The sequence below is a fragment of the Pan paniscus genome, chromosome 8, assembly GCF_029289425.2.
Source record: "Pan paniscus chromosome 8, NHGRI_mPanPan1-v2.0_pri, whole genome shotgun sequence".
Taxonomy (NCBI): domain Eukaryota; kingdom Metazoa; phylum Chordata; class Mammalia; order Primates; family Hominidae; genus Pan; species Pan paniscus.
The window spans coordinates 74,649,383-74,721,471 of record NC_073257.2 but is presented as its reverse complement, the minus strand read 5'-3'; the positions used below and the strand labels follow the sequence as shown (position 1 = coordinate 74,721,471).

The following is a 72,089-nucleotide window of genomic DNA, read 5'->3' as shown; positions in this document are numbered from 1 at the left end:
CAAGATAGAGAAAGAAGAAATCCTCCCTAAATCACTCTATGAAGCCAGTATCACCCTCATACCCAAACCAGGAAAGGCTGTAACAAAAGAAGAAAACTACAGACCAATATCCCTGATGAATATAGATGCAAAAATCCTTAACAAAATACTAGCTAACTGAATCCAACACCATATCAAAAAGATAATCCACCATGACCAAGTGGGTTTCATACCAGGGATGCAGAGATGATTCAACATAAGCAAGTCAATAAATGTCACACACCACATAAACAGAATTAAAAACAAAAATCACATAATCATCTCAATAGACACAAAAAAGCATTTGACAAAATCCAGCATCCATTTATGATTGAAACCCTCAGCAAAATCAGCATAGATGGGACATGCCTTAATGTATTATAATAAAAGCCATCTATGACAAATCCACAGCCAACATAATACTGAATAGGGAAAAGTTGAAAGCATTCCCCCTGAGGACTGAAACAAGACAAGGATGCCCAATCTCACCATTTCTATTCAACATAGTACTGGGAGTCCTAGCCAGAGCAATCAGACAAGAGAAAAAAATAAAGGGCATCCAAATCGGTACAGAGGAAGTCAAACTGTCACTGTTTGCTGATGATATGATTGTGTACCTAGAAAACCCTAAAGACTCCTCCAAAAAAGTTCCTAGAACTGATAAAAGAATTCAGCAAAGTTTTAGGATACAAAATTAATGTAGACAAATCAGTAGCTCTGCTATACACCAACAGCCACCAAGCTAAGAATCAAATCAAGAAATCAACCTCTTTTACAAGAGCTGCAAAAAATAAAATAAAATAAAATACTTAAGAAGACACCTAACCAAGAGGGTGAAAGACTTTTACAAGGAAAACTATAAAACACTGCTGAAATCAATCATAGATGACACAAACAAATGGAAACACACTCCATGCTCATGGATGGGTAGAATCAAAATTGTGCAATGACTATACTGACAAAAGCAATCTACAGATTCAATGCAATTCCCATCGAGATACCACCATCATTCTTCACAGAACTAGAAAAAACAATTCATATGGAACAAAAAAGAACCCACATAATGAAAGCAAGACAAAGCAAAAAGAACAAATCTGGAGGCATCACATTATCTGACTTCAACCTATACTATAAGGGCATAGTCACCAAAACAGCATGGTACTGGTATAAAAATAGGCACATAAACCAATGGAATAGAATAAAGAACCCAGAAATAAAGCCAAATACTTACATCCAACTGATCTTTGACAAAATAACTCAAATATAAAGTGGGGAAAGGACACCCTATTCAACAAAGAGTGCTGGGATAATTGGCGAGCCACATGTAGAAGAATGAAACTGGATCCTCACCTCTCACCTAATACAAAAATCAACTCAAGAGGGATCAAGTAATTAAATTTAATACCTGAAACCATAAAATTCTGGAAGATAACATCAGAAAAAATCCTTCTGGACATTGGCTTAGGCAAAGACTTCATGACCAAGAACCCAAAGCAAATGCAACAAAAACAAAGATAAATAGATGTGACTTAATTAAACTAAAAAGCTTCTGCATGGCAAAAGAAATAATCAGCAGGGTAAACAGACAACCCACAGAGTGGGAGAAAATCTTCGCAATAAGAAAATCTTCGCAATGTATACATCCAACAAAGGACTAATATCCAGAATCTACAAGGAGCTCAAACAAATCACCAAGAAAAAAAAACAGTCGCATCAAAAAGTGGGCTAAGGACATGGATAGACAATTCTCTAAAGAAGATATACAAATGGCCTACAAACTATATGAAAAAAATGCTCAGCATCACTACTGATCATGGAAATGCAAACCAAAATCATAATGAGATATCATCTCACACCAGTCAGAATGGCTATTAGTAAAAAGTCAAAAAATAATACACGTTGGTGTGGATGAGGTGAAAAGGGAACACCTTTACACTGCTGGTGGGAATGCAAACTAGTAAAACCATGATGGAAAACACTGTGGAGATTCCTTAAACAACTAAAAGTAGAACTACCATTTGATCCAGCAGTCCCACTACTGGGTATGTACCCAGAGGAAAAGAAGTCATTATCCAAAAAAAGATACTTGCACACACGTTTATGGTAGCACAATTTACAATTGCAAAAATATGGAACCAGCCCAAATGCCTATCAATCAATGATTGGATAAAAAAGTGATACATACACACATACACACACACACACACATATACATCATGGAATACTACTCAGCCATTAAAAGGAATGAAATAATGGCATTTGCAGCAACCTTGATGGAATTGTAGGCCACTATTCTAAGTGAAGTAACTCAGGAATGGAAAACCAAATGTTGTATCTTCTCACTCATAAGTGGGAGCTAAGCTATGAAGATGCAAAGGCATAAGAATAATACAATGGACTTTAGGGGCTTGGGGGAAAGGGTGGGAGGCAGTGAGGCATAAAAGATTACACACTGGGTACAGTACACACTGCTTCAGTGATGGGTGCACCAAAATCTCAGAAATCACCACTAAAGAACTTATTCTTGTAACCAAACGCGACTTGTTCCCTAAAAACCTATTGAAATTTTTTTAAATGCAAAAAAAAAAAAAAAAAAAAAAAAAGAAAAGGAAAGAAAAGAAAAGGCATTTATTTCTTACGGTTATGGAGGCTGAGAAGTCCCAGGTCAAGGGGCTGTATCCGGTGAGGGCCTTCTTGCTGTTGGGGACTCTGTGCAGAGTCCTGAGATGGTAAAGAACATCACATAGCAAGGGGACTGAGTGTGCTAGCTCGGGTCTCTCTTCCTCTTCTTACAAAGCTAGCAGTCCCAGTCCCGTGGTAATTCATTAACCCGTTAACCTATTAATCCAGTAATCCATAAATGGATTAATCTATTCATTAGTGCAGAGCCCTCTTGACTCAATCACCTCTTAAAGGTACCACCTCTCAATACTGCCACATTGGGGATTAATTTTTAATATGAGTTTTAGAGGGGACAAACATTCAAACCATAATACTGTCTAAAGACAGAATGGACACTTACAGGCAGGAGATAGTGTTGGTTGCTGGAGGCGTCCAATCAGATGACTTTTCATGTTTTTTCCAAGCTTAAGAATTATTACCTCTCCATTTAGTGGGTACTTATGATCAAGTTTCAGTGTTAGGGGGAACAGAGACATGAAACTTGTGAAAGATACTGATGTTTGTGACAACAGGTGAATACTAGTGTTTTCTCTTTAAGCTTTGCTCTCTATAGTTTGTTCAAACGGAGTTGTTGTGGAAGTTGCCTAAGTCAGTGGCAGTCATTTTGCTTGTTAACAGATTCCACTCTGTCCTCCCCACTCTCGTATTTCTTAAAGTAAAAAATGTTAAGTGCTTACAAAAGTACCAGCACTGTGTTTAGTACTCTATATGCGTTACCTTATTATATTTTCATAACAATATTTTGAGAAACCTAATACTATCATTTTGCAGATGAAAAACAGAGATGTAATAATTTTCCTGAGCTCACATGACTAGTATGGTTAGCAGAATAATGGTCTCCAAAGATGTCCATGTCCTATTCTCAGAACCTGTGAATATGTTACCTTTGCAGATATGAAGAAAAAGATTTGAGATGAGAAGACAATTCTGGATTATCTGTGAGTCAAATATAATCACAAGAGTACTTATAAGAAGAAAACAGGAGAGACAGAGCCTGAGAAGGAAGTGTAACTACTTAAAGAGTCAGAGAGAGATTTGAAGATGCTACTGGTTTAAAGATGGAGGAAGAGGCCATATCTAAGTAATGCAGGTGGCTTCTAGAAGCTGAAAAAGACAAGGAAACAGATACTCCCTTAGAACCTCCAGAAGGAACAGAGCCCTGCCAACACCTTAATTTTATCATAGAAAACTCATTTCAGACTTCTAACTCCAGAACTGAAAAGTACTAAATTTGTAGACTTAGGGTTGTCTAAGGCAGGAGGAAGGAGATTGTGATTTAGATAAAAAGGGGATAGTAAGTAAGAATTCACAAATGGTGGAAATGGTATAGGGTGAGTAAGTGGTAGGGATTCAAAGACAAACTTCACTCACTTCACAGTTTTCCCTGGAGTATTAGACCCTTGGCCAATGTGGACATTTCAGCTGGAGGCATCAAAGCAACAAAACTGTTGCAAAATTTGCTAGCAACAATGAGGGGTGGCTGAACCTTTCATGGAAACATTTATTTTCACAGATTCTCATTTGTCTCAAACCAATTTAAAAGAAGTTGGCTCATGACTTGAACCACGTGTAATAAACATACTGTTCTGATTGGCTTGCCACTAGTGGGAGTTCATTTCACACTAAAACTCAATATGCACTTGGACACAGCCATTGTCTCCAATCATGCTCTTTCAGTAATGTTCCTGACTGTCTCAAATATGCTTTAGTGAATCTTCCCATTAGGCATTCTTAATCATGAAATACTGACTGCTACCACATTTGCTATGATCACTTGACAACGATGAGTGAGGCAAATCATTTATATAGTCATGAACTAGATTTACTCTTGATTGTGACCCCTACACAATCATGTTTATTGGAAGCACCCCAAATTCTGACTAAGGAGCTTGAATCAACAAGTTAATAGTCACGAAATGGTCTTGAACCAATAGACTCAATAGCCTTGATCAAACTTTCCCTTCTTTTGGACTCAGGTAAAGGGAAAACTACCTAACTCCTTTTTTGTCCAGTAATAATTTGTGATTAGCTAAATTAACAGTTATGGTGAAAATTATCAGAAAATACCCATTATGCTTACAATAATTCACAAATCTAAAAATACCATAAATTACCCTTACAAGAACATTCACAATGAAATGAAATGAACAGACTAAGCTTGACTGAAATCGGGTTAATGGGGTTTACTCGTGGAGGGAAAAAGGTGCCTGGGGCCTAAGAGTGAAATATTCTCCACACTGACCAAAAAAGTGAAAAATTATTAAAATGAGCCTGGCAGTTTTCCACATGCAATGCTCTTGCTAACTGAACTAGATATTCTAATGACCAATTTTTTCACCAGGACAAAGAATAAAAACTAAGCCCTGGAGAAGAGATTTAGGAGTAACCAGTTCTGTAATTTGAACAAATAGTGTTCCAACGTTACCAAAAGCATTTCTGTACAAAATAGATCCCATGGCAACCAAAATCTTCAATCTAAGTCAGAGGCTGTTTTTCAGCAGCTTGCACATTCTGCCCCAATTGTAAAAGGCTGGGTGAACAATCAAAAAAGATTTATTAAGTGTCCAGTATGTGCTGGGCCCCATGCTAAACGCTGCAAGGAATCCAAGATATGTATAACTCAAGGAGCTTAGGATCTAGTTGCTTAAATCAGTGATGAACCTTAACATGTCATCTGTGCTAAGTGAGTACAGGGACAAAACAAAATCACTGGCCAGGGACAAATCAAAGGTCACCAAGTAGGTCAATCCAAGCCAACATACATCTAGAAAGCAAGCTCAGGGCAAACTGAGGGTATGAGCCAGAGAAACATTCATTATCCACCAAACACCAGTGAAATACCCACCCTCTCCCAGCACTGTGCTAGGCATCAAGGAAACACCATGAGTAGGACGCAGTCTCTGCTCTTTAGGGTATGGACGGCTGGGTACAAATAATGATCGCCACATGCTTACTACACAGAGGGCATCAGATGAGGAACTCTCAGCTCCATCAAGATTGGTCAGGGAAGCCTTCCTGAAAAAGGAGAAATTGAAAGCAGATCTTGAAGGAGAAACAGGAGTTTGCCTGGTACTCAAGGGATTTTAGTGAGGTCATTCTGGGCAAAGGACATTCTGGGCAAAGGGAATAACATGTACAAGAGAGCACAGGCCAGAGGGAAACATCAAGTACCATAGTTTATTGTGTCTAGGACACATAATCTTTCACATGTTAACATTTGTAAAGTTAGGGTCTATCTTTCATTGATGACAAGTCATAGTTTAGCTGACAGTGCTCCCCCTCCCTGACCTCCCTTTGTGGAATATAAAAGAGTGGTGTGTCTTAGAAACAATAGTGCATTCGATTTGGTGAAATATGTTTATCCATTTTTGGCTTGAGCACACAGAGGCATGGTAAATGACTGGCTAGGATAACAACACACCAGAAACGCATTAGGGTTCACACCTAAAAGAGTTTCCCTCTTTTTACTTGAAGAACTTGGGTTCCTTTGAAAGGTTTTAAGCAACCTTGTGAACCAGATCACTCCTGAGGCAGAAAGACCAGTTAGAAGGCTCATGACATACACTGTCCTGGCAAGAATTAAGAGCGCCTTCTCTAAAGGCATAGCAATGGAAATGGGGTGATAAAGTTCAAGAACTGTTTGAAAGGTTGAATCAATAGGGATTCATGACAGACTGAATGGAAAGTAAGGGAGTAAGGTTTCTGATCTGAAGAGTTTGATGGGCAGAGGTATCAGTCATCAACATTGGCAATATGAAATGGAGAATGGGGCCAAGGGGAGGAAGAGGAAGCAGGGTGGGGCTGTGATGCCTGTAGGAAATATAGATAGGGATCCAAAGTTAGCATTCGCTGTGTGGGCGTGAGGGTAGAAGAAAAATCTAGAGAACCTAGAGTCTTGAGGGTCAGTGATACAATATATGAATATTAGCTGCAGCTTTTGGCAGGTTAAGTTTCTCCAGGAAGAGAATATTGGATGTATTGGATGAAAACAGACAGTAGGCTAATGGATAAAACCCAGAGAAATCCAATCCAAAAGAAGCAGGTAGAGAGGAAAATGTAATCCTCATGCCCTTCCTGATGATCTAGGTTGCATAAACAAAAAAAAATCTGCCGACAGCATCACTTCTGGGAAATTACCCCTAGATATCTTCTTGTTTATTTTCTATCAGCTTGATTTTCCTTTCAGTCTCTTGTTTTATGAATTACTAGTTCAGTACCACAGTTTTAGTAGTAGGGTAGGATAAAAATTCAAGAAAAACAAACAAACAAAAAAACAAAAAGAACTCTTAAAGGCAATACCAAAGGCTCAGGCAGGCAGTGAAATTCAGAGGTCAAGAGCAGTTAAAACGAAAATGCCAACACACATAAGAAAGGTGGAAAGATGCATGAAATTCTAAAGATATGAATTTATCTAGAGATAAATTCACTTAACTTGATTCTTGAGCCCATCCTCCCTGGGAAGTTCAAAAGAGTTCTAACTTGTCTTTATTCCAGCATTACCACAACACCTATCATGTAATTGAATCAACAAACGAATTCAGCCTAGTCAATGTCCATCTTGCCTTCACTGTGCTCATTCTTTCAGTTTCCCAAGTAGCATACTCTAATGGAAAGAATAAAGAATTTACAGCCAGCAAGATCTGGTTCAAATTTTCACTTTGCCACATACTAGGTGAGTGGATTTGGGCAAATTATTCAATCACTTTTTCTCAGTGTTTCCAGTTGCAGAATGAAGAAACACTTTTCATGGTTGCTGTACAAAATGAGTGCTCAATATTTAGAGCTTAAATTCACATTAGTATTTGAACTCAAGTAAAAGTCACTTTAGAGCCCGTGTTCAAATCCAAGAAGGCTATTCTCTGACCACCACTTCAGCACATAGCGGATCCCATCTTGCCCTAATTTGGTTTTAGGAAACAGCTGATTTTTCAGAGACTCTATTGCAAATGTGAGAGATAAAAGATGCATAAACTTCCCTCAAGGAATTTACTATCAAGAAATAAAATACAAAACATTAAAAAATAACTAATAAACACAGCTATATTTATCTATATATTCACAAGTCCATAAGTGCATAGAAAAAAAGCATGAAAAGACACACATCAAAACTGTAACAGTAATTCTTTCAGAGTAAAATGTGGTACTGGGAAATTTTATTATACTGTATGAATTTTACACAATGAAAATGGGTTAGAAATTAAATAAAATGAGAGATCCAAAGGAAAAAAAGAAAAGACAACTAGTAAATGGAGCAGCGTAAAGGAAAGAGGTCCCTTTAGCCAATAGTTTTCAGAAAATGTTTCACAGTTAAAGGGGGTATTTCAAATGAGGCTTCAGTTTTGGGTGGTTGTTAGGTGGGCAGATAGATGGAGGAAAGGCATTCCTGGTTAGGATAACAACAAGACAAAGACAGAGGTGGGACTGCCCAGACCAGCTTAAGAGACGATGAAGACAGTAGTGTACTGGAAACACTATTTGAGTAGACAGTATAGGACATAAGATTAGGATACTAAACTGATGCTAGATAATGGATGAAGTTGAATATCGGGCTAAAATATTTAGAGTGTTAGTGCCCAAACTCGCATATTCCAGGAACTTTACGAAACCTTCAGACTCTCTCCATTACAAAATTAATTTTGAATTCTAATCATATTTTAGATGGTTTCAGCTAAAACATCAGGTCTAGTCGCCAAAAAGAAAAGCCCAGCCTGGGCATGTTGCCATTGTAATTCCATAGGCACTGGGGAGCCATGGGAGGTTCTTGAGCAGTAGAAAAATGTGTTAGGAGTATCTCTCTATGGAAGTAAAGACAGTGCTTTCAAGGAGCATTGTTGTGAGATAAATACAGCTTTGTTTACAGTTTATTTTTCCCTCACACCTGCCACACTGTGAAGGAGGGTTTGTTTGGTGTCTCTTTTGTCTGACTCATCACCCACTGATTAGCTCGGCCATGAGGGAGGCAGCTGCAAGTGCTAGGGGAAAGGCACAGACTAGAGTGAGTTCCAGATTCACTGTGACCTGGACCAACTCAGTCTGAGCTGTTTGATTTGCATTCAAAAGATGAAACAAGATTCTGTTGTTTTAAGATGACAAAACATCACCAAGTATTCCAGATTCAACGTGAATAAGAAGATGTATATATGTCTTATAAGGTAGGTACCCTTATTTTCCGCATTTTTAAAATGGGTAAACAGAAGCACAGAGTATCAAATAACATGCTGGGGGTCACAAAGACTACTTAGGGGCCAAATCCTCATTTGAGCCCTGGCAGTCTGACTCCAGGTTCCATGGCCTTAGCCATCATGCCGTGGTGCTGTTTGAATTTTATGCAATAAGGATGTGTTTGTATTTTGAAATCCCCTTATCTTCACCCATATCTATTTTCTTTCTAGGCTAGCTTCTCTTCAGGCTGTGAATCCTGTTCTTTCCAGCTCCTTCAGTACTTTATCAACTGCTTCTCAGTCTCTCTTTCCAGAGGCTCCTTCCCCTGATACTTGCCCAGATAATCTCCAATCTTAAAAAGCAAAATCATTTACGTGCACTCGAACTCTCCTCCTCTCTCTCCCCTTCTTTCGCCATCAGGCTTCTCGGAAGATTAATCTGAATTATTCTTCATGGACACCTGAGCATCTTGCAGAGTGGTTTCTATCTATTTCAAGCCTCTACTGCAGCCACTTTCTCAGAAGCTACCTGAGGCTTTGTAACCACCACCATTCCATGACTTTTTTTGCCACTGTTTTGCCAAACGTCTCTGTTGCATTTTACCCTGTGGACCATACTTTCCTTGGGATTCTCTGCTCTCTTGAAGGCCATGACATGGTGACCTCTTGTTCACGCTCCTTCCTGTATTCCCACTCTGCTAACTTTGCACTCTGGGTCCTCCTGCCCATGAGTAGGTGTTCTCCAACAGCCTGTCCTTGGCTCTCTCCTCCTCATTGCTGCGCCTGCTTCCCTTGATGATCTCGCCCACACCCACATCTTAAATCATTACCTCCCTTTGCATCTCTGTTTCTAGTTCCAGCCCCCTCTGACATCTACAGTTGCATTCCCAACCTACTGCTGAACAACTCGATCTGGAGGATCAACATGTTGCAAAGAAAGCCCAGGTGTATCCCCTAGAACTCTCATTTCACATGGCCTCACTGTCAATTGAGGACCTGGGATGAACATCTCTAGGATCATTGCCTCACTGTCAATTGAGGACCTGGGATGAACATCTCTAGGATTAGTGCAATTTTCATTCTGCCTGCAAGAACTATCACTTAAAATGGTGACTCATTGCTCATAGCTCAGTGAATGTAAAAAATTAACAGGGAATATGAAGTGTAAACATGAATCAGATGGAGGAAGAAAGAACAGTTCATATTTTATGTCGGCTGTTTAATGACTAATCAGGACACATTTTCATGTATTGCTGATGTATTCCTTTCCCTGTCAATGGTTTCAAAAGAGCCATCATAATTTACCCTATTCTGTAACTTCTACAATCTCTTAGAATGAGGGTCTCCTGGAATCTCTTCAGATGAAAATGTATTGGGCACCTCTCTTTCAAACAACACATTTGAGACTGTTTTCTCTTCTTTGATTAAGATCATGAAAAACCTTTACTCTGGTGACAAAATTAGAGTTTAGTAGCAAACCAGAAGTAACTAAAAAACTAATATCCATTAGAATTGTCCCTTTTAGCACAACCAAAAGCTATAGAATAGAGAATGGGAAAGATCTCTTTAGGCAAAAGAAACTCATACAAAACAGACAGTAGATTGTTCTCTTTGTGAAGGTCTCCAAGAATGGGCACTCCATGTTCTTCTTTAGTAACTCATTCCAGCAATTAAACAACTGTTATGAATCCTTGGAACTAAAAGTAAGAGGTTTAAATTACATGCAGAAATAATTAAATGAGTTTTGGTCTGATGTTCACAGGATCTGTTTCAGAACTATTGAGTCAGGCTGGTCCTCTTGGTTTCTCCCTGATAAAGTTCTCATGGATATGTTGTAAGGAAGCTCTGGGCCTCCTCTATCCCCCAACATTGACCAGGGAGGAAATCATCCTGAGGGCAGTGAGTTATAGGTCCTGCAACACAGTGAGTTCATTAAATGTGTGAGTGAGTGAATGAGTACACACACAAAAGAGGGGCAGAGGGAAGGCAGAAAGGTGGAAGGAAGGGGTTCTAGAAGAATTCAGATTATCAAGGGCTTGACTGATGGGCATTAGGATGATAGGGATACCTAAGAGGTTAATAAGCAACTGGTTGGAGGCTGTAATCAGTAAACAGTCTCTCTTTCTCAAGTGGGCAGGCTCTAGTTAACCTTTTGATATTTCCATTCATGATGTCATTCTTTTGTGGTACAAACCCTCAGAAACTCCTCTCCAGGCCTTCTAGGCCTTCTTCTGCAGTGGAGAGAACCAAAACCACACGTACTCTGTCTCTTATCACTGCTTACCTAATTTGCACGTGCCTTTTCCCATAAGAAGGGGTCTTTGGCCAGGGAAACCAGGAATGGAGTCCACACAGTGCCTTGAACAAGAACTGTGTCTCTTTTTAGTCAGTGTCTGATCAACTTGTTGGCTATCCTCGCTTTTGTGGTTAAAAGAGGGTAAATCATTCCACAGATCTGCCTGGTATCTCACTATGTTTCCTCTTAATATGTATTCAACTCTCTGTTTCTCCCGGTTAACTGTAATCTCTCTCCTACTTTCTACAGATCCTGCCTCTGAATGAGACTGCCCACTATGCAAGTGCCTTACCTGTAGTGCACACTTAGCAAACATTTGTTAAACAGAAGAATGAATAAATGAATGAATGAATGAAAACCCTAATCCTATCATCAGTCATGTCAGCACCTTCATCTTTTTTCTTAGTAAGAGTCAAATCAATCCTCGTGTTTTGCCAACTTTTCACAGAGAAGGCTTAGATTCGAAATCTCTGTAGACATAATAGGTTTTCTGCTTTCTTTCCTTTCTCCATTTCAACATTCAGAAAACTCACACTGGAAGATAACAGGGCCCTTTCTGAGATTCTTCCTGTCTTCCAGAATCTTTTCCAGGGGAACAGAGCTGCACCAGCCTCGGGTGCCCAGAGGGTATCTGTCTTTCTCTCCAAGAGGAAGACAAAGCAGTTTGTTCATCTCAGCCTCCTCACCCCGCAGAGGCCTGGTTTGGCTCTGCATTCACAGACACGTGCCCTGTCTTCCTCAACACATCATGGACTGGAGCATGGGAGAAAGTCATGCAACATAGTCAACAGGTCTAGCCTCAGCTTCCCAATACCCACACACATAAAGTTAAACGGAAAGCAATGAACAACACTGGTTGGGGGTGTCCTTGGAAACCAACGGCCTCCATGGCTGACCAACAGCCAAGGCTCCACTCAACCTCAGTGGAGGACCTGAACTCTGACCCTTAGCCTATTACCGAACAGTGGTGTGATCTTGGATAAAAAACTGAACCTCTCTAGGTCTGTTTCTTCTTCCATGAAATGGAAATAAATAAAATTTTGCCACTAAGAGCATACAATTTCTGTGAAAACCAAAATAATGTAAAATCATTGCCAGGTGTGAATGAAGTCACAGGGGAATATAGAAGAAAAATGATTTGCCCAAATTTCCAAAGCTTTTTTTCAGAGTTGCATCCAAACTAACTCCAGGACTCAACTACTCCATTTGGAGGGTCTCAGACTCCCAACCTCCTCCATCTTTCCATATCTGTGGGTGAAAACTCTACAAAAACCGTAATGTGCTAGATTTGATGTACTGTTATTATTATATTTATAATACATATAAAGACTGTTCTCGACTCTTATCCTATAATATCATGGCTGGCTTATATGCTCTTACCTTTCTTCTTTAAAAATAAAAAGGATAAAATGTTATTCTTTTTTAAAAAAGCAAACTTTTATGCTTGCTTTATTTTTTAGTAGCAGACAAATAAAACAGCAACAAAAGACCTTTTCTCTGTGGTCATGAAATATATTTCCCTTCTCTGTAGCTCTACCTGTGCATAGATACTATGGTTACAAGGAGACCCTTATCTATTGTAGAATAGAAATTACTGCTCACCTTCTTACCCTAGCCTCCCAAATCCTTCATGGACTTTGGCCAAAGTCCACTGAAAGATGGGCAAAGAGCAGAGATAGAATTCTGGGTGAAAGTTGTGCAGGGTGATCCAAAAGGGGGAAAAAAATCTGCCAGAAGTTATTCCTGGGTTTGCACAATTACTAGAATGAGAAAAAATGGAGAGAGGGACAAAACATCTGGGGATGATAAGGCGGAAACAAGCAAACTTGGGAATTAATAAAAAATACTGTTTTCCAGAAAGGAGCATAGCACTTCAAAACAGATGTTTGGGCTTGAAATTTTCCAGAACAGAACAAATGAGAGGGAAGAAGCAAGACTAAGAACTGGAGCACAGTGGGACCTTCATAAAAGAACCACTGGCCCTCAAAGAGTTAACTGCATTTTGAACATGCTCAGGTCCTTCATCTCTCACTTCCAAATTCTATCCCTTCAAAACACACTTCTCTGTCCATACATCTCCAAATGCACACAGAAGTGTACTTAGTAGCTAACTCCTGAAAAAATTCAAAAAAGGCACACCAATGGAAAACGCCAAGCTGAAGGCAAATCTCCTTTGCTTCTGGGTAGGGAGAAGAAGGGAAGAGCTAGGCAGAGCCAATGATGTCCTCTGAGACTGAGGCTGAGTTACAAACACAACTGAGGTCCAAGTTAGAGATTCAATCTTAAGAAAAGTGGCTGCTTTTTTCCTGCTTATTTCTCTTATCTACCCTGGGGGTTAGGCGTATGTTGGAGTGTCCCTAGTATCTTCAGGGACACAGAGACAAATGTGTCCCTGAAGATACTAGAAGGAACATTCAGAGTTTCAACGTTAACCTACAGCTGAAGGAGACATTGTTCTTGGCCCTCTGTATCTGGTGTAGGAGGGTACACATTACAGGGTGTTAGAAGCTCAGAAAAAGACTAAACAAGTCATAATTCACTTTAAGACAATCACAGCTATAGTAGATCTATATTTCTATTCAATTACGCCTTGCATTATGCAGCTGTTGGAAACGCTGTTGACCTGATCATATTTTCTTATATATTACAAGGCATTTCTTTCATGTTCCAATAAACAGGTGACTCTATAGCACTGCTGTCCAAGAGATATAATGGAAACCACATATGGAATTTAAACTTTTCTAGTAGCCACATTTTTAAAAAGGTAAAAAGGAAAAAGGTGAAATTAATTTAACAATATGTTGTATGTAATACACTATATCCAAAATGATTATCATTTCAAAATATAATCAACATAAAAATATTCTTGACATATTTCATTTTATTTTTGCATTAAGCCTTCAACATTTGGTATGAATTGTTCACGTGCAGCACATTTCAATTTGGATTAGTCACATTTCAAGTGCTCAATAGCTGATGTGACCAATGGCTGCCATACTGGACAGCAGTCACTGGTTTGACATGGTGATTCTCCTTCTACCCTTTATTTTTGGCAAATTATATCTTAACCTTCTTGAAAGAACTGCCGACAATGTTTCATCGAACATATCATAAAACATAATACGTATCCTCAGTTGAAGCAAAAACAACTTTTACACCACAATTAAAATTTGGTGGAATTCCTGTGAAAGTATCAAAAATATCAGCATGTCCTGTCTTACCTGGTGAGAATAACTGGTAAGTGAGAGAAAGTGGGGCTGAGAAGGGAAAATATGTTTCTACAAAAAGATCCAACTGATAATTATCAGAATGTCTCTTCCATAATAAATTGTCAAATCAAAGCACTTTGGAATATCTAGTCCAAACTTCTTAAGTAATAGAGATAAAGAGCCAGGTAAGTTAGTGTTTGATTCAAGGTTACCCAGAAACTAGTGCCAAGGTTTGTCTTAATGATATATATAATTATATCATTAATTATTTAATATTTAGATATATTTATGTTAATTATATATAATTATGCATCTATATATTATTATATAATTATATACACAATTGAATATATTATATTATGTTTGAAATAAAAATATATATGTTATATAAATTTTAGCCTAATTTATGTAGTATAAAAACCAGCTATAGCTTTAAATAACCTTCATTTAAAATCATCTTATATTTTCATTTAAAATCATCTTATATCATTTTTGTAATATTGTAATGTTATTGTTTAGTACACTTGCTGTGTAAATACTATTAACTTTAAAGTTTAGAAATGCCCACATGTTGAATAAACAACAAAATTAATCTAAATTAACTATGGAGACAGGTTGAAGGAAAGAACTTTTGCCTTCTGTCAAAATAACTCACATTTTTGAAGGACATCCAAGACACTTAAAGAACATGCATTTGCATTCAGCATTTATTGTAACAAACAACAACAGAAAACATAATTTAGAGACACTTCCCTTTATTAATTTGTTTTTCTGAAGTCAGTTGTAAGTATGATGATTCCCACCCACCCTTTGTTTCTTTCCCCTAGGATGGTGCCTAACCACAATGAGGCCATAATTGGAGAACATAGGAGGATTGATTTGAAAATGTCACAAATGTTGTTAATCAACTCCCATTGACATAAAAGACTCGTTAATTCACTCTGTAGGCAATCGGGTTCACCATGTCTAGGGCATAGTGTAAGGAATGAAACTAAATGGCTGAAAAGGCGAATAAAAGACATTTTTGAATATTTTAATTTTAAAGTGGAATAGCAAAAGATGTAAATCTCAGAGTTAAGAGTTGCCAAAATACACTAGGCTTTTATGTATACTGCATTTCAACTAAGTGGCTCTGAAAAAAATTCTTTGACCACAGAAGAATTTTCATTGTCTAGTAATCTCAATTCCCTGCTAAATCTTCAGCTATGATTTAATCTATGCAAGTTATAATGAATTTGTTTTAGTGATCCAAAAAAGGGAAATAAAACTGCATTTTCCTTCAATCACTCAGCCCATTTTAAAAGATTATTTTTATAAATGATGTTAAATTGACTTGATTTTCACAGTTGCTTTCAATTAAATCAAAATGACTCTTTCTGGAATGTGCAAAAAATAGAAACGTATAAAAGCAAATCCTTTGAAAAGTGGATAATGTGCTACCCACAACTTCATTAGAAATATTTTTTATTGAGTAATATTTATTAGAATAGCATATCCTTAACCTCGATCATACATTATCTATAAGTCAAATTTGTGTTGAGAAATTTTTTTTTGCCATGGATTATTTCCATGTATTTCATTTGTCAACTGAGAAAAATTTGAGTACCTCTATGAGATACCATGTAGATTACCTCTCTATAAAATTTATACCTGGCTAAGGAAGTCATTATTGAATTATGGAAACTCCTTGTCAGAAACTGCTTCTTAAAATATAAAAAGAAAGACAAAATGGAATTTAAAAAGAAAAAAGATAATTAAAAAATCTTTACATGGTCTGGAATCATTTGATAGAATGTGCTTTTATTCTCAGTATCCTAGACAGTCAATTACCACTTATTGGAGAGCTATAGTGAACAGTTAACGAACATATGCCTTGAATGAGTGGGCTTGAGGAAGAAAGCACAGAAAGGGGGCCACATTTCACATCTGGACAGTTCAGAGCCTGGCTTAGCTGACAGAAGGGAAATACAATAGAAGGTGGGCCTTAAGTGGAAGTTAGAGACTTACAGAAAGAGGAACTTGGAGCCAGAGGGAGGGTAGAAATTCAAGCCCCAGGGATCTTGAATGAATCTCGAGAAGTCTGGGGTTAGAGGGGCTCTAGCTGAATTTTGGAAAGCAGGGGTCTAATGAAAACCCAATTAGATCTCTTGAAGGTGACTGATTCCCAAGTCTGTGTGTGGGTATGGCTGAAAAGGGGAAGGCCTCTCAGTTTCGCTACAAGAAAAGTCTCTCTTGGCTTTACATTCGTAAAACAATATGGCAGCTCTAGTTTTATCCAAGCAGGGCCCACCTATAATGAGTACCTATTAAGCACTTCTTGAATGCAATTGGGAGCCCAAATGAGCAAACCTAAGGGAGGTTGTCACAATTCTAGAGATGGTAATATTTCTAGAGCCACACAAGAACTGTTAAACAGTAACTAAGCAAGAATGTGCCAATCAAAATCAGTAAAACAATGAACCTCACCCAAACCAGTCAAATCTGCTTATTGACTTGACTTGCTTTTCTTAACCAATTTGTCTTGGGAAGTAACTTTTTCTTTTTCCTCCGATCAACCTAATCAGCAGGTATCCATTCACATTCTAATACATTGTATATTTAAAAGAAAGCTAAATCTGAATTGAATCAATAACACATTAATTACTGAAGAAGTCTGATTCTTTTCTCAAGATCTCTAGGAATAATTTTCAAATAAACCAACCACAAAACCCACCACTGCTTTGGTAGTAATTGGCTTCTAAGGATGATATTTTTACTTGACTGGATACCACTAATGAACAATTACAGTAGGTTGGTCTTAATGACAGCCTTGACTTGCGGTTGCATTATTGAATGGTCCCAATGGCTGATGACTTTCTTTTGTAACCAGAAGTACCCAATTTCGCAGTCCTGTGACTTTTTAACCGATAATCCACCTTGGAAGAAGGAAGCCATCCTCATCATTGAGAGTTGAAAAAAAAAATATTTTTTGTGTTGCTATTTCAAGATTACATTGAAAGACAACTCAGTAATTTGCCACCGAATGACATAACATATTCAATATGCACAATTTATGGCTAGCTCTAACTTTTGAGGCAGGCTATCATTCAATGAATCTAAAGACAGCTGGTTGTTAAAGAATATGGGGAAGGATTTTATCCTCAACTCTCTATGGACAAAAATGAAATAATCAAGAATAAGGAAAAGATTCTATCTTTGTGATTGCAAAGGAAGAAATGCTAGCTACCAACCTGTCTGTGGCATACAAATTATAGAGGGTTTAGGGGTGGTTCCTCAAATTAACAGATCTATTTAACAGCTCTAATTTACTTCATAATCTTCTGGGGTAGGTGATCACATAGAATCCAGTCAGGCTTTTGAGAAACATTATCTGTAACAACCAAAGCTCGCCCAGGACTTGCCAATCACTGACAGACAATTAATATACAATAGGAACATAAACAAAGTAAGGCAAACAAGAGCATCAAGGATCTTGTTTTTAATACAAAACCAAATTAGTTTATCTTAATGAGCAATTTATCTCTCTCTCTCTCTGAGCAATTTATCTCTCTCTCTCTCTCTCTCTCTCTCTCTATCTCTCCCCCTCTCTCTCTCAAATGGAAGTTCATAATAGAGTTCACAGAGGCCTTTGGGGTCAAACAGATCTGGGTTTGAATCCCAAATCTATCCTTTTCTAGTGATATGTACCTGGGAAAGTTATTTAAATTTACTGAGCCTTAGTTTTTTCATTTAGAAAAAGTAATTATCATTTAGAAAAGGTAATTATCATCAGGATAATACTAATGGTATTTACTTCTCAAGGTTGTAAGGATTCACTGAGATTAAATGTGAAAGTCTGCTACAAAGAGGATACCCAGCAAGTGCCTTTTCTTCCTCCTTTAAAGACAAGTTAGAATTAACAGAACATTCCTCCTTAATTAGGAAGTCACCATTGAATACTTCCTCTACAAATCACCTAGAGGCAAGGGGAATATCATCTGCATAAGAAGACAAGAAAAACATATTCACCTAAAATGTATGCAAAGCCTACATAGCTGCCCTGTCAATGGCAGTCTCTTTTGTCATCTTCATCAACCTTGGGGCCTAATTCAGCAAAATCTTAGCCCCAGATAGCAAACCATCCCACAAGGACTTAGCAAGCAATGTAGATTTTATTTAAAAATTTTTGGGCAGATGACACAAAATTTTGTGGAGAGGGAAGAGGGTTTTAACTGCAAACTACATGCAAAAAAAAAAAAAAAAAAAAAAAAAAACCTCGATAAAATCCTCTTTGAACCCTTTTATTTACTCCCGTAGCCTTTTTTAGATTCTAGCTACTGGCTGTCCCCTTCCCCAACAGAACCCATTCTCGGAATCTCCGCTATTGTTCCAAACAATTCAGCTTTGACCCCAAAGTGGTGCACACTCCAAAATAAAGCAAAAAGCTAAGATAGTTTACCAGGCCAAAGCTCTCTGGAAGTCCCTTAAGCAACTATCTGTGGTTATCTCAACATGCCACTGGAAGTGAGGTTGTCACTCCAAATGTAAATGATGATCTAATTATTTACATAACAAAAGCAAACATTTCTAGCTTGGGGGTTGGGGGGGAGAAATTCTCCACTAAGAAAAAAAATTAGACTTTCTCTGTATCTTTACTTTTACCATACACAAGGCACCATAGCAAGCACCATGGAAGATATGAGCTTGTACAAGAAATAGAATGTGGGAGATGTATTAATGATCTATTTATGATGTTCCCTATGATAGGAAAGCAGAAAGTTCCGGTATATAGGGAATTCCTTACAGAATATTATTATGGGTAAGGGTCTTTGGAAAGAGATTAAAATATCAAAGTAAATATGTTTTGGGTTGGAATGCACTGATTTGACATTAGTGAATCAAATATTCACTAATCTTTGAACCAATCTTGGCACTCGTTGATGAGAAGAGAGCTGGCCATAAAAATGTTACAAATTACTAGTATTTGCCTCCCTGACAATGTTAAGCAGTTGATCTGAAAATCTGGGTCCAACCCAATAGACCAGAGAGGTACAGCCTATCTTCTAATAATCAGGAGGAGAGAGTACTAGAAAAGACTGAAGTAGCACTTGCCTCATGATTTCAGGAATCATATTATGAAATTCTTCCAACTCTGAGTTGAGGCCTTCTAGTCGGTGGCCAATTGGAAACCACTGGGAGCTAATAAAGAGGGAAGTGAAGTGATGCAATCAGATTTTTTGTGAAGATTACTTTGACATCTCTCCACAGAATAGCTTAGAAGTAGGAGAGAGAGAAAGCAGGACAGCCAAATGTGAGGGTCTAGATTGAGTGGTGTGGGAGAAAGAATGGGTGCACAAATGTTGAGAACTGCTTCGAACAAGGTTTCAAAAAACTGCTGACTGATCAGATATAAAAGGAGTGAAAAAGAGAAGAGTCAAATATGACTGATTTGATCTCAAGTTATTGAGATCATAGTAATACCATTAACAGAAATGGGGAATTTGAGAGGCCAATCTAAGATTGGGGTTAGGCAAAATTAGTCAAGAAAGATTTAATGCACCCCAATCACTGGACAAGTTGCCAGGGATTCAGCAACAAGAAAACTCAACATGATTGCTGTCCTCGTGGAGCTCACAGATGGGGGGAAAACCAATGTCATGTAAATAACTACAGATAGTTAACATTAACAACAGGTGAAATAAATTTTGTACAATTGCCAAAAAATGGAACTTGTGTTACAGCTTCGGATTTAGAAATGTCTAAGCTACCTTTTATTTTAAAATAACTACAGAGAGGAGAAAAAGGTACAGGCAGCTTTCAAACCTCAGAAACCATTTTATATTCATAGCAGCATTATTCACGAAAGCCAAAAAGTGGAAGCAACACAATGACATCTACTGATGAATGGATAAATAAAATGTGGTACAGTGAAACATTATTCTATCATAAAAAATGAATGAAGAGGCCAGGTGCGGTGGCTCAGGCCTGTAATTCCAGCACTTTGGGAGGTCGAAGTGAGTGGATCACCTGAGGTCAGGAGTTCAAGACCAGGCTGGCCAACATAATGAAACCCCTTCTCTACTAAAAATACAAAAAATTAGCTGGGTGTGGTGGTGTGCGCCTGTAATCCCAGCTAATCAGGTGGCTGAGGCAGAAGAATTGCTTGAACCCGGGAGGTGGAGGTTGCAGTGAGCTGAGATTGTGCCATTGCACTTCAGCCTGGGCAACAGGAGAAAAACTCCATCTCAAAAAAAAAAAAAAAAAAAAAAAGAATGAAGTACCAATTTATGATATAACATGAATGAATCTTGAGAACATCATGTTATGTGAAAGAGATCAGTTATAGAGCAGCACATATCGTATGATTCCATTTATATGAAATGCCCAGAGTAAACAAGTCCATGAAGACAGAAAGCCAATTAGGGCTGGGTATGGGGAGATTTTGTGTTGGGGGGTGAGAGCTAAGAGATGTAGGGTTTCTTTTGTAGATAATGAAGATGTTCTAAATTGATTGTGGTGATGGGTGCACAACTCTGTGGGTATACTCAAAGAGATTGAATTGTACACTTTAAATGATTGAATTGTACAGCATGTGAATTACATCACAATAGAATTTTTTTTAATCACTTATGTGGCAGAATATAGAGGTAGGCTGTGGAAGAGAAAATATTTTTAAAACCTAAGGGAGTTTGTTTTTTAAGTTCGGTTATGGCTAAAGTGATTAACAACAGGTACAATTCATGAACAGTCATTCTCTTCTATACTAGCCATGATTTATGGCTTTCCACAGTTACCACAGTTTAAATGTCAGATGGTTAAACACAAGTTCTAGCTCAAAGTTGTGTAGTAACTTTGGGTGCTAGAGAGTAGAGCATATCACAGTTGGTCATACTCAGGACTTTTGCTTAATCACTGAGTCACCTAAACAAGGCTCTTGGTTTAGTTCACTAAGTTGTAATTCAGTTTCCCTATCAGCATTTTATAGCAAAGTTTCTGAAAAGCAAAATATTTTTAGTTCCCATTGATGTGCTTCACAATTGCCCTTTAATCAGAATTGATTTCCTTCTTACAGGGTACTAATTTTTATGTCATATTTTTATTTCTCGAAAAGGGATTTTAATTTTTTTTTCTTCCCACCAGGTGTTAAGAGATCCTACAATGGGAATCTGATCTAGTCAGGGTGGTCAGGGAGTGCTTCCATGAAGAAGGGACATATACAGTGGGATCTGTAGGCATCTGATAGGCAAAGAGAAGAGGAGGAAGAACCTCAGACAGAGGGAAGAGCATGTGCAAAGGCACTGGGACAGAAGAAGCCATAGCCATGTTCAAGGCTATAGATGTATTAGAGGGGATGAACTACCCAAGTAGCATTACCTGGAGGTTGTTTTTGGGTGCTATGATAGAGGTCAGGAGAAAGAAGACTCTTGAGTTGTCATCAAAATAGAAGTGCCCACAGAAGAAAGAGAGCAAGAAGTAAGAACTGAGACTGGGGAGATGCTTACAAGTAGAACAAAAGCTGGAGAAGAGGAGTTGATGCATAACCTCTTGGGCAGGTAGAAGGGAAACCAAGTGAGTACAAAGTTATAGCAGTAAAAGAGGAGAGATGGACAGAGTGATCAGCTGTGTCAAATGCTAGAGATATTAATGAAGGGGAATGAAGATCAGAAAAGGATCAGAATTTGTCAATAAAAGTTCAAGACACTTCCAAGTTTTTAATAATTGTCTAACTCTCCCTCCCCACATGAAGACACTGGGAAAGCAGCTGAGAATCAAAAACACAACACTGGTCTCAGGTTGTCCTAAAGGGACCAGCAGGATCAAATTGTAATGAACTTGACATGTTTCCCCCATAAAGTGAGTTTTTGTAGTGATATATGCTCTAGTGGATAGCAATGTAGGGGAAAATAAGTAAAAAGAAAATGTATCTTTTGCAGGCATATCCCAAAAAAGCTCAAAGAGTTATTTCGGAAGACTAAATCATGTTTTCCTTTAGCATTTTTATTAGACCCAAATGAAAACAAAGGCTAATTTAGAAGCCAAGCATTGATTTTCCCATTTGTTAATATTATGTCTTACAATGAGTTTTAACACTGAAACTCATCTAATATTAAACAGAAACGGTTGAGTTACTTGTTGATTTTCAATGGCTGTTTTTCCCCCTGCGTTCCTCCATGCATTTATTTGTCCTTGTATCAACAATTACTTGAGCTTTACCATATGCAAAGGGGAAGGCTTTACTTCTCTTTGGAAACAGAGCCTTCTCTGTTGCATACAGTATTTCCACAACACACAGTCTTCTGATTCGGAGGAAGTGACATGATGGTCTATATTTCAACAGTTCTTTTACAGTGAACTAACAACTTTATAGAGGACACCATGACGTTAGGCTTTGAAACTTATGCAAGGGTGAGGATCAAGGAAAACAGAGATCTTTTCGAGATATTTATAATACTCTCAAAGGAGGGACCATTTGGATATCATATTAGTTTCCTGTTGCTGCTGTTGTAAAGGCTGCCAATAAATTACCACAAAGTTAATAGCTTACAACAACACAATCCATTATCTTACAGTTCAGGAGGCCGCAGTCCCAAATCAGTTCACTGGGCTAAAATCAGGGTGGAACCAGGGTTGGCAGAGCTGGTTCCCTCTGGATCCTTTTGGGGAGAGCCCGTTTCTTTGGCTTTTCTGGATTCTAGAGTCTGCCTGTATTCCTTGGCTTGTGAGCCTGTCTTTTCATCACTCCAGCTTCCATCATCCCATTTCCTATATGTTCCTTTGACCTTCTTGCCTCCCTTACATAAGCACCCTTGTGATTAAATTTAGTGCCCATCCAAGTAATGTAAGATAATCTCCCCATGTCAAGATCCTTATTCACATCTGCCAGTCCCTTTTGACATATAAGGTAACATTCACAGGTTCCAGGAATTAAGACATGGATGTCTTGGGGGTGAGGGGCAGTCAGCCTACCACAGGTGCCATCCTTGCCTGGGATCTCCCTTCTCTGAGAAGTAGCTCTCAATCCACAAAAGGAATAGGAACCTGTTGCCATGTTTGTACCATACCTCTTGGCCAGAGTAAATCAGGGGTGAGCACTTCTCCAGTGGATCTGTATTTAGGAAACAGATGCTAGCAAGACCCTGGTGGCATTGCCCAGATCTGCCACAGAAAGACTCAAAGCTGGGCTGGGATTTCAGCTGTGCCTCATGGTGCCTTTTGAATGCAAGTGTTAACAAGCTGTCTACCACTAAGCTGTAAACACTAAAAGGATGGAGCAGTTTAATCCATATTTCAATCTCAAGGCTTATTTGTCTTGTTTATAAAGTTTAAAAACAATTAGAAAAGTTTTGCCAACCATTAAAACTTGCCAATCATTTCTTCTTGTCACTCACAATATCATAAATGGCTATGAAGAAAACCCAATGAGGAAATTCAAAGTCAAGATTAATGCCCCATTTATTTGTATAAGTAAACTCAGTCGTTCATTTATCAGCTCCCACTAAATTGCATTAACTGTGTCTCCAGATTATAAATCATTCTTATTAAACCAGAGGCATTTCGGTGGTGAAGCTGGGCACTCTAGCCAGGGAGATAACTCACCCCAAATGCTCCTAAATGGAAAGGCTTGCATCTCCTTGATTCTAAATCAAGGTTAAGGTTCCTCATTGCTTCTTCTTCACCAAAAATATTTCATTTCACATCAGTGAAGCCACAATGATAAAAATTACTAATTTCTTTCTTTATTTTAAATTCTTAAATGTATTTCTACTCCCCCACTGCCCTCCACCCCCCACCAAAAGTTTAACCAAAGACAAAAGTGCCCACTTCTGAACCACACTTAGATCTTTTTTGTTTTTTAAAGACCAAGAGTTTCTTGGCTCACTGAGGCTCTCATGATGTGTGGCACAGGACAAAAAGGTGCTGCGCTTTCTACAAAGATCTTAGCTGCAATGGCTGAGCCCTAAAACCCCATTCTAAATTATCCATTGTCCTTTGTATGCAGCCACTGTGCCCCATCGTATCAGATAACTGCAGCTAACATTCTGTGGGCAAACATGGCCCCATTGATTCCATCCAGCAGTGAATAATTCATATAGCAAGTTTTACCCTGGGCAAAATACACTGACATCAGGCATTAAACTAGAGTCATTGAAGGAACAAAATGGTTATTCATGCTTTCAATGTGAACCACTAAATCTTGCCAGTTAAGTTAATGAATGAATTAACTCAATTCATCAGACATATCACACAAGTCCATAAAAACACAGTTGCACGAGCAAGCTTCTTACTTGGAGTATTCTTACCTGAGAGCGGAAATGCCAGTCATTGTGTCAAGCAAGTCTAAACTTGGTTGGGTGAAAGAGGGGTTGTAGGGGAATCACTGCTTCGCTTGACAGCCCCCTTAAAAGAAAACGGTTTCCATTCAACATTTTTGTTTCATCTTGTTCTTAAACCCCCCTCCTTTTCTTATTTAACCACCCACCCAAAGCCAAAATAATGGCTCAAAGCAATTGGCTTCTCTCTATAACAACTAATCTTTGCCTACTGACGATGGGCTTGAATATATTTGACATTTGTTGCCTAATGCTGGCTACACATTCGCTGTTTGCTTTTTAAAAGAAGGATACAAATAGTGGCTACACATGCCTTTTGGAAATTATTTTCCAAAACCAAATACACAGCACGTTTGGGGACTCCTGAAATAGTGCTCTCTTTTGGACTCCAGTCTCAGCACTGGCTCCAGATAAGAAGGGTCTCCCACAGAACCCTTACTTAGCCAAAACCTTCCTCCCACATGGGTCTCCAAGGAGAGTCAAAAATTCTCCAAAAGTTGGAGAAAGAAAAGGGAGGTTTCCAAACCACACAAAAGTACACATTTTCCAACCAACTTCTTCCAAGCAGCTGACCCTGCCTTCCTCCTCAAGGAAGGAAAGAGACCCTGGGCTTCATTTTTTGAGCACCTGCAGTTGGACCTTCATTGTGAAAGCCAGATTGTTGTATTTGAGGTTTCCAATCAGAATGGAGAAATCTGGAGAAAAGAGTGAAGATGACAAACCAAACACACGTAAGAGGGAAGCAATCAATACAATCCAGGCTGAAATGTCCAAACCCCCTTTATGAAGGTGTTTTGCGCATCACCATATTCCTATTTCTGTGATTCCTTCTCCCAAGTGTGTAGATCCCAGGTAAATGTTAAATTCTTGTGAGAAGTTGATTTTAGACTTTCAGCGTTTAACAAATGAGAATATTTGAGGATATGCGATATACACAAGTGGGAAGAGGAAGGACGAGCACTTGATACATGTTAGCTCATTGAAGCCCACCTCTCAGGCCACTTTCTTAAGATACATATTTTTTCAGTGAGATCCAGAGAGGTTAAAGAACACGCTCAGCTAATAAGCAGTGAAGCTGAGATTTGATTCCTAGGACTTCAAAGTCTGTTCTCTTTCATCTGCCCTCTACTGCTGAAAGATTATGATGCAATAATTCTTTCTAGGAAAGAAGAAAAGAATTAAATCCTAAGCGATGTATTTAAGTATTCAAGGTTTGTGCCAAACCTACCTTTCCAAACACATCCCTTGCTCTTTTCTTTGATAAAGCTTCTCTAGCCAGTCGGATCTTTCACTGTGCTCTGAATCAGCCAGCTATCACTCAAAGGCACTTATAATCTAGTTAAGGAAATATATATGCACAGTGAGAATAAATAAAAGAAGGAGGAGTGACCAAATTTCTTGTTTCAGAAAGTGCTGATTTTCACAATAAACCAGTTTTTTTCTCATTGTAAACCTCAAAGACTTTCAGTAAAACAATTAACATGCACGGAGGCATTTGTTCTTGTATGGCTCAATAGACATACCAAGTCCAAAATTTATTGCCTAATACTTTTCAGACAACTTTCATTCCTCTCCTATCTGTCTCTTCCACCCATTTATCCAGTGTTGAAACAAGAGGACAGGGGAAATGGGATGCTCCATTTATTTCATTTTAGGTGGATAAATGATTTTTTTTTTTTTTTTTTTTTGAGATGGAGTCTCACACTGTCACCCAGTCTGGAGTGCAATGGCGCAATCTTGGCTCACTGCAACCTCCGCCTCCGAGGTTCAAGCCATTCTCCTGCCTCAGCCTCTCGAGTAGCTGGGATTACAGGTGCCCGCCACCACACCACTAATTTTTTGTATTTTCAGGAAATACAGGGTTTCACAATGTTGGCCAGGCTGGTCTTGAACGCCTGACCTCGTGATCCACCCTCCTCGGCCTCCCAAATGATTTTAACATTGACTTAACCTGGCCCTCTATACAAAGTTAATGAAGTTTAGGGGAGGAATAGTAGCTATAAAGATATTGAGAGAATTGATAGAACTTCATTATTGACTATGAATTACATGATGGTATTGTATCAAAGTTAAGTAGCTGATTTTGATGATGATACTGTGGATAGATAAGAGAATGTCCTAATTCTTAGAAAATTCACCCTGAAGTATTGGAGTAAAAGGGGAATGATATCTCCAACTTAGTCTCAAGTGGTTCAGAGAAAAAGAATATGAGAGAGCATAGGAGAAAGTGGCGGTGGGAGGGAGAAAGAAAGAGGGAGATGGAGGGAGAACTAGAAAGCAAATATGGCAAAATATACACAGCAGATGAATCGGAGGAAAGAAAATTCCTCATGTGTCCTTTTTCTAATGTTTCTCTAAATTTCAAGTTATATCAAAGTAAAAGGTTGCAAATAAAAATGTTCACGGAATTAGTTTCAGGATCTGCTGGGGAAAATGTAACTGACAATTTGGGAGGGAAATAGCTTTAGAGAAATCCCAGGCAAACCCCTTCGGTTTAGAGATGGGGAAGCTGAGGCCCAGAGCTGGGTCAGTGCCTGGATGAAGAGCTGTCAGAGGCACACAGCAGCAGCGTCAAGCTCACAGACTCCTGAGGGGTATCCTTCAACTGTGCTGCCTGTTTTTCTCACACACTTTTTCTTGACTAGTTTAAATCCCCTTTGATTACCTTCTCTGACTTTCTCAACTTCCCTCAAATCATTTTTATACACTTCTCCAAAAGTGTATTCCCTGCATGGCACACTAATTCTGCAGGATTTTAATAGATTTAATAGATGTTATATAAAGAAGTCTGTGCCCAAATAAGCTTGGGAAATATAGGGTCAAACAAGGTAAAACAGATTTCTTTAGTGGAGGACTTCTCAGGGCCTTTACGATGCTAATGTGCACATTGTAGGAGAGGAGGGCGAGTGTAATATGCCGCATTTTCCAAATATATTTGGACAAGGGAGCCTCTTTTTTTGTGGAGTCTCAGGGGCTACACATTCCAACACATTTTAGAAAATGGGTGGAGCAGGATAGAGCAGCCAATGAGTCATGACTAAATGCTCCATGACAGATGTCACGTGTCGTTTCTTTCATTCAGCATCATGAAACTCCGATGTTTCCTGCACTGTTGCGACTTCTTACATGGTGCTGCTAAAACAGGGACAGTTTATAGGGCTAAGTCCTAATTCTTACTTTGAATTGACAAACTACATCTTTGAACAAATCAGCAAATGCCTTTGAGTCTGTTTCTTCATCTGTGAAAGAGAGGTGGTATCCAGGAACAGAAAACCAAACACCGCACGTTCTCACTCATAAGTGGGAGTTGAACAATGAAAACACATGGACACAGGGAGGGGAATATCACACACCGGGGCCTGTCAGGGGTTGGGGGCAAGGGGAGGGAGAGCATTAGGACAAATAGCTAATGCATGTGGAGCTTAAAACCTAGATGACGGGTTGATACATGCAGCAAATCACCATGGCACATGTATACCTATGTAACAAACCTGCATGTTCTGCACATGTATCCCAGAACTTAAAAAAGAAAGAGAAGTGGTATCTGTATTACAGAGTGCTTTGTGGGTAATGAATGTGATTTGTGGAAGTTCTTCATACTCTATAAGTGGACCACTGCTTAAATGTAAATGTAGCATATGACTTGTAGCACTAAAGGTGGGGAGCTCACTGAAAAAAAAATCAAGTAAAATACCATTGCAAACTGTGGAGGACTATAAAGAAGGTGGTTTACATAACAGTAATCTGGCAGAAGGGGTTTAGGGAGAATTGTGTGTGCAATTCCAGATTTGGTAACAACTACGTTTGCAAGTCTATTTGAAAAGCAAAGAATGGGACAGGAATTGGCAGATGCTCCGAATTAAGATACAAATGGAGAATTACAAGTATTGAATTTGATTTATCATTCATTGACAAGAAGGACTGATGTGAGGCTTCTGTCAACATTTCAAACAATATATATGTACACACATACACACATACACACACACACACACAAACATATATAAATATATATATATAGAGAGAGAGAGAGAGAGAGAGACTATTGCCCAGGCTGGAGTGCAGTGTCATGATTATGGCTCACTGCAGCCTCAACCTCCTTGGATTAAGCAATTCCCCACCTCAGCCTCCCAAGTAGCTGAGGCTAAAGGCATGTGCCACCACACCAGGCTAATTTGCTGTTTTTGTTATTGTTGTTGTTGTTTAGAAATGGGGTCTCCATTTGTTGCCCAGTCTGGTCTCAAATTCCTGGGCTCAAGTGATCCTCCCATCTCACTTGAGTGTTGGGATTACAAGTGTGAGCTCCTGCACCCAGCTTTGATATTTTCACTAAAAAGCCTCAATTTCCTAAAAGGCAGCCAGCTCTTTACCTAGGGCAGAGGAGCTTTCCTTGCATTTAGCCCATATTGGAAGAATTGTAGTGACTTCAATTACCCAGCACATGTCCTCACCTGCATTAAGCCCCACATTCAGCCAAAGACACCATGGCAGTGTTTCCTAGGTCCCATCACAGCCATAATTTCTTATCAACATACCTCCCAATACATGAGCTAGTTCTGCTGTGGTTTTATTAATATTCCATGGATGCAAAACATCTCACCAATCTCAAAATTCTTTTACATAAATTATTAATGTATCCCTCTTCTCAATTGTTCTTTGAGGTGGACTTGACTGATACTGCTATTCCCATTGTAGAGAGGAGGACACGAAGGCTCTGGATAGTAAGTGCAGTCTTTCCCTAAATGGAGGTCACAGTGCTGAGATGAGGCTCCTCTGACTCCTGGTCCCACACCCCTGCCTGCCTCTAACTCTGTGCCAGTGTTTTGCCCACAGGTCAGAGGCAGGATTGATAAGAGGGCTAGTCCCTCATTTTAGCGAAAAAGGTGGTCATTTCTCCAGTAGTCCTCAGTGTTTCCCTACATATCTCTCTACCTGGGCATTTCAATGGCAAAAACTGTACCATTGAAGAATCTTCCTGTCTTATTCCTTTCCTTGAAGTCCTGTCTTACCTAGCAAAATCTTTTGGAATGCCACACCTGAAACAGACCTACAAGGAGGTGAGAGGAGAAAGTCATTGGCAAAGACACTCTCAGTAGGGGCTAAGAACAGACCAGAACTCTGGGAGTGGAGCCAGGGAAAGCTAGGCTGAATAAGGAGGGAAGGGAGTGGCTTGGACCACTTGGGCCTTCTTTCCCGTGGTCAAAAAGAAGCCCAGGCGTTGCAAAGGCTCCCATGTGCATGTGCACTGGATGAATTTGGCTGGAGCCACTTCTCTAAGGTGCTGCTGCTCTAGGGTCCAGGAAGTATCTGCTTGCACATGTGAGTTCCAGAGAGAATGGGAGGCTTTTATGAAAGCTCAGAATCCTGCAGAACACAGAAGGCCACAAGCCCAGTAAAGGAAGTGGTGGAAACAATTAAGAAATCTAAGCAGAAATGGTTGCTAGAGAGAGGGCCACAACTGTTCTTTCGACCACATCCGATATTTGCTTCAAATTGTTATGCAGGACAGTAATTGTCTCCTGGGAGGGCAAGAGGCAAACTAGGCTGGGCTGGCCTTTAATAGGTTTCAACAGCAAAGCACCCTCATAAATAGTGCATATTGTGAAACCAGAATTTTCTCCTTTTCCAGTGGATCTCTCCCAACTCTCCTCCTTTAATTAAAGAAACATGGCTTACCAAGAAACAAATACCTCTTTTCATAAAGCATTAAGTATGGATTAAGGGGAAGAAAAAAAAAAGAGAATTCTGTGTTGAGGAAGGGAGCGTTCAATAAACCATTCATGCAGAGGCTGTGATATGTAGATAATTCCGTGTTTATAATTGTCAATACTGCTTGGTGATTCCTGGCATCACCTGGCTGACATGACAAAATCATGCCCTTGAGGTCCATGGCTAGCCTGGAATTAGAATGCACTCACCTAGAATCAGTCTGGAGAGAACCTTTGTTTTCCTGAGTCCTAGTTTCTCACCAATCCCATTTGCTACCTGCACCAACCTGTGCAAGTTTGTTCACAATGCATTTTCTTGTGCCATCTGGTGGATTTCAAGTGAATTTGCAGCAGGAGCTAAAATACAGTCTCACTAATTTGTTAATTTGCTTCATTTCAGAATTCACTGCAGAGTACCTTGATGACACCGCTAAAGGCTTATTTTCTTGCTCTTTTCTGATCAATTTTTCATACATCTATTTTAACTTTTTCAAAATTATTTGTATTTTTGAATCAGTAAATCAAGCATCTGGCATAAAATTCAAAAGGCACATAGGTTGAAAATAAGTCTGCCTAAGCTACCCAGTTCCTATTCTAAGAGGTAACCACCCTTTATTTACATTATTCCAGGAAAGTACATCACATGTGTGTCTTTAACAAATATTAGCACATTCTACACATTGGTTTGTTTGGCTTTTTTGTTTTTCACTTAACATATCTTGGAGAACTTTCCATATCAGTGTATAACACTGCTTCATTGTTTTAGACAGTTGTGTAATGCTTACTTGCATGTTGTAATATATATTATTCAACCAGGCCCTTTTCTATAGGTGATTAGTTTTTAATCTCTTGCTATTCAAAATAGTTCTGCATACAAAAGAAGCAGGATTAAAAAACAAAAACAAACAACAACAACAAAATACTGCAATAAATACCCATATATATATATATATATATATATATATATATATATATATATATATAGTTACCACTCCAATGCAGGTATATCTGTAGGAAAAGTCCTAGAAGTGGAATTTCTAAATCAAAGAGCATTAGAGGCCCTTTAATTGTAACCAGGCATTCTCAAATCACTCTTCCAAGAGGTAGCAACAGTTTATACTTCAATTAGCAAAGTATGAGCATGCCTGTCGTCCTAGATACTAGCCAACGGTGTTATCAAACTTTTTGATCTTTTCCCATATGATAAGTGAAAAACAATTATACATTATAGTTTTACAATTTTTTTTATTTGTAGTGAGATTGAGAATCAATTCATACATTTTAAAACATTTATATTTTCTTTTACCTGCTCATTTATTTTCTTTTGCCATTTTTTATTGAGTTGTTGATTTGCTTATTTATTTGTGGGAGCTCTTTGTATATTAATAAAGTTACTCCTCAGTTATATCAGTTGAAAATTTTTCCCAATCTGTCATTTATATTTTCTCTTTCTTTAGAATATTTTTTGTTTCCATGAAGATATGTCTTTTTATTTTATTGTCAAACTTGTCTATCCACTGAACATTAGAATAAGTTTGTACAATTTAAATATATTTAAAAACTATTAGTATTTTTATTAGGATTGCAGTATGCGTCTAGATTAATGGATAATTATCATCTGTATAATGCTGAATCTTCTTGTTCAGGGATGTACCATGTTTTCCACTTGTTAAGGTGGTCTTTTATGGCCTCTGATAGTGTTGTAAAGTTTTCCCTATGTAAGTTTTATGCTTTTGTGTGTGCTGTTTTTTCCCAGGTCTTTTATCTTTTTAGTTGTTATTATAAAAGAGATCTTTTTGCCATTATATGTTCCAATGAGGTTTCAGATATAAAAAGACTACTGATTTCTGTATATCAATACTGTGCCTAAAAACTTAACTGTGTTCTCTTAGTGTTTTAAAATTTTTCAGATTAGGCGTGGTGGCTCACACCTGTAATCCAACACTTTGGAAGGATCACTTGAGACCAGGAATTTGCTTGAGCCCAAGAGTTTGAGACCAGCCTGGGCAACACGATAAGTCCCCATCTCTACTGAAAAAATAAAATTAGCTTGCCATGGTGGTATACACCTGTAATCTCAGCTACTTGGGAGGCTCACTTCAGCCCAGGAGTTCCAGACTGCAGTGAGCTATGATTGCTTCACTGCATTCCAGCCTAGGCATTGGTTGATTGTCTTGGGTTTTTCAGGTAAACAATCATATTGTCTGCAAATAATAATTTTATGCTGGCTTTGGACTTATATGATATAGACATTATAGATGTATTTTACTATGTTAAGGAATTTTTCACTTATTTTTATTTTATTGTGGTGTTTAAAATCAGGAATTGATATGATCATCAACTATCAATTCTCAGCTTCAGCTTACTGGACCTATCAGCAGCACGTGGCACTGATATTCCAGAGGCACCCTCCTCTGGAATACACTCTCCTCACTTGGCCTCTAGGTCACCACTTCCCTTGGTTTTCATCCTCTCTCATTAATCATCCCCTCTTAATTTCATATCCTAGTTCCCCCTTGTGTTCCTTATGTCTCAGTGTTTAAGACTCTGGAGTTTATTCTTTAAAATTCTTATTTCTCTGATGATTTCATCCTAGTCTCAGGGGCCTTACATGACCATCATCAATGACTCCCACATTGAAATCCCAGCCCAGACCTGCCTCCTGAACTCCAGGTTCCTACATCCAGCATCACCACTTGATGTCTCATGGATATCTCAAAATGAACACACCCTAAACTGAGCTCTTGGTCTTGCCCTCCAGACCACCTGCAGCCCTTCCTGCCTCACTAATGCACTCTATTCTTTCAGGTGCCCAGGCCCTAAGTCCTGGAGATATACTTAATTCCCTTTTTCTTCTAACATTATTCAATACATTGGGAAATACTGTTGGTTTCACCCTCAAATGTATCCCAGAATCTGACTGCTTCCCACCATCTCCTCTTCTACTGCCCTTGCCCAAACCTCTATCACCACTTCCCTGGATTGCTGCCACAGTTTCCCAGTGGGTCTTCCTTTTCCCACCCTTGGCCATTCAACAGCCTATTCTCAACACAGCAGCTAGAGATTCATTAAAACATAAGCAGGTCACATTGGCTCCTCTTCTCAGAGCTTTGCAGGGCTCCTGTATTCACTCAGAATAAAACCAAAGAACACACAAGGGCCTGTAAAGCCCTATGCAATCACCTCACTTTAACAGCCCATTACCTTCCTGACCTCAGACTTCATCTCTTATTTCTCACCCCATGCTCACTCCACTCCAGCTGCTCTGCTGCACCTTGAACATGCTGTACATGCTCCCTTCTAGGGCACTTGCACTGGCATTCTCTCTGCCTAGAAAAGACTTTGTTCAAAATGTGGAAGTCTGAATCTCTTACCTCCTCCACATCTGCCCAGATCTTATCACCTCAATGAGGCCTGCTGTGAAGCCCTTTCTAAAAATTGTACCCTACATACCCACCTCACTCTAAAACTTCCAGTGCCCCTTCCTTGTCTCTGTTTTTCCCATAATACTTGTCATATCCTATTCTATCGTTCAATTATATATTATGCTTATCATTTTTATCTGTTTCTTCCAAATGGAATGTAAACTCCATGAGTACGAGAATCATGGCTTGTTTATTTACAGATTTTAATACTTAAAACAGTGCTTGACATATAATAGGCAGTTAGTATTTGTTGAATGAATAAATGTATGATCGGCAGGCTCTTCTTCATGGTTTATTTTGTCCAAGATATTATTCAGGATATCTTGCATCCCTGACTCTGATGGTCTAGGTCATTCCCAGTGTAGCCTCTTTCCTTGCAGGGCCCTTGGAACACTGAGCCCCAGCCATGCCTTCTCAATCTTAGATTGCTCAAGCTCCACCCCCCACCAGGCCACTGTGTTCAACAAACTGTGGACACAGTCTCCCAGGGAAGCCCCTCTTGTCCAACTTGAGATAAGAGTGCCCATCTCGCTGTGCCCAAAATGATGGAGGCAGGAGAGATTCATCTTCCAAAGCAATTCTTTCTCTAATTTCCAAGATCACTCTTGACATCTCCCTCTTCATTTAAAGACTAGAGTTGTGGCCAGGTGCTGTGGCTCACACCTGTAATCCTAGCACTTTGGGAGGCCAAGGTGGGTGGATCACCTGTAGCTCAGGAGTTTGAGGCAAGCCTGGCTAACATGGTGAAACCCCATATCTACTAAAAATACAAAAAAAAAAAAAAAATAGCTTTGTGTGGTGTTGGGCGCCTGTAATCCCAGCTACTCGGCAGGCTTAGGCAGGAGAATCGCTTGAACCCAGGAGGCAGAGGTTGCAGTGAGCCGAGATGGCACCACTGCACTCCAGCCTGGGCAAGGGAACGAGATTCCATCTCAAAAAAATAAAAAAAAATAAAAAAGAGTAGAGTTATGGTCAGTTAGGAGCAATTAAGGAGTAAACCTCAGACCACACCTTTATAAGTCCCGCAACACTAGCCTTGTATCTCTTTTTAAAATACAAGAGCACTTTTGTCTCTTGACTTGGGGTACCAGTATAAACTTAAACAGAAAGAGTCTTACTTTAACATCTTGTCACATATGGTTCCATAAACAATATAGAAAATTGTTTTGTATGTTTGTAACTTACAGTGAATAGTTTCACAGTGTATGTTACACTCCAGTTTGATTTTTCTCAATCAGCATTATGTCTTCAAATGCTATTCATATTGATACACAAAGACCTAGGTCATTCGTTTTAATTGTTGTCTAATATTCCATTGTATACCATAATCTACTTATCCAGTACTCTACGTATGGATATTTGAGTTATTTTCAATTTTTTATTATTACCAACTGCAGTAACATCCTTTTACCCATCCCCTTGGGCACCGGTCAAGTAACATATTCAGGATATACACGTAGAATTGAATTTGTTGAGTATGCACACTTCCAATTTTAAGAGCTATTGCAAAATTATTCTCCAATTTACACTCCCACAAGCAAATTACTAGAATTCCCTTTTCTTTGAATATTCACATCCCTGCCAACAATGGCTATGATCACAATTCTTAATTTTTACCAAATTTCTGAGTGTAAAATAGTATCTCACTGTTTAAGATTGAATTCTCCTGATTACCAGTAAGGCTGAGCATCATTTTGTATTTTTTAATTGAAATTTTAATTGAGATAATTATAGATTTATATGCAGTTATAAAAAATAATACAGCAAGAGCTCTTGTTCATTTTGCCTGGTTGCTACATGGTAATAGTTTGCAAAACTATAATATAAAAATCCACATCCAGCATATTGACATTTATGTATCAACCAGTCATACTCAGATTTCTGCAGTTGTACCTATACTCACTCATTTGTGTGTGTGCTAGTTTTTTAAAATTTGACTATGAAAATTTCATTTCCCAAGTATTGACTGCTTATATCCTTTGATGTTTTTCTTTTAGATTTTTTTGTCTTTTTAATTGACATATATATTCTACACGACAATCTTTAGTTTGGCTTATATGTCACAAATATGGCATCTCTGTTCTTTCTATTGTCACTTATATTTGAATTTTGTTATTGTGATGTTTTAAAAATTGGAGTAATCAAATCTAATAATTTATTCTGTCTTGAAACAAGCTTTTGCTATCTTGTTCAAGAAATCATTGTTTACTGTGAGATCATAGTGTTCTCTAATATTTTCTTCTAATGCTTTTTAGGGTTTTCTTACATTATGGTTTTAATCTATTGGGAGGTTGTTTTTATGTATGATGTGAGGCATTGATCTAATTTTACTTTTTCTGTATGAAAACCAATTTTTCCTCTGAAGCAATAATTGATTAATTCATCCCATCTGTATTAAGTCATTCTTGCATTGCTATATATATATAAATACCTGAGGACCGGACGCAGTAGCTCACGCCTGCAATCCCAGCACTTTGGGAGGCTGAGGAGGGCTGATCACCTGAGGTCAGGAGTTTGAGACCAGCCTGGCCGGCATGGTGAAACCCCATCTCTACTAAAAAAAAAGTACAAAAATTAGCCAGGTGTGGTGGCTGGCACCTGTAATCCCAGCTATTCGGGAGGCTGAGGTAGGAGAATCGCTTGAACCTTGGAGGCGGAGGCAGTGAGCCGAGGTTGTACCACTGCACTCCATCCTAGGTGACAAAGTGAGACTCCACCCACCCTCCTGAGACTGGATAATTTATAAAGAAAAGAGGTTTAATTAGCTTGTGGTTCTGCAGGTTCTACTACAAACCAATTAAATACTGGTATCTGCTCAGCTCCTGGGGAAGCCTCAGGAAACTTCCTATCATAGTGGCAGGCAAAGGCGGAACAAGGCATCTCACATGGTGGGAGCAGGAGCAAGACTGGAGTCAGTGAGGTGCTACACATTTTTAAACGACCAGATATCATGAGAACTCACTTGCTATCATGAGAATAGCGCCAAGAGATGGTGCTATACCATTTATGAGAAACACTTCCATGATCCAATCACCTCCCACCAGGCCCCACCTCCAGAACTGGGGATTACAATTCTACATGAGATTTGGGCAGGGACACAGATCCAAACCATATCACCATCCCTCAGATTTGACATTGACTCCTCTGTTATGCACCTAAAGCCCGTGTACACTTGATGTCATTCCTAGGCTCTAGATTGTGATCCAATAATCTGTTTATCAATCCCTGCACATTGCCACCTTGCCTTTATTACTACTATAGCTTCATAACTAATATGGATATCACATAGTACAGGTCTGTAATCTTTATTCTCCTTTAAGAATAGTTTTAGCTATTGGCTATTCTTGATTGTTTTCTGACTTCTTTATGAATTTTTAAAGTAATTTTTTATAATTTTTCTTTATAATTTTTAAAGTATCATGAAAACTCCATTGACTTCTTATTGACACAGAATTAATTTATAGGCTATAAATCTTCTACTGAGTTCTGCTTTTAGCTCATGTTTTGAAATGCAGTACTGTTTTCATTAGTACTGAATAGTTTTAATCTCCAAATTTTTTCCTCCTTAACAATTAAGAGGTTGTTTGTTTGTTTGTTGTTTTTTGTTTGTTTTTTGAAATGGAGTCTCACTCTGTTGCCCAGGCTGGTGCCATCTCAGCTCATTGCAACCTCCGCCTCCCTGGTTCAAGCAATTCTCCTGCCTCAGCCTCCTGAGTAGCTGGATTACAGACACGCAACACCACACCCACCTAATTTTTGTATTTTTAGTAGAGAGGTGATTTCACCATGTTGGCCAGGCTGGTCTCAAACGCCTGACCTCATGATCCGCCCTCTTCAGCCTCCCAAAGTGCTGGGATTACAGGCATGAGCCACCGTGCCTGGCCCAGCAATTAAGGTTTTTAGACATACGCCCCATTGCCCCAAAAATATTACAAGAGTTGTTGTTTTCAATTGTCTTTTTCTTGTAGTTTCTAATTTATTTCACTGTGATTAGATAAGATCGCTCATACGAATAGATCTTTGGAATTTGTTCTGCCTCTTCTCCTGCCCTAGTGTGTGATCAGTTTTTATACGTGTTTAATTAGATCTTTAAACGAATGCAATCTTGGACTCTTGACTACAAGGTTCCATGCCTACAAGGTTCCATGCCTACATCAAGCTTTTAAGTTATGCTATGCAAATCTACACTTTAACTAGTTTATTTTTTCTACTTGATCTACCAGTTTCTGAGAGAAATATATTAACATCTCTCACTATGATTCTGAATTAGTTTCTCTTTGTGATTCTTTCAAATTTTGTTTTATGTATTTTGAGGTCAGTAGGTGTATGGAGGCTCACGATTTATATATCGTCATGGTGGATTGTCAAAATACTCCTTTGCTTTCAAAGATCCACAGATCACAGAAAGCATCTGTTTGTTCATGAATCACGTAAGTAACAAAATATTCCAAACTGCAGGTGTTAGTATGTGATATGGTTTGGCTCAGTGTCCCCACCCAAATCTCACTTTGAATTGTAATAATCCCCACATGTCATGGGGACCAAGTGGCAGGTAATTGAAACATGGGGGTGGGTTTTTCCCATGCTGTTCTCATGATACTGAATAAGTCTCATGAGATCTGATGGTTTTATAAAGGGGAGTTCCCCTGCACATGCCCTCTTGCCTGCCGCCATGTAAGATGCGACTTTGCTCCTCCTTTGCCTTCTGTCATGATTGTGAAGCCTCCCCAACCATGTGGAACTGTGAGTCAATTACACCTCTTTCCTTTGTAAGTTACCAAGTCTCAGTTATGTCTTTATTAGCAGCATGAGAACAGACTAATACAGTATGCAAATAAACTACTCACTTGAGCTATGCTGCATAGTACTGTATGCTCCAAGTTGAGTAGCAATAGAAATGTATTTATTTTTCCTGTACACAAATACAGTATAGAAAGAAGATAACTATATTTTAGATCTTTATCATAAAAATCATTAGAGTTCCAAACTTATTTTTTATTGCTTAGCTTAAACATTATTCATTCAATATCAATCATTCTACTGAAAAAAAATGCCAAAGAATACAGTTAATTTAAAGGAAAATATTGTCTCCCACTATCCCCAGCCCACTTTGATCTCATTAGACCCCTCACTGGCTTCCAAATGGCCAGAGCTTCTTGAAGGGCTTGCTTCTTCCTGTATCCAGGTCTTCCTCTATACCTGTATATCATCTGGCAAGACCTGGCTCAAGACCCATTGGTGCCTCAGTATTATCTATGGGCAAGAACCCTGACATCAACTAGTCTTGGAATAAAATTCAACTTCAACACCTAATTGCTATATGACTGTAGAGAGGTAAAGAAATATGGCTAGGTTCTTTCTGTGTCTTGGTTTTTACACAGATAAAATGAGGATAAAACTTGCCCCAGAAACTTAATTGAATGATCACATTTTCAAAAAAGGAATAGGATACTCCTAGAACTTAGTTATTTCCTCTTTCTTTTCCTTCTTTCAATCTATTGCCCAGAGAATGTAGTGCACTGTGATTCTTTTCATCTCTGATCTCATATTAACTAGACCACAAAGTCTAGTCCACAATTGGTTTCCATTTTTTCAAATAAGTGAGTTTTGTTTCTCTAGCTGGACTGAGAAAGCTCCATGAAGACAAGGAATATTTCCTGTGTCTTTTTCTATCTCCTACAGAGCTTAGAACAATATTCAGTGCATAACAAGAGACTTGGAAAATAGTTGCTTGTTGATAGAAGAAATAAAATAAAACCTGCCTGATTAATCTTTCTTCTTTTATTTAACTTTTGGTGGAGATTATAAATAACAGAGGAAACCACCAAAATAACAGCAAAGAAAGGAGCCTGGAATATTAGACCCTTTCCCGTAGTCAGATTCCTATACCCAAGTCTTACTAACAAGGAAAGCAATAAATAGGGGAAATATATGCCCATAGCTTCTGATATCGAGTTTTCTAGGAAAAAAGTCAAATTTCTTATTTACTGCTTGACCTTGCAGATAAAAATTTGAATGATTTCTAATGATTTCCTTTCTTTGGAAGGTTCCTATTGTAACAGGTACAGGTTTTCCAAGTGTAAAAATGCGTTGCAAGCATGTATCTATGTTTAGCTGTGAACCTCTCTGAATCATCTTTCTATCCATAGAGATTTGCAGAGGTCATGGAACTAAGGGACGCTTCCAGGGGATGTTTGCAAATGAATAATTGAGTGAATAAATTAGTTAGGCACAATTATAAGCCAGAAACCAGAGTTTACACCCATGCAGATTGGGATGTCTCCTTTCAGAGTTGCCTAGTCTAGGAATACACAACTGAGGTAGGCAGTGGCCTAGCCCCAGGGGAGCTCCAGTAGAGAAAGGAGCTGCTCTAAGGTACTTAACCTCTTTAACAGAGCAACCTGGTTCCTGCGACAGCTATAGCTGGGGTTGCTTTTGATGCTGAGCTAGGCCAGGATTGGCCTGTGGCAAAAATGTGAGCAGCAAGAAATTATGTTGTTAGTATTCTACCACCTTCCCTTTTATGGTTCTTTGCCCTTTCTCCACTTCCTGCCTCAGGTTTCCAGCAACTAAGCCACACACCCATCTAAAAATCAGCATTCCATCTGTCCCCTCCAAAAGAAAAGAGAGTGGGCAATGTTAGTACATTAAAGGTAATGAAATAAGATAAGAGGTAGGGAAAGGGGTAGAAGAGAACAGGGAAGAAGAAATGTCACCAACATCTATTTTATCTGGAAAAATGTAGGAGATATTGTGCTGGGCATTTTTAATACCTGATCTCATTTAAATCTCATTTAATTCCCCCAATAACACCATGGACCCAGTATCATTATGCCCAGAGAAGTTAAGTAAGTTGCAGAAGTCCATATAGTTAGGAACAAAACACAAACCTCAAAATCATGTGTTTAATTCCAAAGTCAAAGTATCTCCATGACATATGACAAGTAAATAGTTCGATTAATTTTCCAAATGATATTAGAGAACTGACGGATACTAGCTTAAAATACAGAGTGGCCATAAGATCTGGCAGCACAGATAAATCATTTCTTACAGATTGAACCTACTTGATTACTTCTTCTGGGGTATGCTAATGATGCAGGTTTCTTCACTGAAAATCAGAGACACAAATAAGGCAATATGTCACATACACATGTATGGGGAATGATGAAATACTGCATCAATGAAATGCATTACTTGCAATTCTTCACAGCACATTGAGCTATGTATTTTTACCAAGGGACAACACAATGAGTGTTATCATGTAATATCATTGAACATATCATGTCTTTTTTATATCAATTATCCCTTTATCTTATAAAATTACCTGTGTTTCCAGACTTCATGGCTATCTTGTATAATCCAGGAATCAAGAGGTAATAATACCTTGAGCTCAAAGGAATAATTGAATGATTTTCAAGCCATATGAGAGGGAAGTAGGAGAGATATTTTGGGGGTAGCAAGAACTCCTAAAATCACAGTACATAAGTGACCTGTTCTCCTCCATTTAGTTCTGGGCCACTTTTCACCTTGTGCTACTGAAATGGTCTGACTATATTGCCATGTCGTGCTGAATCTCCAAACTTCTCTATAGGAAAAGGAAATTAGAAATCAGTGAGTCCCTGGCTGAGCACAGTGGTTCACGCCTGTAATCCCAGTACTTTGAGAGGCCAAGGCAGGTCACTCACCTGAGGTCAGGAGTTCGAGACCAGCCTGGGCAACATGGTGAAACCCCATCTCTACTAAAAATACAAAACTTAGCCGGGTGTGGTGGCGCATGCCTGTGGTCCCAGCTACTTGGGAGGCTGCAGCAGGAGAATCACTTGAACTCAGGAGTTGGAGGTGCAGTAAGCTGAGATTGCGCCACTGCACTCCAGCCTGGGTGACAGAATGAGACTCTGTCTCAAAAAAAGAAAAATAAAAAAGAAAAGATATCAGTGAGTTCCTTATCCAAAGTCCCAAAATCCAAGCTCATCAGAGAATAATCAGCCCTGTACTCTTGTTATTGGCCACTGTGGGATTACCTGAGGTACTGTACTTGGATCACACACCCCTCTCTCTGCCACCACTCCTCCAGCTTAATATTATATGAAATAGAAAATGGCAAAGACTGGCGAAAATGGGAACGAAGGTTTGTTCTTCTTTTCTTAATTAAGCTGTGGTCCTTAGCACAAGTCTATAACATCAATCTTATCGAATCTCAATAAATGCTTACAACTCATCACTACTAAGAATCTAATTAGACATTTATTGCTTATGTAATTCTGAATTAATGACATAGCAGCAAGATTTATATCTCACATATCTGTTACACCTCAGCACTCTCCATTTTAATAATCAATTGATATTTCATTAACTATCCTATTAAAACTAAATTAAATGCTATTCTGATTTGATTTTATTAAATAAATGCTGGCAACACTAATGAGGTGCAGGCCATTTAAATCGTGACAGGACAGCCAAATTTGCACCCCTCTGTTAAGTGAAGCAATTTCACAGTGAAAAAAATGAGCAGATGTGTTTCTCAAGCTGACAATTTCATAAATACTTCAAATGAAGTCATGATGGATTTTCAACCAACATCTCAAAAGACTAAGAGAAACTCTCAGAATATGCTTCATTTTGAATAAGGCTGTGCTAAAGATGCCTTAAAGAAAAAAATACTTCACCCTCATCTCATGTTGTAAGGTCACTAATCTGAGAAGAGCAAGATAGTGTTGCTTCATGAAAGAATTTCAGTATTCTGGCAAAAATACTTCTGAAACGAACTAAACTGGACTTCCTCAAACAATTGAGTGTTTTACTTTTAGTGCAGTACCAGATTTTGTTTCACCAAGGGAATGGAACTTAATAAATAAATTACTCAATAACTATTTTTTATTTAACAACTGAGTACCTGCCATGTCCCAAGCTAAATAGAATATGATTCTATCTCATAGGGACAAACGTTCTGAAGCATCTTCCACTTGCTATGATGGGTTATATGAGAAACTCAAAGCATGAGGGGTGGGCTGTGCCCTCAGGAAGTCTGCAGTCTTGTTAGGGAGGACCTGGAGCTCATCCATCAGGAGTCTGAACCCACTCCTGGTGAGTAAAGTCACCAAGTAGCCCTAGTTTCTTGTAAAGTTCCTGGCGTGTAAAACATGCTTAATAAATATTTGTTGAATGAATGAAAGCTTCTCTGGCACAATTAACTTGCGATTCTCTTGATCCAAGTCCTCATCCAGAATCACATCATTCGAAGTTCATTATTCCACAATCGCAGACTCCTAGTCATAAAAGCCAAAAGGAAAGTTAGTAGAGTTGCAGTGGTATCTAGGTGCCAGCAACAATAGTCAAAAAAAGAAGTGGTTTCAACCATGGGTCCTGGCAAACAATTGTACTGGCAACTCTTCACTTATGTGCTGCCAAACTATGATAGACACGAGGAGTGTCTTCTACAACTGAGAAGTCACACCATTCCAGCAATGTCTGTAATTGAGATCATGTGCTGAGTGGGCAGTTCAGGTAAGGAATTATACATCCTGATTTGAATAGAACAGTCTCTGTTTTTATCCATTTCCTGAAGTAATTATTAATAGCACCAACTCTCAAGAGTGTCCTGGTTCAGATGATAAGTTATATAATCACCATGAGTACAAGATAAAGCCTGATGAGCCAGAGTTATGGGGCAAGATTTCTATTTAAGAAAGTAGTTTGCACACACCACTTTTTATCTTCCTACCTTTGTCAGCTATGTTCATCTTTTCATATGGTTAGTGTTTTTAGTGCTCCAATTCTACAGTATAACTGTAGTTGTCTTCTGTGCTTTTTCTATATGTTGACTCTAAAATTAAGAGTAATTATGACAGATTATGTTCCTAATTATAAAATGTTCTGGTTTTCTTCTATGTGGGAGGAATATGGATATGTCTTTGAAAAACAAAGTTCTACTAAAATTCAGCCTCATGGCAAGGATCAAATCAAGGAGTTTCTGCAGGCCATTTATTGGAACTTTTCAACTTAGTAAGACAGCATTCAGTAAATCCCTTTAATTGGACAGAATGACTCAGGGAGAAGAGATTAAGGGTGTTGGTCTCCTTGGGAAGTCTGATAGATGCAAGGTACTAGAAATTAAACATGTCTAGAGAGGCATATTTCAAAACAGAATAGAAATTCTTTGATAAGAATCAAGTAGATATGAAATTAAGTTTTTTAAAGCATTGTACTACCAATAGAACTACTAGCCTAAATTTTAAAACATTGTTTAAGACTTAAAAAACGACACTTGTGGCGGGGCATGGTGGCTCACTCTTGTAAGCCCAGCACTTTGGGAGGCCGAGGCAGGCAGATCACGAGGTCAGGAGATCGAGACCATCCTGGCTAACATGGTGAAACCCCGTCTCTACTAAAAATACAAAAAAATTAGCCGGGTGTAGTGGCAGGTGCCTGTAGTCCCAGCTACATGGGAGGCTGAGGCAGGAGAATGGCATGAACCCGGGAGGCGGAGCTTGCAGTGAGTGGAGATAGTGCCACTGCACTCCAGCCTGGGTGACAGAGCAAGACTCCGTCTCAAAAAAGCAAACAACAAACAAAAAAATGACACTTGCTTCTTCCCCATCCTTCCTGCTTGAGCTGAAGCAGGAGGAGAAAGTTCTCTAGACCCCAAGGAGATCATGTTCTATAATTCTTTCTTGAGATGTAGCCAAAGACAATAATGTAAAAGTAAGACTTCCCATAGGATAGAACAAAGGGCTAAGGGGAGAAAATGTCTGGGAGCTATGCCCAGGGAATAGAACCATGTCCTAATCAAGCAATCCTTCCCTCTCTGAGATAATATCCTCCTAGGGGGATTTCAGAATCAACAGAGACTGGTGGCAGTTGTGAGTCCCCTTTCACCTTTCCAAATGGGCATGTTTATTATGGTCATTGTCCCTGTGCCATCACTGTATATTGGGTATGTGAGAGGCAGATGGCTTCTCCTTTTCTTTCTGAAGCTTCGGATCAAGAAAAGCTGTATCCATACCTGATACAGAGACTGTCTCCTATCACCTGAAGATACTGACTGGCCTTTTCCTTAGCAGTAAAGGTGAAGTCCAAATTACTGTTCAGGACTTCTGGTTGTCTTTCTTGGAGAAGGGGTGAGTATGTTCAGCTTGTGGGAAAAGGAGGATGTGAATAGCTGAATACCAGAAAGGTGGACTGTGAGAGTTTGTATTACCTTTCACCAAATATTTTTGTTTCTACCTCTGTGGTGCCACCTGTTGTAAGATTATAAACACCACCCCACATTGAATTCAAGAGTAGCCATGTGACGTACCTTGGCCAATGAAATGTGGGTGAAAGTGATGTTTGCTATTCCTGGACAGAAGTGTTGAGAGACATGGGTCACCATGTCTCTTTTCTCTGGCATGAGACTGACAACATACAAGTGAAAGCCTGGGCCCCAAATTAGGAAAACATACATCTGGGCTTCAGCTGACCTGTAATGGGCATTTAGTGTGAGGAAGAAATCAGCTTTTGATGTTGGAAACCACTAAGACTTGAGGTCATATGCAGCATAACCTAGTTCATTCTGATAGTCACAGCAATAAACGGTGCTAATAATATTAAGGTAATGTAAAGATTATTCACCATAATGCCAAGTAATGTGCCTGGACCTATAAAGAAGGAGATATAATCCCACATATCTAAAGGATGAAGCACTAAACCCTCAGTGACACAAAATCTTGATACATTTGTTTGCTTCATAGTTGAACTGATTTTCTTATCTAGCATTTAGTTTTTCCTGGACTTTCTAGTTGCCTTTCTTTTTTTCCTCTAGAAAAGTTTAGGATTATTGTTTTATCTTTAGTGTTCCAAAATTTCACCAGTATACCTCTAAGATGTCAGTCTCTTTTCATTTATTTAAGTTAGTGTTCTCTTTCTCCACTGCTTCATCTCAAAACCTACCCCAGCCACATTCATTATTTAGCTTTCCCCACCTCATATACCCACTTGCAATTTTCTTAGAATTATATTCAGTCCTTTCTCTTCCATTGGATTATGGGCCACTGTGCAGGGACTGAGTCTGGCTCCACTTTTTAATCCCCCCCATGCCAGGCATGGTATCTGGCACAGAAAATGAACTCAATAACAAGATGCTGAATTTTCTACTTCCTGTATGCTTCCTGGTGACAAAAGTAATTAATCACAATATAGTAAATCTAATTTTAAGATACAACTATTTTTTCTCTCTCAGTAATATATGATGGACTTTGCCCACTAATAAGACAGAACAGGAAACATGAATGGGTTCCAGTGTACAAATGCCCTAACAGCATGAAACATTACAATGGTATTTTTCTGCTTTCTGAAATTCAAACAGTGATGAGAGACAGCATTCATGACATAGAATAAGGCTGCTTCAATTATAAAAACAATTCAGATCAAGCTCTTAGAATAGTTTGATGTCTAATTTGCTTCCTTAACCATTTGACTTATGCATTTCACTTTTTTCTCTAGAACTTCTATGGAAGAAGAATTAGAGAAACCTATATTGAAGTTCCTAACACAAGATCTTAGTCTTAACAGCTTCTTTGGCACCAGGTGGCAGAACAATCTTTTCCTCTAGCTGTAACCTTAAATATGACCTTAGTTAGGACGTCATGTAGTGAGCAATACATGTACAGTAAATTTCAGAGCTACATGAAAGTTTCTCATCCCTCCAAAATATCTAATTGTTGGCTGCTATCCCAAATGAAGCCTTCACTTCCTTAACTTAGAACTTTAAAAATAAAACTTTTTTTTAATACCTGAGAGGAAAGATCAGTTAGAATCCCAACTGTGGCACACCTTTCCTCCCAAATCAGGCTCTGTAGAAACTCTATCAAACTTAGGTGGTTCTGAGGAACAGTTTGAAAAGCACTGCGAAGCTCAAGTCTATATAACCCTAGAGATACTTGCATAAAAATAACTAAATTATTCGGAAGTCCTTTTCTAAGAGAAGATTTTTCTCCTGCATGAGGAAAAAGCACAGTAGGTGTAGGTCCCTGGGCCATAGAAACCCTTCCCCACCCTACCCCTCCCCACAAAAATATAGACATAGAACAGGAAAACCCAAGGTTTTTTAATATGTCTCTAATAACTTATCAGACAGTAAACCTTGACCTTGGCTCCCTCCACAGTATCCTAACACCCCTCATATGCAGGAGATTCAATAAGATCCATCTGTGTTTTAAGAGGGTCTTCATAAATACAAATCAAATTGAAGTTTTAGGCAGCCAAGAGTCTGCTAACTTTCTAGAAAATTCCAATCCAGCCCCCACACTACCCAGCTGCCTGCACCTGATTGGCTTTTTAGATAATTGATCACAGCTGGTGGCTTAATTGGGCCTGCCTCAGAAAAACCAGCTTCTTCTCGAAACAAGGCTTCATCCCGCCATGGTGCCCTCGGGGCCAGTGAACTCACTGGGAGGAAATGTGACTCCCACTTTTCCATTTGAAGAATGTGGGGCATTTCCTAGATGGGGCTCTATGCCAGGGATCTGGTCGCAGCTTGGTGAGCTTGAGAAAAGAGTGCAAGCTCCCTCTCTTCTACCCTGACCTGAGAGAGCCTTGTAGTCTCTCAAAGTTTTGTAATTTGCTTTCAAGGTAGCATGAGATGGTATGGTTTTCTTTAATTCCAGTTCATAGTGCACAGTCACAATTATACAGTGTCTTTAAATGTCTTTTTAATTTAATTTAATTTTATTTTATTTAGAGACAGGGTCTCCCTGTGTTGCCCAATGCAGTGTTCATTTATAGGCACAATCATGGTGCACTTCAGCCTTGAACTCCTGGGCTCAAACAATCCTCCCACCAGAGCACCCGAGTAGATGGGACTATAGGTACATGCCACTGCAGACTTTAAAGTGTCTTTCTATTGTATTTGAGTCATCCCAATTACAAGGCTTCTGTTCCCCAGTCCCATTTGATAGACCACTTGTCCATTGTGAGGAATTAAGTGATGATGACAAACTTGTAACCCTCCATTGTTGAAATAGGGGAAAGGAGCTGGCCGTGGCCTGAAGAAAGGCCATGTCTTGCCAGAGTGGCCATGAGAATTTCATAAGGGACAAGATAGCAGGCTGGAGAGCTCCAACTGTGCCAAGATGCATTCTTGTCAGGACATAGCCCAAGAGGCATTGTCCAAAAGGAAACCGCTTACTTGATGATCATAAAGTAAAGAAGTAGGGTTGGAAATTGAGACAGTTAATGGAAAAGTTGGTCAAATTGACAGGACAAGATCCAGAGAAATTAAGCATGTCAGAAACATACAATCAGAGACAAGACCAGGTGAACTGGAGCTACTCCACTGTGAACTCCAGAAGGCCCCATTCTCCTTGATGGTTAGTTATGTCAACTTAGGATAAAACGTTTAGTTTTGGGCTTCTTTGTGATTCCTATAGGATGGGCAAATAAAGACTGCCATCAAGAAGGTGAATATGCATATCTGAAGCTCAGAAGAGATCTGAAGTGGACAACGAGATTGGAGAATCATTGGCTTATTGGCAGTAGTTGAGACCATGAACACTGTTGAGATTACCTAGGAAATGTGAACAGCTGGGTAAAGAAGATTGAATGGTGGTTTCCTTAGAGGAACTGGAGAGAAAAATAGGCTCTCACAAAAATAGTCTCTCTCTCTCTCTCATTCTTTCAAACACACACACACGAAATGGCAAAGAGTATTACTTTCCATGACAATTTATCTGAGGCCAAAGTTACACACTAAGTCAAAACAAAACAAAAATAATTTACCAGAATAAACAAGTAAGAAAACTTAAATTTCAGCAACTCCATCCAGAAATCAAAAGGCAAACTAAGTGTGGTGGAGACACCTGTTGCTGATCTACTGCTGTTTTTCTAGGCTAAGAGAGTCCTGATTTTGTGTGCCCTGCTCTGGATGGCCATATCTTTCATGGAAGGTGGCCCCAGCCATGATCATGGGGTTCTTATTGCACATCCAATAATTGGTTAAGCATGGACATGTGGTCTAATTCTAGCCAATGAAACATGAGAAAACTTCTGGCAATTTCTGGGAACACTCTACTTGTTCTTTCAAAGGGACTGGTGGTGGGGATACTCCCTTTTCTAACTCCCTCTCTCAATGTTAATATGTCTATGTGTGACTCCTGGAAGAGTGACAGACATTCTTGACCCTGAGGAGAGAAGACTGAGGACAAAAGCCAACATGCTGGGGTGCCCATCCCTCAAACTTTGGTGTTCTAAAGAAAGAAGGAACCTTCATCCTTGGTGCTGTCAACCAGCCACTGAATTACCGACCCTGATACCAACCTCTGGAGTTCTTGTTAGAGTGAATAATGAACATCTTTATTATTTGAGCTCCTCTTTGTTTGGTTTTCTTCAACTTGCTGCCAGAAAAGCATTCTAATTGATACACTAACAAACCCCCAGTGGGACAATTTATAGGTGATTAGTAACACATCTAACACAGCATTTACTATGTGCCAGGCATGGTTCTAAGAGCTTTAGCCCACTTAATCCTTATAACAACTATAAGAAGAAGACACTATTTGTCTTCTTCATTTCCCAGTTGAAGAACTTCATTACAGAGAGGTGGAAGTACTTGTTCAATGTCACGTAACTAACTAACAGTAGAACTAGTATTACAAACACAGGAAGTCTGGCCCCCAAATCGAAACTCATAACCAGGATACTAGGCGCCTCTCAGATTAACAAACAGGAGCTAGGTTACTCCTATTCAAAGTCAATTACTAGGGAACTATAAGAACAGCAAAGGAGAAGTCAGATCAACAAAGTTTTTACTTCCTGTTTGATGACTTTCTTTCCACTTAATCTCCCCAACTTTGCCCAGGTTCCTTACTGTCTCCTTGCTCTACCCCCAAGCAAAATATTCTCTCAGGTCCCACTCGACCCACAAAGGTGTAAATGACTAAATAACAGGAGTGTTTGGATTTTACCAGGAATTGGAGCCTTAAACCTAGCTTGAATTTTATGCATCCATCTGCCTGAATCTACCCAGAAAACAGTTCTGTAAAGTCACATTTATGGAGAGCTGAGATTACACAGAATGAATGAATGGTCCCTTTCCCCAAGGGGCATATGGCCGATGAAACGAAATAAAAACCTAAATTGGAGATGATCATGAAACTAAGAATATAAGATACAGGTCACAGTGGTTGCCTCTTGGAAGGGAGCTTGGAGGGGTGGGGTAGAGTGCACTAGGCAACCAGCTGAGGAGACTCTGTTTTCACCCTAAGTCTGTTTTTGTGCTATTCTATACTTGGAATTTTCCCCATATCCATATTACCCATTCATCAACAATTAGGAAAGACTAAAGTTCAAAAAGTGTGATAAATCTCTTCTAGAAATGTAGGCAGAATGCTTTGAGAGTACAAAAAATGTAAAATAGGCAAGGAAAGTATATTAGTTTGCTAGGGCTGCCATCATCACAAAGCACCATACACCAAATGGCTTAAACAATAGAAATGTATTGTCTCACAGTTCTTGAGTCTAGAAGTCTAAGATTAAGGTGTCCACAGAGCCATGGTCACTCTAAAAGCACTAGGAAAGGCTCTGTCACAGGCCCCTCTCCTCACTTTGCAATCATCAGGTGTTCCTTGGCTTGTATATAATGACATCTCTTCACATTATCTTCCCTCTATGTGTTGCCTGTGTTCAAATTTCCCCCTTTTTAAGAACACCTGTGACATTGGGTTAAGGTCTACTCTAATGACCTCATTTTAAATGGATTACTTCTGCAAAGATGCCATCTGCATACTCAGGTTTAGGACCTTGACATAGGAATTGGGAGTGGGTCACAATTCAACTGATTACAGAAAGATATTGGAACGCTTTCTGGAGATTTATTCCATCGACACAGTATTGACAGGAGGCCATTGTGAGGCTTCTTTTCTTAGAACAACAAATTTTCTCAGGCATTTGTGATAAGCAACCCCTTGACATTTTAACACAGTGGGATGACACCACATGGACTCAGCTTGAAGGGCACCACTTGGAAAACGGTAAATGTAATCTATGACAGGTGCATGTTAAATCAGGGAGCCCGATAGCTAAGTAGCAGGCTGTGTATTGTGCTGTGCACCCCAGCTCTGGCTCACTTCTCCCATGTAACTACACCATCAGAAAAGGCAGATTGTTGAAGCTTGAACACTTACAGGCAATTTCCATTCTTATGCTACTGATAATTGCATTTGTGGAAACATAAGGAGTCCCTGATGGCTGATTCAACATGTAACAATTTTTAGAATTTTACTTTATGACCAAATAATGTATCCTGCTGAATAGAGTGCTGCCTCTTGTGGACAAGGTAATTTAAAAATCATGTTCAAGTTATGTTTACAATAAAAATTCAAAATAATGTTTTCTTTCTAGATGACGTTATGAGTGTGACTTGTAGGCTGGAATGTTAAAAAAATGCAAGAAATTAGAGAACAATCATGCAGATTTTTTTGTACATCCATGCCAAGAATATAAGCAATGGTGGGTATACGGTATAGGTAGCCAGGATTTTGCAATAGTAAGCCATATAATCATAAATTAATATGAATATCAACAATTTAAAATTTTTAAAATAGCAGTTACTATGGCATACTGCCTTTTGCTATTCCAAGTACGGATGCCAGAAAATATAAGAAATACAAGTCAATCAATCAAGAGGTCCCTCAGTTTTTGCTTTCAATAGATTGATCCGTTTCATAAGAATTAAGTAAATGATGCCATTTCAAATCATTATGAGAAAGAGAGAATACCTATTTTTTTTTTTTTTTTTTTTTTTTGAGACAGAGTCTTGCTCTGTCGCCCAGGCTGGAACGCAGTGGCACAATCTCGGCTCACTGCAAGCTCCGCCTCCCGGGTTCACACCATTCTTCTGCCTCAGCCTCCTGAGTAGCTGGGACTACAGGTGCCTACCATCATACCTGGCCAATTTTCTGTATTTTTAGTAGAGACAGGGTTTCACCATGTTAGCCAGGATGATCTCGATCTCCTGACCTCGTGATCCGCCCGCCTCGGCCTCCCAAAGTGCTGGGCTTACAGGAGTGAGCCACCGCGCCCGGCCTAGATTACCTATTTGATCCTTACCTCAAACTGTAAATTAAATACCAGACATATTTACCAGAGGTTTTAAACATTTTTAAAGTAAAAAAAAAATGCATGAACAATCCAAGTTTATGAAAGAAACTGATGAAGGTATATAAGAGGTTAAAACTCTTCCATGTTAATGAAATTATAAAAATTAAAAGCTAAAGAATAAACCAGGAAAAAATTTTTTGCAACACATTAAAAAACAGTAAATTAAAAGGATGAACACTCCAACAGGAAAAAATAATCAAAATAAACGAAAGGCAACACACACACACACAAGCTAATTTTACTAATAAGTATATATTTATATTTTAAAGTTTGACTGCAACACTGATCAAGAAAATACAAAAAGAAATACATTTTTATACACAATGAGTATCTAAACATAGCAAACCCCAGCACTGTCATAATATGGAAAGTATGTATAAACTGCTAACAACCTTTCTGTGGGTCAATTTGGCAATCAAAAGTTATTATATCTGAGATTTGTATCTAACCTAAATTTATCCAGAAAGAAAGCATCAAGGACATAGGCTGTAGCAGAGGTTGTCAGTGTCCCTCCTTATCCTGTGTATGCATGCAATGTAGTTTCCAACTGCCAGCACTGGCAACTTCTGCCTGGGATCCTTTCTGGATAAGGAAGTGTGCTAAATCACAAATTAGGCTGGCTGGAAGTCAAAGGGTTAACAGCCCTGGAAGCAGTCCTCAACCAATGATAGAAGTTAAGGATTCCTCGCCCTCAATGGGGACAACTGTGAGTGCAGAACAGACTCCCAGGGGTGATAATGGAATGGGGCCTCAGTTGCCCATGGTGGTGGCTTGCTCATTAACAAATCCTCCAAGGACTTTCTTCCTTTCTCTTTCTTATTACCTTACTGATGTTTCCTGGATCACTCCCAAATAAGCTACTCAAATCCTTCTATCTAGGTCGGTATTCAGGAGAAACTAACCAAAGTTATAGGCAAACATTTATCTAAAAGGATGCTCATCACACTGTTATTTATACTACTAGAAATTGGAACTATCATATATTAATAATAGCAATCGTTTCATCAATATTATGATATAATATATACACATTAAAAGACAATAGAAGAATATTTAATGTCTTGAGAAGGCAAGTGGTATTACATAATGGTTAAGAGACAGGTTTTGAAATGTGATATCATTTCCAGTTCTGGCTTCACCAGTTGCTACCTCTATGATTTCAGACAGTTAATTAACCTCACTAAGTGTCAGTTTCCTCACATGTAAAATGAGGGTGACAATAGTATCACGCAGGGTTACTGTAAATATTAAGTGAGATAGTTTCTATAAAGTGCTTAGCCTAGTTCCTGGCACACAGTAATAGTATTTATCATCACCATTATTATTAATATTATATAATAAAGTACAAGTTTACAAAACAATATGTTGTATCATTTTAACACAAACACACATACGTGCATAATGAGACTTCAAAAAGTTCACAGAAAAAGGGAATTAAAAGATAAATAAAAAATATAAACTTTATTTCTCAATACAAGCTCCATCAAATTCAAGGCATTTTTGTAAGTCATGGTACCAGCCATTCAGTCCATCGCTAAAAAACTGAGGGTACTTAACTGTGTCAGTGCAGTCTTTTTTTACATTACTAACTGAAGTAAAATGGGTGCCCTTTACAGATTTTTTTAAGATTATTAAAGAAAAACAATTCAGAAGAAGCCAAATCAGGACTGTAAGGTGAATATGTTGTGATTTCTCATCAAAATTCTCACAAAATTGCCCTTGTTTGATGAGAGGAATGAGTAGAAACATTGTCATGGTGGAGAGGGACTCTGGTGAAGCTTTCCTAGACATTTTTCTGCTAAAACCTTGTTTGACTAAAGTGCTCAAAACAGTCTATAATAGGCAGATGTTATCATTCTTTGGCTCTCCCAAAAGTCAACAGCAAAATACCTTGAGCATCCCACAAAACTGTTGCCATGAACTCTGCTCTTGACTGGTCCACTTTTGCTGTGAATGGGTCGCTTCCACCTCTTGGTAACCATTGCTTTGATTGTGCTTTGTCTTCAGAATCATACTGGTAAGGCTATGTTTCACCTTCTTTTATAATTCTTCAAAGAAGTGTTTCAGGATCTTGATCCCACTTGCTTACAATTCCCATTGAAAGGTGTGCCCTTTCTACAGTTGATCTGGGCACAGTGGTTTTGGCACCCATTAAGTGGAAAATATTCTCAACTTTAATTTTTCAGTCAAAATTGTGTAAGCTGAACTGAGATGTCTATGGTGTTGGCTATTGTTTCTGCTGTTAATCATCAGTCCTCTTCAATTAGGGCACAAACAAGATAAATTTTTTCCTCACAAATTGATGTGGATGGTCTGCCGCTGAAGGCTTCATCTTCAACATCATCTCATCCTTCTTAAAATAAGTTATCCATTTGTAAACTGCTAATCTGGGGGGGCATTGTCCTCATAAACTTTTCATAAAGCATCAGTGATTTCACCATTCTTCAACCCCAGCTTCACCCTAAATTTGATGTTTGTTCTTGTTTCAATTTTAGCAGAATTCATGTTGCTCTGATAGGGGCTCTTTACAAACTTATGTCTAAGCTTTCTTAGTGCCTCAAACTAGATCCTGTTTCAGCCATGTTATAACAAGTAGTATGAGTTTATTTTGGTGCAAAAAATTGAAATTCATGCATAGTTTTTTCATAATATGCATCTTCCATGAACATTTTGATGTCCCTTCATATATATTCATAATACATACATACATATATAAATTCTCACACATGTATATTTATGGAAGTATAGAAACATAGGAAATATATGCAAAGTTATTATAGTATATGACTGTATACTAAGGTGGTGGATATTTTTTCTTTGTGCTTTTTTATATTTTCCTAATTTTTAGAATTATTACTTTTGTAGTCATATGACAAAAGCTATTTTTAATGAATTTTATAAATAATCTTAAAGCGACTCATAAAGGTACATTACCTGAATTTCTTCACATAAAAACGTGCAATTTTTGGCCCAGGGCTAGCCAATTCTTGTTGATGAAGTCAGGGAAAATATCACTATTTAGCAAAATTCATCTTTTTGAGAATAATGGGTATATTCTGCTCCTGAGCTTATATTGTTGATGATGGGTCTCAGTGTGAATTAAATAGAACGTTTTGTCACAGAGCCATGCAAATGCAAACACTGCCCAAAGATTGAGCAGCTGAGTGCCACAGTTACAATAGATACTTGATCATTCAGGAACTTTCCTTATTTAAGCATCAAAAGCAAGCAAAGAGGCTTGAAGCATGATTCATAGCATCCGAATGAGTGAATTGCCTCTGAAAGGGTGATTTCATTGTTTCAGACAGTTCTGCACTTCTTCAGAGTTTCTGATTCCATTAAGTCCAGGCCAGGTCACAATGGAATATAAGTCCAACTTGGATTTGTCATCATCCTTCAACCCATATGTGTAGTATGAATATCATATACCTGTACACTCTTGAACAAATGAGCAATGCTCTCATTCAATGTGCTCAGATGAATACGTGTCTGCCAAAAAAGACAATCTTGCGTCTCTGAGGGGTCTAACAGATTGTTTCTCTCAAGATACTCATTAATTCCCAGAAGTCTTTGATCTGAATTTGATAAAGACCTCCAACAACTTTCTGCTACTCAGCCCTCTAACTGGATAAAATAATCTAATCTTCACAGCCAGTTTTCACTTCTTCCAAATTATCTATAAATTGTCAAAGATCAAGGGTATTGGAACAAAAAAAAATCTACAATTTTGACCACTTTTAGCATTGAATCATGCAGTGAACTAATTTGAAAGTCTTACAGTATGAATTCTGACAAATCACACAACAAAAGAAGAAAACACCTAATATCTCTTTGGATTTAAAAAAAAATTAAAAATTTAACATTTTATTCCAGTTGCCTTGCCTATGGCAAATGAAATCTGCCCTTTTTTCAGGTTGAAGGCAAATTTCTTAGGTTATTTTACTTGCAAATTGTTAATGTATGCTGAATTTTGGTAGGAAATGTTTTTCTCATTAATGGTCTCAGCCAGACAAAACTCCATCTCTATAAAAAATACAAAAATTAGCCAGGTGTGGTGGCATGCACCTGTGGCCCCAGCTACTCAGGGGGCTGAGACAAGAGAATCACTTGAGCCTGGAAGGTCAAAGTTATAGTGAGCCATGATCATACCACTATACTCCAGCCTGGGCAACAGAGTGAGACCCTGTCCCAAAAAATAAAAACAGTCTCAGCCAGGTCAGACTCTTATAAGGTTAGCATTTCAGGTAACCTGTTGAATGCTCTGGTTAGGCAAAAGTTTTAGCAAATGTTGGTGATTAAGAAAAAAAAAAACTATAGTATATACTGAGTGCAATACAAAGGCTAGAGCTATAGACGAAGAAGCAGAAGCTAGAGACCTTGCGCCAAATGCACCATTGTCACAGAATGCTTAGGGTGTCATTTCACCAGCCAGAAACCTCTATGGCCAGCAGTGCCTCTGCTTGGGTTTTGCTTTACTCCTGCTGGGCTTGTCTCACTCACACAGCCCAGCAGGCTGTGCTCGGACCGTGCTACTGGCCCAGATCCCATACTTGCTAAGGACAAGCCAGGCACAGAGTGGCAGGGGGTGTGTGAATGCATCAGCAGGGGCAGGGTCTCGCTGCTGTGCACAGCCAGGCACACCAGCTGCTGCAGCAGAGTGGGAAGCTCCAGGTGCCAGCACAGGCACTGGCTTCATGTGAGGCTGCATGCCCCAAGTGACTGCCACTGCAGGCACCAGGGTCTGGATGGACAAGGGGAATGCAGTGGCACCTGAAAGCTTGGAGATGCCAGGAACTACAGAACCCCAAAGAGGGTGTTACAGTGTGTCACAGCTCAGGCTCGGGAAGCCCCAAGGTCTGGGCTTCCAGAAGGGCTTCAACTCTTCTCTCCTTCTTGTTGCCCGCAGTGCAGTGAGTAGGGGTGTGCACAGAGTGGTGGATATGTTTCAGCCTATTTGTGTTACAGCTGTGTTAGTCCCACTGCCCCACTCAGGCCCACAGCTCTTGGACTGGCCTGTCCCCACTGCTGCTTCCCATCTCATGGGGTGGCTTCTGGGTGCAAGTAAAGCATGGGAGGGCTGTAGTGTTACAACAGCTCTGGCTCAGGGAATCCTGGGGTCTGGGCCCCAAGAAGGGTTGCGATGCTTCACTTCCACAGTCTGGGAGTGTGTCACTGCCTGCAGCTCAGTGAGCCAGCCAGGAACATGTTACAGCTCCTTTCACTCCCATCGTTCAGTGGGTCCCAAGTTCTTGTCCCACATCCAGGAAGAATGAGGTTATGTGGATAACTGGAGGGTGAGCCAGGCAGAGAGGAGCTTTACTGAGCTGCAGAACAGCTCTCAGGAGACCCAAAGTGGGTAGCCTCTATTCACAGGCAGGTTGTCCCAGTGAGTGTCTCAGTCTGGCTGAGTCTGGGGTTTTTATGGGCTCAAAATGGAGGAAGTGCATGCTGATTGGTCCATGGGAAGCCATGGGTGGGCCTGAAAAAACACCATGAGTTCTCACTCTGGGTCATGGACTCCACCTGGAACTGGCAGCCCAGCCTCCAGAGCATTCCTGGCTTGAAGGTGGGTTTTCACTAGGGACACACCCCTTCCCACCTAGGAACCTGTCTGCCCCCCACCACCATCAACGTGCCATCCACAGCGCCCAGGCTGTCCACATCAAAGGGCACCTGCAGGCCTGCACCAAGCCACCCTCAGTACCCTGGCCTCCCTCTCACACTTGTCAGTGCCTAAAGCCTGGAGGAAGCCAAGGCAGTTGGAGAGGGGACTGGTGTGTCAGCGCTGCTCCAAGCATGTGCAACCTGACCAGGTTGCAACAGCACCCAGGCTTAGCTACAACTTTGCTCTGCACTGAAGTGGGCTCCGGGAGCAGGACAAGGCCAGGGAACAGGAGCAGGCACTTCCAAGTCTGCAGAGGTAGGGGGCTTCCTGGGATCCTGAGAGCAAAGGGATGCCTGGGTCTGGAGCTGTAGCTGGGTGGCTGGGCAGCTGCATCTGCACCCGGGAGCACAGGCTCCCATCCCACCAACTTGATAGGGTGCAGGGCTCCTGTTGGCACCACCTGCTTCCGGCCCCTGCTGGTGCTGCAGAGTGCACAGCTCTGGCTGCACCTCCCTCGCTGTAGCTGGCATCCTTGTAGTGGCCACTCCAGATGGGCCACCGCCACCATCACCATCACCATCACATAGATTATGTGACCCTGACAATTAACAATTTCTCTTATGACTTCGACTATTGTGTCCCTAACATGAGGATCCATAAAGTGATAATCCTCCTATACCCCCAGCTCTAAAATTATTATTCTTTGCCAGGAAATAAAAAATCTGGAGTTTGTGGAAGAAAATGGGGAAAGGAATACATCTGTCAAACACCAGTGAAAGAAAGGAGGAATAAAGCTAAAATGGATTGATGTGACTGCTTCTATGTGCAGATTCTGTTAAAGGCATTGCCTCACAATCCTTACACCAACCTCAACAGACAGAGCAACCATCCATTCATTCAACAACTATTTACTGAACATCTGCTATGAGTAAGGCTGTGTACAAGGAGCTTGGGATACCACAGTAAGCAAAAGAAACACTCCTTGCCCCTCTGGATCTTAAATTCCAACAATGGAGACAAATTACAGAGAAAATGATTTAGTTACAATCCTCTTACGTGTTGTGAAGAAATAGGATGAGGTGTTTTGAGAGGAAGACCATGCAGTGGGGGCTAACATATATGGGAGATCATAGCAGGAAAGTTTTTGGAGAAAAATCATATTTACAATGAGCTAGTAAGCATGAATAAGAATTAGCAAGGCAGTAAGAATGAATTGCATAGGAACTTGACACAGAAAAGAATATGGTGAGTCCCAAAGTCATTATAATGCTCACCCTACAGGTGAGGCTTACACATATATTTATCTCTTAAGTTATTTACTTATCCAGGCTCTCATTGCTCAAGACTGGGTTGTGAGGCTCAATATTAGGCCTATTGGAGTTGAAAGACTTTTGTTTTTTTATTGATAATATCTACCTGGCTCCATTTTGATGACTACACCTACATCCCGCTGGTGTCAGTGTTTTAAAGTCATCCCAAAATGCACAGTTTGAGTCTCTCATCCGTTGGAGGGGTGACCTGTTAGTTGGTAGTAGATCATTGGATGCAACCTTGAAAAAGCTACCCAGAGTTGAGCAAGTCCTTCTACTAGAAATCCCACAGCAGGAAGGGCTAGAGAAGAGCTGGAATAAGGGCTTTCTCTTCTTTATTCCTAGAAAGATGGATTGAGCAAGTGTTCCTGCATTTTGCAAAGCCCAAAGGGATACTGGGCATTATGTTTATACTGTGGAAAATATCACCATTATGATTTATTTACCATCTTTAAAGTTTCTAGTTACTGTGTAACAACACTTCTAACCAACTCTAAAGGCACTGCGTTGATTATAGTTATTACTAAGCTGAAAGTTAAGAAATTGCTCACAAGAAATCTGCATCCTGTCATGTACCAAAGCCGCACATATTTGTCCCGGCTCTTTTTCTGAGTGCAGATAAACATGTCCCATGTCAGGGAGCTTTTCAACATTTCAATGGCTTAGTGGGATGCTCTTTTGAGCCCAGAGGGCAATTACTAAAACTTAAGGTAAGTGGGGAGGGGAACAGAAAACGTGATTGCCAGCCCAAACAAGTGAGGTCCAGGGGACGGCTTAAGTTGTGCATTAAGTATAATCTTTTGGCTTTGACAAGAAGGTGAGGTGACCAGTAATTAGCCATTCAAGTTGAACCCTAAGCACCATGACTTGGATGGGAAGTAGGCGGCTGCCTGCCCCACAGTTTCTAGCTGTTGAGAGCTTTGCACGCAGGAGCTCATCTTGAGCCTAATAAAGTGATTTTTAAGAGTGAAGCTGTTTGTTGGTTTGTTTTTCAATGTGTGCACTTTGATGTTTGTTTTTTTAACCCTCAAAAGTATTGGCAAGGATAGATCAGGGCACTAGCTAAATGATCCACAACAAGGCCTTGGAAAAACTGAGAAACCGAACTACTGGTATAGTTCAACCTTTACGGCTTCCCACTGCTGACATGAGCTCACCTTTCAGAAATGTATTTTCATGGGACATATCCATCCCAAGCTGGCAGAGATAGATTCCTTGTAGCTGTCAGCAAATCTTTCCCATTAGCAAGGCATTCAACATTTGAAATAGGTGTAAATCTCAGTCTATAAATTCATGTGTTCAAGAAACATAAAATTTTTAGATTTCCTTACATCAAATTAAATTTGGATTCTGAGTAACCAGCCCACCAAGCTGGCAGGAAATTTAATCCAGCCATGCTTGGGCTGCTCTCACACCCCCACGCACCAGGATTCTGCAAAAGTCTGGGTCTTACAGAGTACAGGGTCTTATGCAATGTTGAGGGAAGACTACTCCAGTATTTTGTCATCTGTCTACACTGGTTAGTGCTGAAGTAGCAATTGTCGCAGTCTACATGGCCCACTTAGATCTCATCTCTGCTATTTCAGGCCACATGTGGGATGCCAGGGATCTCTAGGAGGTGAGAAAACCCACCCTTAGGGTCTAGCCTCCCTTGGAGTACACACAGCCTCCTCCCTTCTGAGGGGTACACTTATGGAGTGGTTCCTGGCTCCCACAGCTCACAGGAGCAACAGGGCAGTCTCTTCTTCTCCAGCCTAAAGAAGCTTTCTCTAGGCTTTCTCCTTTATTGCCTTAAGCAAGGAAGAACAAGTCTGAATACCTATTTGATATGAAGAGAAAGTGTAAAACATAAGGAGAGCAAACACAATTGAGTTCACCACAGTCAGCCTCCTCTGTGTGTTGGGGGGGGGGGAGGGGAGGTAGTGGCTGAAACATCTAATTGGTTATCAGGTGAGAATCTCATGTACTCAAAACTCCCCCTGTATACATGGTTGGGTGGTGGAGGTCCAGCCCTATACAAAGTACTGCGATGCATGCCAGAGTTTGAGAATCACTGAGTTAAACCAAAGGAAGGAACAACAACCAAAAAAGACTATTTGCAAATGTCTAAAATCACTAGTAGTAAAAAAAGGATGGGGAGAGAATTCCAAAGTATTCCTGTTTGCCCGCAGAATTTACAACATTCTGATTTAATATAAAGCCTCTATATTTTTAATATAAGTTGATAGGTTTGCTTATTGTCGAAAGGATTAAAGGAGAGAATGCAGATATTTTAGGCAGGGATTCAATTCTAATTTAATTTTTTTGTAAGATTTTTTTCCCTTTTGTGTTCTTTAGCTTCACTATGTATGAATTTATTATTTTCTCTTTAATCCTATTTGCTACTTGTGGGGCACATTGAAGTCCGCGATTGTCATTCTTCAATTCCGGAAAATTCTACAGCAAGCTGTGAATTTAATCAGGACTGATGTGACTTTACTAAGTTGTCCTTATTGAGCAGCTACATCTAAGGCCTTGTATTTATTGGAATGGGAGGGGGATGGGATGGATACACTGTGTGCCAAAGGGGAAAAGCTCCGTGCGGAACACGGTCAGGAAAGCCCAGGCAGGGCGTCCACCCAAGCCCCCATCTGAAGAGCAGGGATGGAGTTTCCCCATCTGTGTCATAACTATGCTCAGAGGCCTTTCCCTGTTCAGACAAGATTTTACTCAGGAGCTCAACCTATGAAACAGCTGCTCTGGTTGAAGCTCTCCTCCTCCCCCTCCGACTGGGGGCAGTCCTGGAAAAATCACAGGAGACTCAGCCAGCTCTACCAGCTCCTCCAGCGCTAGGCTCTTGGCCCACGTGTGATAGAACGCCCTGCGAAAGCTGATTAAACTGCCCTTTAAAGAATCCCATCTCCCACAGTGGAGATGTGTACTTGTCTTTAAGGCCTGCTCGCTCATATTTCTGGGAGGATCAGCCCTAGAAGATTCTGTTAGTTATGGAAATATGATTGTGCGTTTGAGAGGAAGCTTGGGTCTCTCTCTGGGGTGGAGGAGTTGAGTCTGAATGTAGAGGCACAGGGAAGTCTTTGTAGGACGGAGAAGATCTGCAGACAACAGCATGAATTGTTTGAATTTTTAACATGAAATTGAAGATCTTTCTGTGGGGGCGTGCCCCTCCTTCTCTCACAGGTTCCAACACTCCCGATTGCTTCACACCTGGACAGATTCACATATATATGGGGCTTGTCTGGCTCCTATGGGCATCTGAGTTTGTGGACCCCTGGCCTATATGTAAAGCCAATGCTGCCCCAGAATTTAGCCAAACGAATGAAGTGAAGAATCCTCCCCATACATTTCCACATTTTCGTTTCAACTCTTGTCTTCCGATATGTACTCCTGTCTCCCAACACCACATCAGAATTAACCTCTATTGTTCCCGTTAGCCTGATTTGTATCTCTCTTAGGGCTTAGAGCAATCTGTCTCATATTACCATTTTCTATACAGTAGTCCCCACTTATCTGAGGTTTTGCTTTTCTAGGTTTCAGTTACCCATGGTCAACCATGGCCCAAAAATAGATGAATACAGTACAATAAGGTATTTTAAGAGAGAGAGAGAGACCACGCTGACATAACTTTTATTACACTATATTGTTGTAATTGTTCTATTTTATTATTAGCCATTGTTGTTCATCTCTTCCTGTGCCTAATTTATAAACTAAACTTTATCACAGGTATGTATTTATAAGAAAAAACATGTAAGAGTTCAGTACTATCCACAGCTTCAGGCATCCACTGCGGGTCTTGAATGCATCCCTAGCACATAAAAGAGGGACTGAAGAATTACTCATTAATATATATCTCTGCAGGGACTTGGACAAGTACTCAATAATTATTTTTTGACTTATTGTCAGTTTGGATCAGCTCTGACTGCCACAATGTACAGAAGAACTGTAACCATCGTTACAGCCTCCATGCCGTCACCACTTACCTCCCAGTGATATGGCCCCTCTCAAGAGCTGTTTGGAGGTAGAGAAGAGAATAAGACCAGTGGCAAATCACTCAAATCTGGTACTATTCAGTTAAAAGGAACATCATATATAGGGAGAAAAGCTACAGAATATAATGGACCCTCATTTTAAAGGAAGAAACAGACTTTCCTCCTTGCTAATGATGACTTGGGAGAAGGAGAATGTGAAAATGTGTGTTTTCATACAGAAACCAATGGCCTGCTGCGCCCCTTCCAGTCTCTCTCATATGGACCCAGATGGGCTGCTGGTTATTGTAACCAGGCCCAACCCACCCACCCAGGTGGTGGCTTTACCTCCAATTCCAGGTCATTTTGGCACACCAGGCGAGCTTCGCCAGCACCTTTCCAGCTCTGAAAGGAAAAGAAGGGTACTGCCATCATGAATGGAGCTAGTGTGTAGACTGAATAAGTCACAGCAAGACTACAAGCAGTGCCATGTTCCATTCATTTAAGTAAAGAGAGCTGACATATTTTCCCAGGCTAGAAACAGAAATTGCATTAATGTGCTAATTGCAATCAGGACTATATCACTTTGCCTTTTTATTGCATTCAAATTTTTGTTACCCTATATTAAAAATCATACACCACTCTTCATTTCCCTAAATATTTTAATTGGTATATTTTAGTCTGGATGTGTGTACATTCTCTGTTCCCTCCCATCTGGGTGTAATTTTCCATCGTCTCCCCCTGATGATCTGCATTTTCTCCTTCAAGTCCCTCCTGTAAACCCACTTCTGTGGATCTTGCTTTCACATTATGCCATTAAAAGATCCAGCTGGAAGGAAGTGCCTCTGAATGGAGTCCAAGAGAAGAAACAAAGAAGATGGAAACCAGATGCCATTGAAGTCATCCCCATGTGAGTCATGGTTTTCTCCTGGAAAGTGTCTATCTCAATGCTGTGCATCTTTTCAATTTGAAGCCCACTAGGCAGAAGCTCTCCCTCCATCTATGTGTGTTTTAGCCATCCTCAGTAGAACCATATATTTTGAATACTATTGGCATACAGTAAATGTATACATAGTACTAACAGTAACAAATAAATATTTACTAGTTAGGTTTTAGATCCAACATAAGATAGTCATTTCTTTCATGGGTCATTTACCCACTCTTATTCCAGGCCCATTCTTCACCAGCTACTCTCAGGATTTGAAGTGAATGCTCTAGTTTGATAAGGGTGTAGGGTTTAGGATTGTTCAGTATTAAAAACAAATAACAACAAAAAACCAAAATATAGATAAAGCCAATGCTGACCTCCAGAGGTTAGAATCAACATATCTTTTCTTGTTTTTAAGTACAACTTAAACAGATTTCTGTGTAACAGATCGTATCATCTCTGAAGTTTATTCATTCAGGTAGGAAAAAAGACCAAAAACTCAGTTAATATTATTAAAAAAAATAATAAAGTGAGAGGAAGATCCCTGTTTTCCCCAAGTGGTTTTAAGAAACAGCTTTCAAAACTCTTCTAGAAGGGTATTCAATTAAGCCAGTAGCAAAAATGTAACTGGCAAAATCTAATGTTGTTTTAAAAAAAACACATGTGCATGCACCCACATACACACACATTTATATACCCACACAATATTATATATATATGTGTGTGTGTGTGTGTGTGTGTTCAAGATGGTGGACTGGATGCTTGCATTTATCTACACTCCTTTTCAAAATTCTGCTGAAGAGTCAGTTAAGGAAATAAATTCATAACCATGCTGAAGACAAAAAAGGAAACCATCAGCAGACATTTTGATACTTTTCTGGAAGAAGGAAAGACAGTGAATAGTATGGATAGATGAAAGAGAGCAGAGAAAGCAGCACCCCAGATATACTCAGGAGGAGGCTGCAGAAAGGGTGGAATGTTCTTTCCAAAGAAGCCTTGGGGAATCTTCACGTTGGACATGAACAGATTCAGAACTCAGGAATGGAAAGAGGAGCAAAAACCAAGTGATTAACAGAAGGTTGACCAGAGAATGGTTGCACCGTTTGACTTTTGTCATCTCTCTCCTCTTTTCCCATGCATACAGATGGAGCAGCAAGAGGGGATTCAGAAACCTTCATCCCCTCCCCAAGATCTGATCTATTAAGAAAATAAGATGTCTCCCTGGGAGAGCTAAGGCTTGTTGTATGGTATTTGGCATTCCACAGTGAAGCCCTCTGTTTTTGGTGTTTTGAGGTGAAAAGAAAGTCATTTGCATGATTCTCTGTACTTGCATCCTAAAGGGAAGCTTGTGGTTGACACATCCCACCCACGTACACAGCCAGCCGCCAACCTCAGATATGCTTACTGAGGAGACACACCTACTCAGTGGCAGGGAGCTGCACCTGACACCTAGCCACCGTTGTTAATTACCTAGCCCTTCATTCATAAATATAAACAAATAGCATGAATGATTGAGTTGACAGAGTGGAAATGGGGCATGAAAGAGAACTGTTATGCATGTGGTGTCAAAGGATACTATCTAACACCAAAGACTCAAGAAATAAAAGTGTAAGTCTATTGTTTAAAGTTATAATTGTCACTGTGGTTTGCCATCTCACATCCATTTCCCCTATATGTAGCTAGCAGAACCCTAACCTTCATTTGAAGTAAGCCTTCCTTCTCCACTCTTAGCTCACATGCTTTGGCAAATGTGAATGTAATTCTACACCCATGATGGAATATGGGACCTAGGTCTAGGCCAAAGTGTACAACCTATGCCCTTGGCCACATCACTTGTTTTGAAATGAGCAAGCCAACCCCATCTGCTTAAGTGGTATAGAAAATTATTGTGCAGAAATATTCTCTGCCTCCTTCTCACTTTCATGGGAGGAGAGTACGTCTCCATTTGGTTGATTTGGGGTACAGTCATGTGACTTTCTTTGGCTAATGAGATGTTAGCAGACATGACACAGCATAGGGTACACATGTTTGTGCAGCTGGTCTTGCACTCTTGTGCCTCTGTCATCACCATAAGAATATGCTTGGGATGGGTCACTGGTCTCAGGAAAGAAGATAAGAGACATATGGAACAGGGCTGAGCTACACTAGCCCAGAAGCGTAAGCAAGATCAGCAGAGCTGTCCATACAAGCCCAGCCTAAATTAGCTGACCCCCAGCTGAGCTCAGAAGTGTGAGCAGCTCCTACTAAGATCAGCAGAACCCCCAACAAGCCCAATCTAGATCATGTGACCTCAGCCAACCCACACATACACATGTTAAGTAAATGCTTATTGTTGTAATCACTGAGTTTGTGTGTGTGTGTGCATGTGTGCGCATGTGTGTGTGTTTTAACTGAGCATCATTGTGGTCACAGCTAAATAGCATTACAAGAAAGACAGATGCTTACTTTCCTGCTAGTCTAGAATCTAAGAGGATATGAAACCAGAGCTACAGCTGTGGTCACCACATAGAACTTGAAGATGAAGCGTGCAGACTGAGGACAGCTGAGCTGAAATCGAGTCCCGCTCACATTGAGCTGTCAATTTAGCCTGGTCTAATGCCAGTTCTGCCTCTGATCTTGTTTATATGAGCCAGTAAATTCCTTTTGTATTGCTGAAATCAGATGGATTTGGCTTTTTCTATCCAACTTGCAATCAGAAGAATCTTAACTAATACCAAAGTATACAGGTAACCAATGATAGAAATAAATTCATAAAAATGAGAAGAGAGGGGTGTGGGAGTGGTGTACACAAAATAATTCCTCATCTTACACGGCATGGACAACATAATGTTCAATTCAGTAAATCAAGAAATATAAATATAGGCATGTTTTATGGAGATGATCATGGGAAAGGACTGAAATAAGAAATAAAGTTGGTTTTACTGGGACAGAGAATATGACCAAGGGATGAGGTGTTCATTTTTTTTTATCTTATGGAGATCTGTGCTGTCCCATGGGTGGCCACTAGCAGCAGTTGGTCATTTAAATTTAAATTAATTAAAATTTAAAATGCAGTCTCTTGTTCACAGTAGCAGCATTTGTAGTGCTCAACACCTAGCTACATGTGGCTAGTGGCTACTGTACTAGATTGAACAGATATTGAATCTGTCCATCACCATCACCGCAGCAAGTTTAGTTGGACAATGCTATAGTGGAGTGTCAGGAGTCACTGTGTAAAGTCAATGAATCAAACAACAGAAGTTTAAATACATCATTCAAAATTGCCCCATCACGATTTCATGGTACAGGCCCTGGAGGAAAAACAGCTTAGTTTCATTTCAAATCCCAGCTCTGATACTTACAAGTTACTGAACCTTGGGTAAGTCACATTGATCTTTCTGTACTTCAATTCACTTATCAGTAAAATGGCAGAATACATGCAGACCTTTCTCACAAGGTTGCTGTGAGAATTAAATAACCAAATATATGTAAGTTCTTATATTTTGTGCCTAGCATGTGGTAAACATTCAATATTTACTTTTTATTTTCTATCCTTCTCTAAGTTAATTTTATTTTACCATATGCACATAGTTTAAATAAACTATGTATATATGAGATTTATAAATCAGTATTTAAACATAAATATAGTATTTAATTTTTATCTCTCATATACAGTATATGTACATATACATATATCTCAGCTCCAGTTCATGGGATTATAGATGCTTTCATTTTCTTCTTTGTACATTTCTATAGTTTCCAAATTTCTGTATTGAACATGTATTATCTTTATCACCAGAAAAAAAAGTTTTTACTTTTAAAGATACCAACATATTTTGAGATGAACAGTGTTCTACATCTGGATCATTTGCTTTTGCTGATTTAGTCCACAGGGGCCCATTACATAATCTGTTGTTAGCCAACTGGGGCTTCATGACCTCTTTCCTGGGCTATTACAAAATCCTCCTGGCTGGTCCCCTTCCCTGTCCAGCTCTCTCCCAGCCTCCCTGTGCTGTCTCCACAGTGCTGCCAGAGAGATCCTTCCACAGCACAACATTTATAACACTCCCCTGCTTAAAACCTGTCAGCGTTTTTCTGTCCTTTACAAGTTAACTGCCCAGTCCAAGGCATGCCCCACCAAAGCCTTCTTATTCTAACCTTGCCTGCCTTTCCAGTCTTTTAACCCCCCACCAAATGTATCCAAGTCTCCACCCACAAACCACAAGGAGGAACATTCTTCTACCCCTTCTCCATTTCCAGTTGGAAGTCCCATTTATCCCACAAGATGTGCCTAACTTTGCACTAATCTCCAAAAGCAGAGCTCAGAGCTCCCACTCCAATCAGCACCACTGTCTCAGAGCCTGTTCTACTGAACAGCAATTATTTGTTTACATTCCAGACTCACCCTCAAGTATGTGCTCCTTGAGGGTGTGGCATCTTTGCCTTCCTGTGTCCAGCCCAGAAATTGACACCAAATAGTGCTTAATAAATGGTTGTTGCACGGATTCAGGAAGAAATTGTTTTAATTAAGATAGTAAATGCTCACTGCAGAAAATTAGAAAGTCTAGATAAATCAGAAGCAAAAAAAAAAAACCATGAAGCACATGTAATACCACCTCTCAGTAACATCAACACCTTGGTATATGTCCACAAGCTAGATTAGAGGTTCTCAAGCTTTCTGGGTTCATGGCACTCTCAGTGTTTCCGTAAATTTGTCTAGCATTTTAGACCAAAATAAATTATGTTTATTATGTAGTTTAGTCCAAACACCTTAATGGTAGTATGTAGTTCCCAGTGTCCAAAGGTGTCACTGTGTTTCCCCAGAAATTTTAGAATATACTGGGATGGGTGTTGCTGTGAATTCACCATAGTGCCCCAGGATGCCTTGGCACACAGTTTGGGAATTACTGGTCTAGACCTTCTAAAAGGATCTTTTAAAATACAATACGTTGTCATATTGTACAGACTTTTGTTAACCAATGATTTGTATTTAATAAGAAGTAATACATTACTTTCCTGCTTGGTAACTGCTTATCTACCAATAGCTAATATTTGATAAGTACCTGGTAAGTTCCCTATGAGGAAGGTGTAATGCTACATCATTATCTTCATGAAGAAGCTGAGACACTGAGTCGTACGTGAACAGCAAGGTATACGTTTAAAAAGGAAAAAACGAAAAAAGAAACTGAGGCACCGGCAATTTAAGAAACTTTACCAATATCTAACAGGTAGTAAGTTCACAATCAGGCTGCAAACCCAAGAAATCAAGTTTTAGAATCCGTACTCTTTTAACCTTCACAGCATCATTTAAATGGGGTGTGAGGCTACAATGGTGTTCTATGGTAAAGATGTATTACAACTTACTTAAATCATATCCCAAATACTAGACATTTAAATTGTTTCCAGGTTTTCACTATTTTCAACAATCTTGAAATGAACATCTTTATGGCTACATACTTTCATATTTATTTCCTTGGAGAAAAAAATCTATAGAAGTAGAATTTCTTTGTCAAAGAGTACAGTTTCTCAAAGAACTAAAAATAGAACTACCATTTGATCCAGCAATCCCACTGCTGGGTATCTACCCAAAGGAAAAGAAATCAACATATTAAAAAAAGTACCTACACCCACATATTTATTGCAGCACTATTCACAATAGCAAAGATACAGAATTAATCCAAGTGTCCATCCATCAACAGATGATTGGATAAGGAAACTGTGGTACATATATACAATGAAATACTATGCAGCAATTAAAAAGAATGAAATCACTCTTTTGCAGCTTGAATGGAACTGGAGGCCATTATTTTAAGTGAAACAACTCAGAAACAGAAAGACAAATACGGCCTGTTCTGTCTTATAAGTGGGAACTAAATAATGTGTCCACGTGGACATTGAGTGGGGAATGATAGGCACTGGAGACTCATAAGGGTAAGAGAGTGAAAGGGATGTGGATGGTGAGAAATTACTTAATGGGCACAATGTGCGTTATTTGGTGATGGATACCCTAAAAGCCCTGACTTCACCACTACAAAATCTATCGATGTAATAAAATTAAATTTGTACCTCATCAATTTATTTAAAAAATTTTTTAAAGATGTACAAACTCCAAGTTTTTTAGTACTTGTATTCCAGCTATTCTACCAAATAGGCTGGATAAATTTCTATTTCATTATTTGTTTTTCTAATTCAGTGTTTCACAAACACTGAATATTTTTATTATTTAAAAAAATGTTACCAATAAATCTCCCTAAGCCAGGAAGATACACTTACATTTTACAAACCTTTCCACAGCAAAGAATATATTTATGGAACAACGAAGGTGGCAGTAGGAAGGATTCAAGGGACCTTGGGCCTGCCCAGTCCTTCTGTGACCATAGGAGAATAATTTAATATCTTCATTTCTACTTGTCTACTAACATGACCAGTGCTTTTCAAACTTTTCACAGAAATAGCCCAAAGATACAAGAGAATAAAAACTTATTCCTAGAGTTAGGACCCTGGGGTGTATTGATCTAAAGAGATCCATTGCAGGCATGCAGTTTTTCCTCCTCTCAGATTCAGGCCAAAACTGCCTTCTTCTCCATAAGATGTTGGTGTTTTTAATATAGTAACATGAGTTTTGTTTTTTCATTTTTATCAAATAGAATTGTTGCTCCAGGGAGATAGATGTGCAATAACTTAATATGTAGCTTCAAGGAGCCCAGGAGACTGCTGTGTACTCCACTTTGAGAAACAAGAAATTCTCTTCAAGATTCTTTCAACCTTGGTCAGTGTACGATTCTAGAGAACACGATCTGTTCTCCAGTTAACCATAAAATGTGCGGTCATTATTCTGGGGGTGGTTAATTTTCCTAGAGGGGTCAGCATTTTTCTTTCCCATCAATTTCCTTGATTCCTGATACAGAAATGGCCTTTCCTCTCTGTTCTGACCATGCCTGGCCATCACTGGAGAGGCTGGCAATTTAGATCCACATCCTAGAGTCACTAATAATAATAGTATTTCCATCTTCACCCTGAAATCCACACCCAGCTTTCTTAATTAACTTCCTTCTACTCTAAATTTGTTTCATGGCACAGGTAATGTGATGCAGCAATGAAGAAACACTGTTCTTGGCATAGAAAGATCTAAGTTAAACTCCTAGATAGACCTTCGGGAATCACAACTTCCCCGAAATTCAGTTTCTGCACTGGTAATATAGGAATAGTAATGGTTCTTATCCTGTCTCTCTGACAAGTATGTGGTGAAGATCCTAAAAACAAACCTTGGGGGCTTTGGGTAAGTATTATTTTTATTATTTAATATCCATCCTGAATTCAGAAGCAGGAAAAAATTCCTTGTCACATTACCCATGACAATCCTCCAGTCTGGAATGTTGGCGGTTGGGAAGCATGCTCCAGCTCTGAGGAGGCTGTGGCGTCAACTGGAGGCTGCTGTGGAGCTGCCTGTACAGGTCTGCACCAGACACAGGGGAAGCCCTTTTGGAAACAATGATGGGCATTGTTGAGCTGGGTGGTGCCAGAGAGGGAATGTCGGTAACCACTAGTGAACTGTAGCCAAGCCCCTGCATGGCAAGAAAAGCTCTTTCTCCTGGGATTTGACTTTCTGATGAAGAAGTCGCAACTAAGCTAAAATATTTTAAACTTTCAAGTCATCTAAGTCCCAAAGCTCTCCAGAGGCAGGTGGTGAATGCCTCAATGGGTCTTGAATAGGAACTGGAACCTCTGCACCAGTTTCTGCTTTTTTGCTACCACCAGCCCTAACCCTCACCCTCCACAGAACAAGTCACACCAGGGAAGAGTGAGAGCCAAGCTTTTTGTCGCTGCCAAGCCATGAAGACCCTGGAGGCCACATCAGACAAGCCATGAACGAGCAGCTCAAATTGAGCAACTTGAACAAGGAAACAAGCACAGGCGGGCACCACAAGCAAAACAAGGGCAAAAATTGAAGAAGGATGGAAAATGGAGCTCCCAAAGCAGTCACAGAAAAAAGGAGCATCAAGATTCATATCAGAAAAAGTGGGAAATAAAGGAATCACAGGCAAAAGAAGTGACCAGACTCCTCCCTACATCTCACACGCACGAGTTTGCTCACAACTCAGCCTTCCTCATTCTGTAGCCATTGTTTTTCTGCTGTTTTCTGCACGTAGTTTCATTTGGGGCATGTGTGGATGAATTTATAGGTCTAAACACCAGGCAGTGAGAAGCTATTCCCAGTTGTAAAAAAACAACAAGCAAATCTACAGATTGTGCTCTTGTTCAAAAACGGTTGGTTTCAGAAAAGATAACTCTTGTCTTAACTATATGTGATGAATACAGAAAAAATAAACTTTATGTCAGGGGAATAGGTTCATTTCTTAAAGG

At 39.5% G+C, this 72,089-nt stretch overlaps 1 long non-coding RNA gene across 1 annotated transcript; it reads right to left on the bottom strand.

The window, feature by feature from the left end:
* Positions 1–40,700: 40,700 nt before the first annotated feature.
* Positions 40,701–63,208, bottom strand: LOC117974611 (uncharacterized). Its single transcript, XR_008619946.1, has 2 exons — positions 63,167–63,208; positions 40,701–43,075 (listed from the first exon to the last, which is right to left on the bottom strand). It is a non-coding gene; the product is annotated as an uncharacterized LOC117974611 (long non-coding RNA).
* Positions 63,209–72,089: the final 8,881 nt, after the last annotated feature.